Source organism: Triturus cristatus, chromosome 10, assembly GCF_964204655.1.
Source record: "Triturus cristatus chromosome 10, aTriCri1.1, whole genome shotgun sequence".
Lineage (NCBI taxonomy): Eukaryota > Metazoa > Chordata > Amphibia > Caudata > Salamandridae > Triturus > Triturus cristatus.
The window spans coordinates 251,927,831-251,999,919 of record NC_140593.1 but is presented as its reverse complement, the minus strand read 5'-3'; the positions used below and the strand labels follow the sequence as shown (position 1 = coordinate 251,999,919).

The window sequence follows — 72,089 nt, the reverse complement described above, 5'->3', positions numbered from 1 at the left end:
ATGTCATTGGGTCCATAGATGGGACACATGTAGGTTTGGTACCACCACACGCACGGGAGGTGGCGTACCGCAATCGGAAGCACTACCACTCCATCAATGCCCTTGTGGTGTGTCTGTCCAATATGGTGATTTCACATGTCTGTGCTCGTTTCCCAGGATCAGCACACGATGCCTACATCATGAGGCGTAGCGGGATGCCTGATATGATGATGCAGCTGCGCAACAAACGGGCATGTGTTGTTGGTGGGTACAGTCTGTCTGTCCTGTATTCTGTATAGCCGACCAGCACGACCGCTACACCAGTTCTAACGATGTCCATGTGCTTCCCATGTAGGGGACGCTGGCTATCCCAACATGCCTTGGCTGCTGACACCTCTCCGCAACCCCATCACGCCGGCCCAGCTCCGCTATAACACCGCCCATGGCCGGACAAGGCGAGTGATAGAGAGGACGTTTGGCATGCTGAAGAGCCGATTCCGGTGCCTCCACAAGACCGGCGGTCCACTCCCTTATGCCCCAGCGAAGGTCTGCAAGATCTTCATGGTCTGCTGCATGCTGCACAACATGGCAGTTGAAAGAGCTGTGCCACTCATCCTGAATCAACATGACGAGGACCATCCACCCGTGGAGGACGAAGGGCTTGGCAATGGGGCTAGTGATGTGGAGGATGTGGAGCCGCAAGAGGACATCCGGACTCGGCTCATACGCGACTTCTTTGCTTAGTGGTGAGTACCAGGGTCTGAGTGTGCACGCATTGGTCCCCGTGTGGCATGCGTTGTGATGTGTGTCTCCACCTGCATGTATGGCACGTGGGTCAGAGGTGTGTGTGGGTGTGTCACTGGAGTGATGGTGGCAGTGATGGTAGTATTTCCCCAGTCATAATTGTGACCTAGCATGTTGTCATCCATACATGTGTCGAGTAACTGCACATGCAAGTGGCTGTGCTTTTTGTGGCTGACTTCTTGTGTGTCTCTCTTCCCCAGGTACCTGCGCATGCCGTTTGCTGGTTGCATTGTTGTGGCACTGCTATTCCTCATGGACATGACATCGTGGGCTGACTCAGCGTTACAGGCACGGACACGTTTGGAAGTCTCCATGGGGTAAGGGATGCATCTGGGGTGTATTGGGTGTGGCAGTTGTTCACGATGTGTGCACACTGCCCCGGTCGGGGTTTGGTTCCTCTGCAGACATGTGGCATCCCCATGGGACACGACATGCAGCTGGGTACACCTGAATAGATGGGCTGCCTGGTTGTCAGTCATCAGTGATGGGATAGTGGATTGTGATGATGGCATCAATGTGTGTGACACTGCCCTCGGACACATACGGTTAACATTGTCTTGACATGGCGTGGGACTTCCACATCAGCGGATGTATGGTGTATGGCAGGCTCTCCGTGAGCAGCTGTGGGTGTTTAGCTGTTAGCCGACGCTTGTGTGCCAGTTCCATGGCTATCACGCATTTGTGCTGCAGAAGGGGGGTGCCAGTGTTGGAGCCACATGTTACTCCACATGATGTGTTCATGTGTACTTCAAGTTGCCTCTGCAATGCCAAAAACATGACTAATAAAGGTGTCCCTATGCCTCCAAGGTGCCTCTTCTCAGTCAATGCTGGTGTGTTGGCACGGTGCATCCTGCATGTCTGGCATGGTATTCCCTGATTGTGGCTATGTGTCAATGTGTCGAGTGGCAAGATGCAAGCTGTGTGTGTGTGCTGAGACTGTGTATTGGGCATGATGTCCATGACTGTGTGGGTATTGTGACATGTGCCATCCCCATGCATCCAACGTTGTCCATGACCCCATTCTCTGCATCCACCGGACTCAAGCTTGCAGGACATGGTTCTGCCACCTGTCTACACATACCTGGGTGCCCCCCAGGACACGGGCCAGGATCCCTGACCTCTGCGCATGACTGTTGCTGTACTCAATGTGTCTGTCAGCACGGTTGTTCGGCCACCCCCTCAGCTGGTTCTGACCATCACGGGTGTGTATGGTGCTCCATGTCTGTCTTGCCTAATAAACTGTGACCCATGTGTCCTGTGCCAGACTCAGGCCCCAGGGTGTGGATGGTTGAAGTGAACAGATGACTCAGGCATGTTTAGACTGTACAAGACACATGTTAGGTAATAATGCTACCAGCAGGCATCTACTCTTAATAGTGTGATTTATTATTGGGGGGGGGGGACAAAGTGAGGGGCTTTCCGGGATTAGGGAATCCAAAGTTCAGTAGGGGAGTTGGTGTCCTTGCCATTGGAAATCCTCAGAGTCCATGCCACAGTCTTTGTCAACATTGGTCAGCCAGTGACCAGCAGGGCCATGTGGCAGAGAATGTCTCTTGATGCTGTGATGCTGTTGCTCCAGTGGGCCAGGTGCCAGGCCAGGTGTCCTGGGAGATGGTGATGTAGCAGCCACCCTCACGGTCCTTTCCGTGGACGACCCGGCTTCCTGCGGGGAACCTCAGCAGCAGGCCGTGACGACGTCTGGGATGCTCCGTCGGATGTTTCCTCCTCTTCCTCATGATACCTCCCTGTGGGTGGTGATGTTCTCCGCCTTCTGGCACAGGGAGGGTCGGCCATGGTGTCGGCCATCCGACGGAGTTCAGCGTGAATCCCCTGGGACGCCGTCACTTGCTCAGCCTGTCTGTCCTCCATCCTCCGTTGGTGTACCTGTAGACAGGCTATTAGCTCCGCATGTTGCTGGGCCTGCTGGACCTTGATCCCCTCGAGGACGGACACAACCTGGGCCATGCCCGTGGTGTCCTGCCGGTATGAGTCCAGGATGTTACGGACATGGGAAAATACCGGATCCCCAGCCAACTGGTCAGGCTCGCGCCTCCGCCGTCCTCCACTCCCACCACCCCTGCCCACTTGCGTCTGGCCTGCACTTGTGGGAACATCGGGTCTCCGGGACCCCTGAGGGGTGGCATTGGCGTTGTCGCCTGCCTCCTCCTGGGTGCCCGGGACACCGTGTCCCTCCTGGCGAGCCTGGCTGCATTGTGGTGTTGGGGCAGGGATCCTGGGTGTCTCCTGGGATGTGGCAGGAGTGGGGGTGGTGGTTGGCACGGTTGTACCTGACGCAGGTGCTGCAGGTGGTTGGACACCAGAGGGGCCAGGTCGGTCGGGGTCGTCTGCAGAGTGGTGAGAGTGGTCGCTGCCGGTGGGATCTGTCTCCTGCAGATCCGGGTCCTGTGAGTGTTCCCCCCCAGTGTTGGGGGGTGCAGCACGACGTTGACCTGTGTGTGAGAGAGAAAATATTAATTTTGATCCATGCAACATCCATGTTTCATCCGTTACAAAGTTGGCACATTTCCTCTTGGAATTAGGATCTGTCTTGCATTCCACTCACAGTGCACTTGTGCATGGGTGTGTCCCTTGGGCACCAATTTGGCCCCTTTAACTATGTGTGGCACAGTCTTACTTGCTGCGTCAAGTGTGACTGCAGTCAGCAGTGGAGTGTGCATGTGTGGCGAGCCATGCATTTGCGCCTTCCTTGTAGCACTGTACATGTGCACATGGAGTGGATCCACACACTTACATGATGCAGGTGGCTGTCCTTGTGCTCGTGTACAGGTTGTGACATGGCCCTGCGTTTTGCCATGATGAAGAGGGGGGGTTCTGGCACTGGCCACCCTTGTCTACATGCACGCAGTCCACCTGCTGACGAGCAGACATTCCCACACACCAAAGGACTGATTTGCTCTCCCTGTGTCTCCCTCCTTCTCTGTCCCCCTCTCCCTCCCTCTCTGTCCCCCTCTCCCTCCCTCTGTGTGTCAGCCTCCTCCCTCTGTCCATCTTCCTGTGTCTCCCTCCCTCTCTGTCCCCCTCTCCCTCCCTCTCTGTCTCCCTCTCCCTCCCTCTGTGTGTCAGCCTCCTCCCTCTGTCCGTCTCCCTCCCTCCTAGTCCCCCTCTCCCTCCCTCTGTGTCCCCCTCTCCCTCCCTCCGTGTGTCACCCTCTGTCACCTTGGCCCAGCTTCCTGGGCACACACTGTTAGCAGATCTTTGAGTGGCCCTTGGCCTGTTGATGTGAGTTTGTTTCTGATCTCCAGGCACCCATTTTGTCTGCTGTGTGTCTGTGCGCTGCTGCTGTGGTGGTGTGTGCTGCCACTCTTTCACAATGTTGGCTGTTCATTAGCTGCTGTCATGTGCAAAACAGTGCCTTCACCCCCATGTGTTGATGCAAGGCGTCCGCCATTTGCTGGCAAGTCATTCCTGTGTTGGGACACAGTGTTTGTCTGGCTGTGACCTAGGCCATATGGGCAGAGGGCATTGTTGTCTGCTTTGGAGTCGCACTATGTGATTCTTGGTGCCCAGCCTCCCGCCATCCGGGTTACCGTGTCATGTGTTGTTGTCTTCTGTGGCCTGTGACTTGACATTGTCCAGCTGGGTGCATGGGGCATGGTGGCAGCAGTGGCATGTGCCTGCTCATGGAGTGTGGTTGAGTCATGCGATGGCTTGTGGTGGTTGCGTGCCTGTTATTAATTTTGGTTGTGGTTGCAGTTCCCCCCATGTGAGGTGCGTTGTTTGTGTACTCACCCGGGTCTCGGAGTCCTTCTACTCCTTCAACTGCCTCCACCGGCAGTATGGCCATCACCCTCTCCTCCCAGGGATGGTACTGTACGGCTCTGCGGGAGGGCCCTCCTCCGGTGGCGTTGGCCTGGTCGTGTTCCTCCTGCCTCTTGGCTCTGACCCTCCTCCGCAGATCGTACCACCTGTTCTGGCAATCCTGCTTGGTCCTCCTGGTGTCCGCAACAGCATTCACAGCATCGACGATGGTCTGCCACATGGCTGTTTTGGCTGCCTGGCTGGTGCTTCTGACCAATGTTCCAAAGATCTGTGGCTCGACTCTGAGGATTTGATCAACAAGGACCTCCAACTCTCGGTGACTGAACTTTGGATTCTTGGTAGTGGGCATGGTGAGGGGTGTGGGTGGGGATGGTGTGGGTGTGGGGGGTGTGTGGATGTTGGGGGGGTGTGGATGGTTGTGTGTGTGTGTGAATGTGATGAGAGGGTGTTTGTGAGGGTGGTCGTGTGAAGGTGTGCAAGTGTAAGATGTGGTGTAGCTTGTAGTCTGGTTCTGTGGTGTCTGGCAGCAGTGAGTCTGTTGCAAAGGCTCATGGTTTGTGTGTGTGGGCCCTTTTCATTGGTCCATGGGTGGGTGTGGCAGTGTTTGAATTTTGGGTGGGTGTGTTATAAGGAGTGGTGGTGTATTGGGCCTCTGTTTGTTTTTGACAGTTGCAGGTCAGTGATTGTGTTATTTTAGTGGTTGTTGGCCATGTTTAGTGGCTGTGTGCCTTTCGAATGGTGTATTCTTGTGTTGTTTTGTTTTGTCCTTGTTGTGTACGTGCGTTTTGAGCGTGTGTACGGTGTGTACATGGGCCATTTGGTTGTACGATTATGTCCTTGTGTGTGGCTTTGTACGACTCGTACATGCGGTTGTGATGTTGGGGCATGGGGTGCGCTCCGTACTTAGGAGGTTGTGTTGGGGGTGCGCCAGGAACGTACTGGGGTGTAGGTACACGGGGGGTATGACACGTACTGGGGTGGGGGTGGGGCTCGAACGTACTGGGGTGTACATAGACGGTGGTACGACACGTACAGGGGTGGGGGGGTGTACATTGACGGTGGTACGACACGTACAGGGGTGGGGGGGTGTACATTGACGGTGGTACGACACGTACTGGGGTGGGGGTACGACTGGAACGTACTGGGGTGTAGGTACACAGGGGGTATGACACGTACTGGGGTGGGGGTGTGGCTCGAACGTACTGGGGTGTAGGTACACGGGGGGTACGACAAGTACTGGGGTGGGGGTACGACTGGAACGTACTGGGGTGTACATGGACGGTGGTACGACACGTACTGGGGTGGGGGGGTGTACATTGACGGTGGTACGACACGTACTGGGGTGGGGGTACGACTGGAACGTACTGGGGTGTACATGGACGGTGGTACGACACGTACAGGGGTGGGGGGGTGTACATTGACGGTGGTACGACACGTACTGGGGTGGGGGGGTGTACATTGACGGTGGTACGACACGTACTGGGGTGGGGGTACGACTGGAACGTACTGGGGTGTACATGGACGGTGGTACGACACGTACAGGGGTGGGGGGTGTACATTGACGGTGGTACGACACGTACTGGGGTGGGGGGGTGTACATTGACGGTGGTACGACACGTACTGGGGTGGGGGTAGGACTCGAACGTACTGGGGTGTAGGTTCACGGTGGTATGACACGTCCAGGGGTGGGGGTACGACTGGAACGTACTGGGGTGTAGGTACACGGGGGGTATGACACGTACTGGGGTGGGGGTGGGGCTCGAACGTACTGGGGTGTAGGTTCACGGTGGTACGACACATACTGGGGTGGGGGTACGACTGGAACGTACTGGGGTGTACATAGACGGTGGTACGACACGTACAGGGGTGGGGGGGTGTACATTGACGGTGGTACGACACGTACTGGGGTGGGGGTACGACTGGAACGTACTGGGGTGTGGGTAGACGGGGCTATGACACGTACTGGGGTGGGGTGGGGCTCGAACGTACTGGGGTGTAGGTTCACGGTGGTACGACACGTACTGGGGTGGGGGTACGACTGGAACGTACTGGGGTGTACATGGACGGTGGTACGACACGTACTGGGGTGGGGGGGTGTACATTGACGGTGGTACGACACGTACTGGGGTGGGGGTACGACTGGAACGTACTGGGGTGTACATGGACGGTGGTACGACACGTACAGGGGTGGGGGGGTGTACATTGATGGTGGTACGACACGTACTGGGGTGGGGGGGTGTACATTGACGGTGGTACGACACGTACTGGGGTGGGGGTACGACTGGAACGTACTGGGGTGTACATGGACGGTGGTACGACACGTACAGGGGTGGGGGGTGTACATTGACGGTGGTACGACACGTACTGGGGTGGGGGGGTGTACATTGACGGTGGTACGACACGTACTGGGGTGGGGGTAGGACTCGAACGTACTGGGGTGTAGGTTCACGGTGGTACGACACGTCCAGGGGTGGGGGTACGACTGGAACGTACTGGGGTGTGGGTAGACGGGGCTATGACACGTACTGGGGTGGGGGTGTGGCTCGAACGTACTGGGGTGTAGGTACACGGGGGGTACGACACGTACTGGGGTGGGGGTACGACTGGAACGTACTGGGGTGTGGGTAGACGGGGCTATGACACGTACTGGGGTGGGGGTGTGGCTCGAACGTACTGGGGTGTAGGTACACGGGGGTACGACACGTACTGGGGTGGGGGTACGACTGGAACGTACTGGGGTGTAGGTAGACGGGGCTATGACACGTACTGGGGTGGGGGTTCGACTGGAACGTACTGGGGTGTACCTAGACGGGTGGGGGTATACATATACGGGGGGTACGTGTCGGACGTACGGGGGCTGGGGGGAGTGTTGGGCGCGTATGCGGGCACATGTCTCCATGGTTGCTGTAGGAGTTCGGTGCGGACGGTGTTTTTTCCATACGGTTGTAACCTCGGACGCACGGGATGGATCGTGATTCCTCGGTCGGACTTGGATTTTCACGTTTGTAAGGTAAATCGTCCGAGGACGTGTCGGACACATTTTCCGACCCGAGGACGTGTGGGGAATGATTCCCAGTGCGGTTCGTATGGACTTTTTACCATGCGAATCGTGATTGCCAGTTCGTACGGCACTTGTATGATTCGTACGGTAATAAGACCCGATACGAGTCGCACGGGGGAATTTTTTACCGGATCGTGATCGGCACCTAAGCCTTTTTTGAGATTCACAAACCAACGCAAATTGGTATTTGCATTGGTTTGTATGGAAAAGTAACTCAAAGCAGCGCGAAATGCTGCTTTGCAATACTTTGCGTCATGGTGGTGGTACATAGTTGGTACATGGGTGTACCCGTGTAACCACCCACGCTTTTTGACACTAATCCCTATTCTCAAACATTAGTAGAAAGATTTTAGAGCCAATAACACAACTGAAAAGCAGGCATTAAATGGAGAAATGTTTTGATTTCTGTGTGCTTTTCTGACTTTGCATGCGTGCTGCACTGTGCTGCACACATACAAAGAAGGAAAAGCTTTTACACTTGTCTAAGCATAGTATTTTGTATAGGAAGGATAACCTTCCTGTACAAAACTTATGCTACACTCATGCACACACCCTAGCGCTATGGTGCTAAGATGTTTGTGTGGCGCTTGGCAGTTGAAATCAGCACTGGCACAAGGGAGAGGGGAGGAGAAAGCCATTTCTATATGAATATGATGCTCTCCTGCTCCTTTCCTGTCGCTCAACGCATCACAGCATCTTTGGGTGCTGCGCAGCATTGCCTGACACCTATGAGAATCTGGGCTCCTATGATAGACTCAGGCACTCACTATATGCACTATGTCGCTAATGTGTGTGCCCGACGCACGGCAGCTGAAATCAGTACTGCACTAGGGAACATGGAGGAGAGTGTCATTTCTCTGTGAATATGGTGCTCTCCTGCTCTCTACCTGTCATGTAACACAGAGCAGCCTCTTTGGGTGCTGCGTTGCATTCTGTGATTTTTTTCAAAATATGGGACTGAAACTTCATCGCTTCAATGAGACATCATTTAATTATATTTCTTTTTCATCTCACCAACATCCGCTTGCCCATTGTGAATAAACAGTAAAATGAGCTTCTGGATAACTTTTATTGAAAATACAACACAAAAGCTGCAAAAATCTCATCTTTAGCTCGTTGCTTGATGAAAAAATACTTGAACTCTGTTTGACCTTTTTCAGGAGCAGTGTGCTAGAGCTCTATCTTTAAAGTAAATACATAAAAAACACTAACATTAAAAAAAATATTAGGTAAATATGAATTAGAAACCTGTAGGCAAAGAGTATCTACTAAAGACAAGTAAAAGTCAACTTTTTAGCCAAAATAAATCAAATGATAGTTGCAACATAATGATATGTATAGTTTTTTGTATAGGTAATCGGCATGCACGTGTGCTGAAAAAAAAAAATATTCAATAATCACAGCAGTGTTATTTACTACCCCGCCACATTAAATTTATTTTGCCACTAGATAGGTAAAGCGATTGAAGATTTTCATTTTTCTTCCACTTAACTTAGCTATTGCCATGCTGTCAGGCTAACTCATTCGGTCTAAAATGAAATATTAAATTGTGTGTAACATCAATTCCAGACCATACCACCATCACCACCAGTCCTCCATTTGTGGCTAATTTAACAAGCCATCCTATTTTTTAACAAATGAAGGTATGCCTTGAACAAAACATATGGAGCATCTGGATGGTAAATACCCAGGAAGCAAGACACGTTGATATTAGGACACAAATCCATCTTGATATTACTGGAATATTAAACTGACTTCGACTTCAACACTGTGGACCTCGATAAAGATGAATCCTTGTCTGGGTAGTTACATAGGCATCTAGATACTTGTATTGAGATGGGTTTCCCACATTTCAATCAATCAATCAATCAGGGGTTTGTAAAGTGCACTACTCACCCTTTAGGGTCTCAAGGCGCTGGGGGGAGGGAGGGACATTTCGAAGTAGCTGTCATGAAATGACTGTATTCAATTTAGACAAATGTCAAGTGGTATTTGAATTACTATAGGGGTCATCCACCTCTTCCCTCTAACAGGTACATGCGGTCATCAGCATATGCCAATCAATTACATTAGCTACGCCACCAGCTTTAAGAGGATGATGCACTTATGGGCCTGTAACTGGAGAGGGGGATCAGTTTTCTTATCATAACAAGTCTTCCATTTGTTTCAGCTGCCTCAACTGTACATTGGATGCACATTATGTGACTTGACATGGCTCCACAACAGAGATCCTGAACTTCAATTGAATCAACAAGTCGGCCGACGTCAAACAAGTTTGCTGTAGTATCCTTGGCCAACTCTTGTCCAATGGAAATTGAGAGGAACTTTAGGGTCTCTTTTAACTCACAAATGTTCTATATACCATTTAATGCTGCGTACTTTGCTTTTTTCTTGACAAAATGTTCCCCGCCTTATCACACGTGCACTGAATCTCTTTCTCAGTCCCCAATGCCTTCAGTTATTGATGGTTGAAGGTGTCAGTATTTGGGAATTCTGAAGAAGGACATTGCAAGGCACCAGCTCCTTCGTGACATCGTGCATGTTTATTTAAACCTGTAATCGACTTCCAAACAGCAATCATGTACACTGTTTCCATCCTTGAACTCCCCATTCAGCCACAGGCAGATCAGTGTAACATTGTGGGGTGAGATAAGGACCCTAGGACAGTGTTTACTGTTCATATGCATAAAGGTTACTACTATGTTTCTGAACTATGGGGTCTCCTGGCCACAACTATTACTCTTCAATTGGATAACAGAAAATTTTGTCACAATCTAGCTCACTGTGTTGTCTTGATCTGAAAACGCAGGCTGTTATGAATATCTATTGTGGGATCTGAGCATGAAAGTTTCAGTGCATCATGCCTATAGAGTGTCTCCCGTATAAGAAAAAAGAGTTCGAGCCATCTTGCTTTAAGGCTTCCTTACTTGTAACAACAAAAATGTGAGGCACATGCTCATCTTTAGGCTGCAGTAAATTCATTTTAATGCTCTATGTGCTAAACTCCCTTTAACCTAAATGTGAGGGTTTGAGTATATTAAATGGTATGGATGTGCAACCTTCCCATGTAATAAACTCATAAAAAATGTCTTGGGTCCTGTTAAGCTCATTTGCAAAACCTTTAGCTCATTCCTGGGTAGCTGTTGCTTTGGGCGACGAGGCTTAAAACAAAGGAACTAGTAAAGCCTTTAGGAGTAAAAAACAATGAAAATAAGAAAGTCACACAACAGCTTTTTCTAATTTGACAGGTGAGCATGTCTAACAGAAACATCAGAAAAATTGACCATTATTTCAAGACAAGTTTTGCAGCAATCAAAGCTGCATTAAAGGAGAGAGCAGGACAGCAACATATCTTTAAATAGATGGTGCTGCTGCTCTCTTTCTCAGCACTGGCAGGCAATTTGGATGCCGTGCACAAGGCACACACCTTTGTGCCATAGAGCAAAGGTGTTTGCATGACCCTATCATAGGTTTCGTTCTTGAAGGGCAGCCTTCCAGTACAAAACTCCATGCTTAAACAAACTTTAGAACTTCTAAACTTTTTCTGTACATTTTACCCTACAAGACACAAGCTAATTGGGAGAAAGAAAATATTTTTCACTACTGTGCCTGCCTCAGGAGGCATAATTGTTTGGGACAATGCCCTTTCTACAAATGTTACAAGATAGGGCCTTGTGTGAGAGTATACAATACAATGCACAGGTTTGATGTGTTGATAACTATCTCCCTTAGTGTGCATGCCTGATCTGTCCAGCATTAGCCCTTTCACTCTCAGGCAGTCAGTGTGTATTAAATTGAAAAATAATATTTTGTGTCATTTCTCTCCTTACTTACCCTCACCTCTTCTGCCTTTGTCATCTCTCTTAACAACTCCCTGTTTCTTTCTCAACAGCTCTATGTTCTACTATACTCTCTCTGGATCTCCTCTCTCATTAACTCACTTTTATCTATCTTACCTCTCCCTCAACATACCTAATACACCCTACTCAACTTCATATTTCTCTCACATTCTCTCATAGCTTTATCTCAACCTCAGGCTCTGTGCCTAGCTGTATATCTACCACTCTCAATCCCCTTTCTGTAACTCAGCACTCTCTGTAACTAACCCCTCCCTTTGTCTAATTTACCTCTTTTTCTACGTCTATCTCACCCTTGAGGATTCTGTACTTCTCCGCCTCTCCCTGTAGCTTAAAATCTTTCTTCCTGTCTACCTCACTCTAAAACCTTACCTACATCTCTAATCCTCTTTCTCTACCTATATATTTCTCTTTCTTCCTCTCTTTATCTTTCCATCTGGCTACATCACCTTTCTCTATAGACTTTACTTGTCTCCCTACCTCACATATCTCTACATCGTGACTTTATCTACCACCTTTTCTCTCTACTTCATGTTTCTTGAAAAACTCTTCTTTTCATGTCATGGTCCTTCTCCCATATATTGCCCTGTCGAATTTCTCTTACTCAACAGCATCACAGGTAACTATCTAGCAAGATAAGTGGACACATATAAAGAGGAGAAGAGAGTCAAAGCAGGGGAAGAGAAATCAGGAGAAAAAGTATCCAATCCTAATCAATGCAATTGCGAAAGTCCTCAGAGCAGCAGTTTGATTTCAACTGTTTGCAGCAAAACCACCAGTAAAGAAAGGGAAAATATTTGTGAATACAAATATCCGGCAATTAAAGCTACATATAAGTGCTATGGGCATGCGTCTTATTTTAGTTTTATGCACTAGTTCACTAAACAAATACCAAGTCACCATTAGCATATTTTCCTGCAACGGAAGTAACAAGCTGCTGAGCCACTGAAGTCCACATAAAACTTTGTCAAAAATGTAGATCCAAGTTCAAAAAGAAATGGCCCCCTCACTGCTTGTGCAAACTTCCTTTTGGTTCTGTTTGACTGACTGACACCAGGCAGCTTGACCTTTCATCTGTTTTTGCATGCCCCAGTTTATGAATGGTTTTCATACAATTCAATATTTTTTAACATCAGGAAGACTTGAATGACTCGCAAAGTAGTAAAAAATAAAAGGTTATTCTAAAGTGGGGGCCCCAAAATATATCTTGCCTAGAGACACACAAATCCTTAAGATGGTACTCATGGCAACCCCCAAAGCTTGGCACCTAGTGTGGTGGCACTGACTGCAATGCCATAATGCTGGAACTGCATAAAGGGCCTGATAAAATATGATCATTTTACCCCTTACCCCATGGAACTCCATTGTTTTTTTTTCAGGCCACCACCATCTTCAAAACCAGCAGCATCAGTTACAAAACCAGCATGATCTGTTCCCTCCACCCCCCACCCCCCATCTGGCTGACATACTTACCATCTCTGGTACCTCTCGGCACAGCCACAGCCAGTACACCTATAAACTAAAGACAAAGAAATTTAAAAATTAAAGAACAAGGCCTTTTCATTTATGCACCCATGATGTGAAAGAAACAGTCCTATATCCAAAAGAGTCATTCCAGCCTGCTCTAACTCAGGAAAGAGTTGAGAGGCACCTCGTTGAAAAACTCTAAACACGATGTAGTAACAATTCACAAAACAGCTTTCTCTAAAATCACTTGGCTACTGTATCCTTGCCTTCGATCCAGGACAGCTCGTTGCTGTCTTTTGTCTAGTTTTGCAATCTACAAAGACCACATGATTTATTACATTTCTAAATTTTAACAACCTTTATCAATCATTTTTTCCAAACTCTGTAGCCCTCTAATACTAAAGTAACATCCCTTATAATGTGTGTAAATGTCCTCTGGTCCTAATGTCCACACGGCACAATGTCCATCAAGCTCATGTAACCTGTATGCAGTGCACCTAATGCCAAGCACTCTAGAAGCATTCTGCTACCATGCTGGTTAGGTCCTGGAATTTCTTTAGATTTCCAGACTGTCATCCAATTCAAGAGATGTTCATATTCCTAGGCCTATTTGAATGGCACATGAGAGGCTAGTATCAATCCATCGAACTGTGCAGATTGACCTGACTGAAACCACACTCTTTCCACTGAGATATCAATGTCATTAATCAGCATCCAGTACTATCAGAAGAGGTGCAAGGGGAGCTCATACACAGTTGTGTAGCAGATTTCTGGCTACTGGTATATGGGTGTATATTCCTCCAGTCCACAGAAGTCCACAGGCAGGTATATATTGTGCTACCCATGGGACACCATTCAACCTCTACATGGTTTCTTAAATACACAACTCATCTGCATTATCTGAAAATGAGACATACAAACACACATACTTACAGCACACATATTGGCCTTCTTCACAAAGATATTTTTCGCTGTAAATGTATATTTTATGGCTGTAATTGTCTTGCTTAATTGTGCCAGAAACTCACACATGGAGTCTGAGTAAGTGTAAATGGATTTTCTATGTGAGAATTCTCTGCCAGGAGTGCAGAAAAAACTCAAAGTAAATACTACTACAGGCCTGGTTTGCTTTGGAAGTTTAGGAGCACTCACAATCAGGCATATGTGTGAGTTTTCACAAATTATGATCAGGCTCTTTCAAATACAGACTTTACCACTTCTTGGATGGCGAGGGGATCGAATCAAACCCAGATTTACTAGGGATGCAAAGAAGGGCTTTTCCACAAGGAAATTAGTATTCCCCGCTACACAAAATAATGTGCCTTTGCAGATAGGATCTAATTTCAAACTTAGTCCCTCCCCCAGATCCCATTGGGACATGTCACATGAAATTCCTAATATTGATCCTGGAAATCAGAACCTGGCACAGCTTTCCATGTACACTACTGGGAATGTTTGTAAATAGAAAGTAATTATAACAAGAAGATCAAGGGGCATTTAAATGCAAGTGAAAAGCATGTAAAGCTGAGCCTATTACATATTGCTTCCAAACTTTTGTCTCTTCACTTCCTAGTAAAAGCTGTAAGAAGACACCATCAATTAAGGGTAAGCGTGCATTTTCTGTTCATCCCTGACCAGCAGCCTAAATGCACTCAAGTGTTTTACAACAGACTCATGCTATATTACACATATTATTTTTTTTAGGCGCAGGGCGATTAAGCTTTTGATGTATCAGAGGGTTTTATCCATTCAGTGTCTAGTGAAAAATGAATCATAGTATGTTGAGCTGAAGACACTCTTCAAACCTGGTTTTTCATATTCCATAGTGAGCAGATCTAGCCACTTGGCCACATCTCTACATTCTGTGCTGGGCTCTCAATTGCCATGGTTAACGTGAGGTACTTCCAGCTTGTTATGGTAGGAGTTGTGCAGTGCCATAGGAATCTCAGAAGAGCCCCCACCACTCTCTCATGCTGATTTCCTTTCAATGCACCACCCAAGGCCACTCCCGAAGTAAAACTTCATCCAAGCAAGCAAATCTCTTTCTGCAGATGAAAAACATACTGTATAACAATCAAAAAGAGTCCCTCTGTTATACCACAAGTCTTTTTCTTTCCACCTGGGTGTCAATGATGTCTTTCTAAATAAAGTTGATAATCTATCTATGACGATGCCGACACCAATTGTTATTATTATTAACATAAGAGTGGTACCAGGGAATTTTTCCATCTTTGGTCCTGAAGAATGGTCTTGAGGTAGGGCTAGAAACATGTCGACCAGTGGAACCCAGGCACATTGTTAGCTACAAGTTCCCCTTTTCTCCCCATATTTTAACTTTACCAGACAGGGTTAATAATAAAGTTTTTTTTCCCACTCAGACTTGTCACACTTCCTCGACACATAGTACCACCTAACTATAAGTGCTCCCACGTCTTCGTAGGTCGCAGCACGCCCCTTTCCGTAGCGGGACGGGAAGAACCCGATGATGAAGCATGCCACCAAGGGGCAACCCTGGTGGGTGAGAGTTTTAAGAAAAACAAAGTGTTTTTCTTTAGAAAGGCATCATTAACACCCAGGTGAAAAGAAAAAAGACAGACGGACTCTTTTTGATTGTTATATGTTTCTTCTGGAGGACAGGTCCTCCTGTTTTCTAATTTTCCTCTACCTCCCCCCTTTTTCATAGGACAAACACACTGTGATTGAGGGCCTGATGCAAACATTTTCCATTTGCAAAAAGTGGTTGCAAATTGTGCACTGACTTTTTGTCAATGGAAAGAAATTTAGCAAACTGACCCATGTACTAAAAGGTCACTCCAGAAAATTCAGAATTATAGTGGGTCCCAATTCAACCTACCTCATTAATGTGCAGGAGGCAGGTCGTAAATTGCGAATCCACTATGATTGGCTAAAGATACAGGATTGGTGGCCTGCTGGGGTCATTGCTTTTAAATAAAGTATTTTTCTGTCGTTTAAAATACAGCCCGTTTTCCTAAAAGAAAAATGGGGGACATTTAAAAAATAATAAATGAAAAGGTAAACCAGACTTTTTTTTTGGAGTAGGCAGTTTTCCAATGGACACTACTCCTAAAATCAGTTTTTGTCAACATTCTTAAGGTTTCCTGGGAACCCCTACCCATATGCTAATGGCTTGCCATCAATTTTGAATTGGTAGTAACATATTAATGTTTGACAGATGGATTTCAGTAACAGAATATAAATACACATTCAGGAATAAGTCAGTACTGCAAGAGTTAGTCTCACCTCTAGCAGCAAAATTGTTGTATTCACGTGCTCTAGGGGGCTTATTTACAAGCTCCTTTACCACCGGTGTGTCACTTTTTTTTAGGCGCAAGCGGCTCAATGGGCTTGCCCATATTTACAAGGCCTTGTGAAGTCACCCTGCATGACTTTTCATGGTCTTGCAAATATGGAGCCCTGGGCATTCCATGGGTGTTGCTGTGGGTGTTCCCATGCAACATCCATGGGACTTGGCGCATTCCCAAATTTACAACATTATGTAAAACTGGGAATACGTGAGAATCCTACACCACCCCGCGGGAGGTGTAGGAATGAGGAGAAATACTTTTATGCCTAGTTTTTTCCTCTTTCAATGCGTGCTGCATTCTGCAGCACACATAGAAAGAGAAAAATGCCATTAATTATGGTTCTTGTGCAGTAAGGTATTCCATCCTGCACAAAAACAACAATCCCTGCAGCGCAGGCACCTTTGCAAAATTATGTAAGTGTGCCTGCGCTGGCGCATGGCATCCAATTGTGCACCAGAGCAGGGGAAAGCACAGGAATGCATTGTATTGTTGTTAAATGACACATCCCTGTGCTTTGAAAATGACGCACAGCTAAATGGTTTGCAGTGCCGCGCTGCATAATTTTCATTAAGATGAGGCCCTAAGTATTTTGTGTTAAAATACATTAGTTGTGTTTTTCTCCACTGTGAACCCAGAAAGCATATGACTTTTGGTATGACTCAAAATGGAAAATATTATTCTTGGACCTCCTGGCTTTGGTGAGAGTGATCAGAAATTACAATAGCATAATAGGTTGCCACTGGGACCCATTACGAAACCACCAGGTTAGTACCAGCTGTTCATTACAGGCATGCTACACTTTTTTTGTTTATCTGTTTTTATTAAACAATCATTTCCAAATAACTGTGCACAGAAATTAAGAGCTTTCATTGGATTCCTTCTTCTTGCTGAAGGTTGGAACAAGGATGATAAAGCGTCAGTTGTACTGCATGCATCTCTTTGATTGGCCCTCTTCTTTTTCTCCTGCTCACTCACCTTTGGTGTTTGACCTCTCATTTTTCCATCTCCTGAAAAAGAACCAAATATTTTGCCACCAATCATTCGAGCTTCGATGCCCAAAGAGCACTGTTGGCCAAGGCTGCATTTGACAATGGCTGTTTCATCCTCTAAATCTACCCCAGCATATGTAACCACATGGTCAGTTGCAGGGAGTCCTCCTAATTGTTCATTCAATGCCTTAGCTGAATGAACAATATGGAGATCAGAAATCTCAAGGGAATGCAAATTCTGTGCACGTACAAAGAGCTGCTTGGTTAATCAGCTTTCCTTTCAAACATTCTCAGGAAATCTACTGGAGGACAACAAACATTGACAATACCAATAGGTGTCACCTATGTGACATTGTTAGAGTGGAGTGGAGTGGCATGGTGTGGAGTGGAGTTGAGTGGAGGGTAGTGGAAGGGATGTGAGGGGAGGAGAGGAGAGGAGAGGAGAGGGAAGCTGAGTGGAGTAGTGTGGAGTGGAATGGAGTGGAGAAGAGTGGCATTGTGTGGTGTGGAGTAGCATTGTGTGGCATGTCTTTCAGTCAAGTGACATTATGTGGCTTTGAGGTGAGTGGGGTGGCACTGTGTCGTGTGGAGTGGCATTGTGTGAAGTGGAGTGGAACTGTGTGGCATGGACTGGCATTGTGTGGCATGGCACCGCATTGTGTGCATGGAGTGGCATTGTGTGGTGTGGAGTAGCATTGTGAGGCGTGGAGTGACACTGTGTGGTGTGGGATGGAGTGGCACTGAGTGACGTGCAGTGGCATTGTGTGACATAGAGTGGAGTGGCATTGTGTGGTGTGGAGCAGAGTGGGTGGCATTGTGAGGAGTCGAGTGGAATGAAGTCTGGTGTGCAGTAAAGTGGCAGTTTGTGGTGTGGCATTGCTTGGTGTGGAGTGGTATTTTGTGCATGGAGTAGAGTGACATTGTGTGCAGAGGAGTGGATTGGAGTGGGACTGTGTGGAGAGGATTTAAGTGGCATTGCGTGGAGTGCAATGGAAGGGGAGTGATTGGAGTTAAGTGGCATTGTGTGGACAGAAGTAGAGTGGCACTGAGTGGAGTGGCATTGAGTGGAGTTGTGTGGCATGCTACAAAGCTGTTCAACATGTCATCAGGGGTAGTGAGCGCTATACAAATACAATGACAATTGAGTGGAGTGGCATTGATTGGAGTGAATTTTGAACTAAAGATATTACAAGGTTGAAAATCGTGGATCTCTTGGACAACTCTCTCAAATACTGAGGTTGGATGGAATGAAGCAACATGGAGAAGGGGTGGGTGTAAGGGGAAAGAAGCACCATGAACAAAGGGGGTGGGAGGGGAAGAAGAAATAGTATCACAATCACAGTGCGAGCAGTGGGCAGACACCAGTTAAGAATAACCTGTGCTTGGTCCATTCTCCACAAAAAGAAAAGGAAGCAACACCCAGCATGCTCTGGCCAATTAGGAAGTATCAAAGAAAATTGACAATGAAGCCACTGAAAAATTAGCAATGGGCTATCTTCAAGCCCTATATAGTAAAACATCCTCTTGAAGAAACAGCGATGCACTGTCAGCAGGCAAGACCTAAACATCCACTCTATTACCCTCCATGATAGATGGTGTGAAAGTAGGCATGCTATAACAGTACCAGCACTTTTCAGCATAGCTTCTACACCCAAAAAGGAACATTACCTATACTGCTAAAATTGACTTTGGTGCTTTCAATGCAGCAGGAACAATCTGTCTGAGCAAGAAGGCTACATGCTTCAAGGAAATTACCACAAACTCTCAGAAGAGTCACTGTGCATTAAATCAGAGCCAGTATCAGTACTTCTCAGCTGGGCTGACATACTTATGTTGTGCAGTGCGAAACTTCCTGAGCAGAGGTGCCAAATGTATAATGAAGCATGATAAACATTTTCCAATGTTGCCATACTTTTATTGGCACAGTACCTATAATTCTCAGCAGGGATACTACACACTGAATGGCACTCCAGTTGCATGTCACCAACATTTCTCCGGGCAGCAGCTGCACGCTCCATAGATTGTGCTAACAGTTCTCTGCAAGGATAGTGCATTCTTTTTAGAAGTAAGGCAGTACCAGCACTTCTCACGAGGGCCGCCCTAATTGAAATTGAATTGGAAATCCCATCTCTAAAAAGTTGAAGCGCAATTTTTATAACGGCTTCTTCAGTGCTTCTCCAAAAAACTGTAGGAAAGACTAACATCAAGGCAAGCTTGCTTTTATTGCACAGAAATCAGAATTGTAAGCATGACAGCTATGCCTTTATTTGATGGGGTCTGAGGTTTATTTTGCATTGGTGAAATACAAATATTTGATGGTCTTCATTTTCATGTCTCTTATGCTAATTTTGTAAATTCTAAGACACGTGTTGGACCTATAGATCACAGGTTTAAATCCTCCAAAGGTCAATTTAATCTTTCATGTTTCACATATTGATAAATGTGTCCCTATTTACAAATCCAAGGGTAAAAAAGACAGTTGTGGCCTTTAGCAAGACATGCAGAGGCAGATTTAGTAAAAAATAGTGCATCGCAGCAAAGCAACCTAAGTTGTTGAGATGAGTTGCAATAGGGAAGAGAATGTTAGATAGCCTTGTGTACTAATATATGGTGCTACTGCTCTTTTTATCAGCGCTAGTGCATAAACAGATCTCCCAGTGCCACACACACACACCTTTGCATCATAGTTTGTGTGTGATGTCCAGCATAGGTTTTGTATTGAAATGGTACCCTTTTGGTATAAAATACAATGCTTAGACTAACTTTGAATCTTTTCACATATTCTGGGCCAGATTTACAACACTTGGTGAAATGCAAACCTGCAAGACAGCTTTCTGAGCTGCGCTGCATCAATGGGGAAAGCAGGAATGCATCATGTTTAGTAAGAAATGGTGCATTCCTGCTCTTTCTATGCTTTGGCTCACTGAGCGATGTCTAGCGCCAACACAGGCATTCTTGCGTCATGGTGCAGTGGTACCTTCATTACAGGCAGCATTGGTTTGTGCAGGACGGAAAACCTCCTTTCACAAAACCAATCCTCAGAGGTATTTTCCTCTTTCTACGTGTGCTGCAAAATGCAGCACTCATAGAAAGAGGAAATAACAAAGAGAAATACACATATTTCTCCTCGTTACTCCTCTGTTGGGATGGCGTAGCATTTTGACGCATTCCCAGGTTTGAAATTCTTAGTAAAAGTGGAATTTCCCCAAAATCTATGGGTGGAAGTAAAGGAAGGCCACCACTCCACCCATGGAATGCCTTCCCAATGCAGAATACCAACTTGCACTTCTTTGTGTTACTCTAGAATTACTATGCTATGCAGAGACATGCAAGGTGGCTTTGAGTTGCTTAATAAATCTGACTATAGGGCTTGTGTAGCTGTGTGTTGCCTTGCGTGACACAAGGGCAACACAAGCCCTTGGTAAATCTGGGCCTGACTTTTTGCTGAACAGTGCAGCACACATGCAATGTGAGATAAGATAGGAAAATAAAACATTTTTCCTGGTTAGCTCTTGCCTCAAGAAGGCATTAATTATTAGCCGAGAACCCTGTCTACCAACGTTAGGAGACAGGGGTTTGCGTCATAAACTATTGGTGTTAGAGTGGTGAACGTAATTGTACCACCCATGGGACACCGCTTTGATCAAGTGGGCGGGGCCGCGCCGGCCAACGGATGTACACAGCACTACGGAGGTAGTGCTCGCGACGGCCGTTGGCTGACAGAAGCAGCGAAGGGGTTAATGCAAATCAACGGAAAGCAACGCAAAACGCTATTGGTTACTTTTAGGGGTACTTTGTGCTGGAATGTTAATACTTTATCAACATTTTGCGCAGTTTTGGGTCACCTTGTTGCGCTGCATAGTGTGGATAAATCTACCCAGCACTGTGTCAGTTGATTATCAGAGCACACCACTGCCTGTAACATATCTTTAAACAGATGTTCTATTAGCTGAGGTGCATTAGTTCAGCCACTTACGTTTGAAAGATTGCTACCCTACATAGCCATTGATCTCTGTGTTCTGGCAAAAGGATGTCCAATCATTGCTGTCTCACCTGAATGAGTAGAAAAGTGCGTCTCTGAGACTGTGAGACACACCCTCTGTAAAATATTAGAAAGTGCACCTCAGAGGCATTGTCTTCCCTTGCATGTGCTACCACTCCCTTTTAAAAATAAATGAAGATATTTCTGGAGATTAGCAACCTTTTTTCGTGTTTCTCAGAAAAGAAGAGGGATAGCAGGCTTACAGACGTTTCCTGTCCTGCTTTTCTCACCAGGTGCGTAAGCCTCCAATTTTGGCGAAGTATTCATAGACAAATTACCTGGAGCTGCTTGATTCTCAATGACGGCGAGGAGGACTCCTTGCAGGCATCTTCCTGACTGGCTGCCAAATTCTGATTCGAGTCAGCTGAGTGGCGGAGCTGTGGAAACGTGTGCTTACTGATTTAGAACATTATGCATGAAAACTAAAATGTACTATAAATATTGAACAAGAAGGATGTTTGAAAAGAGGGAAACATTCACATTTCCAGTCTAACAAATGCACTTCTTAAGACTGGAATCTGTGTGATAAATTGTACGTTTGCATTTACATTGTTTACATTATGTAATGTTAAGACTTGTCTTTAGAAGTTATTTCATTGTGAATATTCAAACAAAAATATTGAAAGGTGGGAAGTAAACATTACGGGATTCATTTTTTTAAACTGTCCACGTTTCAGGAGCTCTTCCGATTCTTTTTTTTATTTAATGCATTTTTAACGTATTCTGGAGACAAACTCGTGAAACAGAGTTATATATTACATTTTCGTACAAATCAATATCACTATGTCATTGCGTACATTGGTTCCGTTCTTTCCACTTGGTAACCATATCTTACTTTACATCTGTGCCGCAGATTGTGACGTGTGTTGGCAGTTTTGTGCGGATACGTGGAATCCACATTTACTATCACCTCTGACAGAGGGCAGGACACTTCTGTCACATGTGACTTCTCCCAGTGGTAATTAATCAGCTGTATGTATGTCAATTGTTACTGCAGCGTACGGCCTATATACAATGCAATTTCGGATACCATTAGATGATAAAATATAGGCGATAGGAAATAAACAACATCACTTATCACAGAACATCTCTGTTTTTCTTCCCTTTTTCTCTCTCCTTTCTTAACATTTCAACCACAATTAATAAACATAACTGAATTGTAAAAGAGAGAAAGAAAGAAGAAAAAAAAAAAAAAAAGCAGTTATGAGATATCAAATACATAAAGGAACATATATCTAGTATATAATAGGCCTTTTGAGTGAAGCCATGTCTAGGGTCGTGTGTGAGGAGCTCTTCCGATTCTTACTTCGTATTGTATTTTGTACACTTTCTTGAGTAAGTTTGGGAGTGACAGTTTCCATGAACTAACTGGAATATAGGGCCAGAAAAGGAAGTGTTTCATGCTATCCCAAATAGAAGAACTCTAGAATATTTTGAGAAGCAGAGTCTTAATAAATCGGGATGATATTTGAACAGTTTTCTTTTCTTTTTTACGTCTCGCCTGCAAAGCGCATACGCTGTGCTCCAAGACGTGTTGTTTACAATTCAGTGGTATTACAACACGCCCACAGCATACCATTAGTTGGTTTTTGTTGTCACTCTCATATGCAATCTTTTGATTGCTTAGCACTTGTTGCCTTCCCTTCCTGACTTCTGGTGGCTCCTCCCTGGAGCACGGACCAAGTACGTAGTATTTGTTTTTACTCGTCTTTTTGCAAAGCACTATTTTTTTAAACAGCATTTCGGCATTATTCCTGAATGTTCAATGTGCTTTCCTACTTTTAATACAGGCATACAGCTTCTTATTCATGTTCCTTTCATCCTATCTACAGTCTCTATTGACACATTACTTACTTACACTCACAATTGTACTATTCTATGCCACTCTACTCTACACACTCCACTTTACTCTATGCCACTCCACTCTATACCATGCCACTCTATGCCACTCTACTCTATCCTACCCCACTGTATGCCACTCTATGCCACTCTACTATACACTATTCATCACATGCAATGCCACTCTATGCTACTCTGCTCAATGCCACTCTAGGCCATTGCACTTCATGCAACTTGTTCTATGCCAGGCCACTCTACTCTATGCCACTATACTGTGTTCCAGGCTACTCTACTCCAGTCCACCCTATTCTGTGCCTCTCTATTCTATGCAATTCCACTCCATGACACTACACTCTATGTCACTCTACTCTATGCCACTCCATTCCACTTTACTCCACTGTTGTCCATGCCACTGTACTCCATGCCACACCACTCTATGACACTCTACTCCACTCTACGAAACTCTCCTCCTGCCACTCTACTCTATGTCACTCTACTCTGTACCACTCTATTCTATGCCACTCCGCACCACTCCATTGCGCTCCACTCCATTCCACACAATACCACTCCACAGCACTTTACCCCACTCCACTCTACACCACTCTACTCTACGCCACTCTACTCTACACCACTATGCCACTCCTCTCCACTTTATGCCACTCTACTCTACGCCACTCCACTTTACGCACTCCACTCTACTCTATGTCATTCCATGCCACTATTCTACTTTATGCCACTCTTCTCCACTTCACCCCAATGTACACCTCTCTACTCTGTGGCACTCTATTATATGCCAATATGCCAGCAATGCTCTGTCCTAATCTGCACAACAGCGACAATGCACTGGCTCCGATGAGCACAGGGGCTGCAATGCGGAATTCACACAGTCACCACCGAGGCTGTCATCCAAAGGCTATGTGTTGCTCAATCCACGCAGCAGAGGCAATGCACCAGTTCTGGTCATGCAACAGGGGGTAGTGCGCCGTTTCTGATCTGCGCAATGACGCTAATGCACAGGTTCCAAAGATGATACGTGGGTTTCATTGAAACAAGCACCTTAGGCCTCACTTCCAGAGGTCCAGGACTGGGTGGCACTACTTGGCCGGGCAGACTCAGAGATTGCAGAGTCCAGGTGCAGAAGAAGGTAAGTTGGAAATCTTTTATGTCCCCTTGATTTCAGATCAGGAGGCCAGTCAGAGAGCCCTTGGAGTCACTGTGGGCTCAAGTGATGCAGGTACAGTCATTCTCACTCAGGCAGGGGAACAAAAGGGCAGCACAGCAAGACAGGATTCCAGCAAGCAGCAGTCCAGCAGATTAGCAGTCTTTCAGCAGCACAGCAGTTATTCTTCCTGGCAGATTCTTCACAGGTCCAGAAGGGTACTGAAGTGGTGGTGTCTGGGTCCAGTACTTAAACATAGTTGTTTAAGTACTGGATAGAGGTCCTCTCTTCCTGCTCTAACTCCAGACTCACTTCAGAGATGGTATATAGCCCTTTGTGTGGGGACAGGACACAGCCTATTCAAGTGTAAGTGAGGTTGTGTCCAGCTCCGCCATCCCATCCTCTCAGGGTGACCCATCAAGTCCCACCTAAACTTCCATTGTGTATGGCTGTCTAGGAGGAATACACAAAGACTAACTGTCACCTTCCCCAGACGTGTATCAGAGATAGGCAGCAGACACCAAATGGCTAAAGTAAGAAAATGTCAATGTATAAAAGTGTATTTTTTCCGAATTGCAATTTAAAATTCAACTTCACCATAAATTGTGATTTTAAATTGTGATTGCAGAGACACCAACATTGAAAAGTCTATCTCTTCAGAATTGGTAATTGGCAATTACACTTAAAAATGTAATAAGGTAATCCCAATGTTATTCTACGGGAGAGCTAGGCCTTGCTGAAATGAAAAACAAATTTGAGAGTTTTTCATTACCAGGACATGTTCTGCCTTTCAAATACATTGTTACAAAAAACAGTGGTCCTGGACCTATACTTAGAATGAATTAATCAAAATATTTTGTATTTTATGATTCAGTTAACCATATCATTGAATGAATTAAACAGCAAAAAAGAGAGAGAACGACCTGGAAAAGAATTCATCATATGTTTATTCAATGATGTGTTGGATAAAAGCCATACATGTTATATTAATCACATGAATCAATCAAAAGAGGTTGCACCAGAGGAAGATGTGCAGTGAAAAGGAGAGGGTGCTCAAGTGTAAGGAAATCAAGAAAGGAAATACTTCAACATATTATCTGGAATTTAATATGTCAGGGCAAGGAAGAGCGGTTACAAGTCACCGTCTTAGCTAGTCTGTCCCAAATGGCATTCATATAAACTTGACTTTTGTTTATTCACAGAAATCAATTCCGATGTAGCACATTGAAAAGGGGTATTTCGGGTACAGACTAAATACAAAGGGGCGTCGACGTTTCGATCCGACTTGTGACCATAAGGGAATTTAGACAGCCTCGGTCTTGCGGATCTTCATCAGGACTTGGCCTGGGCAACCTATCAATTATAGGTGATTAGCGAAATCCACGGTTCATACATGGAGTCCAATAGAATGAATTCTATAGTCAACCTTGACAGTGAATGTCCAAAAGTAAACCACCAGAGGCTTCAGGGGACGATTACAGCCAATGTTCCAATTCAAAATTAGGCGGACAACTCATCACCGTGGAGTCAGGCACAAATGAAGCTTCATTTGTGCCTGACTCCACGGTGATGACCGCGTACTGGCTAGGCGCGCTCTAACTAAATAATCTAAGGAACCCCAGTTGTCCGCCTAATTTTGAATTGGAACATTGGCTGTAATCGTCCCCTGAAGCCTCTGGTGGTTTACTTTTGGACATTCACTGTCAAGGTTGACTATAGAATTCATTCTATTGGACTCCATGTATGAACCGTGGATTTCGCTAATCACCTATAATTGATAGGTTGCCCAGGCCAAGTCCTGATGAAGATCCGCAAGACCGAGGCTGTCTAAATTCCCTTATGGTCACAAGTCGGATCGAAACGTCGACGCCCCTTTGTATTTAGTCTGTACCCGAAATACCCCTTTTCAATGTGCTACATCGGAATTGATTTCTGTGAATAAACAAAAGTCAAGTTTATATGAATGCCATTTGGGACAGACTAGCTAAGACGGTGACTTGTAACCGCTCTTCCTTGCCCTGACATATTAAATTCCAGATAATATGTTGAAGTATTTCCTTTCTTGATTTCCTTACACTTGAGCACCCTCTCCTTTTCACTGCACATCTTCCTCTGGTGCAACCTCTTTTGATTGATTCATGTGATTAAGATAACATGCATGGCTTTTATCCAACACATCATTGAATAAACATATGATGAATTCTTTTCCAGGTCGTTCTCTCTCTTTTTTGCTGTTTAATTCATTCAATGATATGGTTAACTGAATCATAAAATACAAAATATTTTGAATAATTCATTCTAAGTATAGGTCCAGGACCACTGTTTTTTGTAACATACATTACCCAGGTCCTTGACCAGATTGGGTTACCCCGTTTTTTTGTAATTTTCAAATACATTGCACAAAGGACTCTGTCCAAGGCCTACTTTAGGGGTGATGTATATGTATAAAATATGAAGGATTAACCCTGGCAAGAGGTAGAAATGGGAGTGTAAACTTGTCACATAGGTTTGTCAATGGCAGGCCTGAGCCATGGTTAGAGCGATACTTCAGTTGGTGACACATAAAGTGCTCCAGGTCCACCAGTATCATTTAATTTACAGGCCCTGGTCACATGTAGTGCACTTTACTAGGGACTTATAAGTAAAATAAACATGTCAATTGGGAATGAGCCAATATTACTATGTTTAGGGGAGAGAGCACAAGCATTTTAGCACTGGTTAGCTGTGGTAAAGTGCACAAAGTCCTAAACACCACAAAAACGAGGTCAGAAAATGGAGGCGGTAGGCAAAAAGGATTGCAGGTATAACATGTCACTTTTGGAAAGGTAGCATTTTCTTGTCCAAACCTTTTGGTGCCTGCAACCTGTTTGTGTGTCACATGACTAGGTGTAATTGGCAGTTGGCATTTGTGTATTCCTCCCAAACAGCCACACAATAGAGGAACTGGATGATGGCAGGATGGGCCACTCTGACAGGATGGGGGGGTGAAATTGTGCACATCCACACTTGCGCTTAAAAACACTACCTCAGCACACACACAAAAAACTTCACATAAGCCGTTATGACTCCAGACATTGTGGGACCAAGCAGGGAAGCAGAGCATTACAGACACTTTTATTAGGTGAAAACTCCAGACGTTTCTACAACTGCAAAGATGGCACCAAGTATACAAATAGGACCCACAGACCCACTTTTAGAGCGCTCCTGATCCTGTGGACTCAGCAGAAGAAAAACTGCCCTTCTGCCAGAGGACTGCCCTGCTGCTTGAGGCCTGCTCTGCTGTCTGAGAAAGAAGACTGGACCTGCTCCCTTCATCCCAGAATCCCAGACTGAAGCGACTCCAAGGGTCAGCAGACTGATCTCCTGCAAAAGCAAATGGTTTTAAATTACGCATTAAGCACGCTACAAATAACTGACAAAATATGACAAGACATGCAGGTGTGGCTGCATTTTTGGACACTTATAATGGAGTGACGATGTGAATCAAGACTACTGAGCCAACCAGACTATTGAAATATTTTCTCATGTGTCAGGTACAGGCGTTTTTACTCCATGGAGAAAATGGCACTGCACAGAGTGGTGGCTCGAGAGCTGGCAAGAGAGAAAAAAAGCAACACTTTACTGACTTTCTGTTTTATTTTTCCTGTGGGGATGGCTGTGAAAATGTGTGGGAGAGGGTTAAGCATCAAAAATGTGACATGTATTATAGGCAAGGAGGCAGTGAGGCCAGTCATTAACAAGTGTTAATGAGGTTTTCAGTGGAATGTGTTGTTCAAATGTCACCATTTAACTGATTTGTACACTGAGGTGGCTGAAGCACTGTTTCGTTCTATAGTGGTCAATATCATGTGGGTTGCTACAGCAAGCAGAACAGAAGGAAACACTTGTGCCAAAGGGCATGTGGATACTAGGGCTGTGACAGCTTTTAGGATGGCTGAGTGTTCCTTTACCCTGTTTACAAAGAGTTAATCTTGGCCGGCCCAGCAAAAGTTGTCTTTAGTGGGTGAAGAAGAAGAAGGAGAAATTTGAAGACCAGAAGAGAGGATATGTTGTCTTTCATAATGCAATTGAAAACAATTTGATGCCAGCTTTACAAATATACATAACATAACCAGTTATTATTTACCGGGAAAATGTTGGGATAATATAATATGGGAAAAAACATCTGCGGCTATGAACCAAGTGGGGAGAAGTTGTGAGACTTATCTTGGAATGGTGGGTATGAATGGAACTGAACAGTATAGAAGACAATAAGTTCAGAAAAGGATTTTGAGGCGGGCAAGATCTGTGAGTGCTTCTGCCTGGTAATTTAATACTGAACAGAGCTATATTTTCCAAGTTATTTTTGGAATTTTCAGTGTTTGTGAAATGGGGAGCCAGGAACTATGAAGGTTTGCTAACAAAGAACTTCAGCCAGGTGAAGATAGCATGTTTATTTTGTTATGGAGATGTCAAATGAACCAGAGGGACACTGAAACTTGAGTAACATTCAGAGTATCTGGAGACTGGTCAGGGCTTACACAAAAGTGAGAAGGGTGCAGAATGGGTGCAGCATGAGTACGGGGTAGAAAATTTGACAGGCAGGTGTTGGGGGAGCTGCTAACAGTTGGGAGCTTGGTCTCCAGGTGATTTGGGCATGCACTCCTATAAAATAGGTGTCGTTATTGAGGGATTGCAATTAGGAAGAGATGAAAGTAGGCCAAAAGCATTGAGCTGGTGGAGATCAAGGGGACTGCTGGGTTATGTATGGCTTGCAACCTAGTAAATGAGTATGTGTTCTTAACAAGTTGCTTCTTTTTCAGGAATGTGGCCTTTAGGATACTGAAAAAAAGAAATTAGGATCTGTGGCCGCACAATAGTAGAGTTAGTTGTGGAGTTTGCAGAAAAACAAATTACACCGTCAGCAGTTGGGGGATGTGTGATGATAATATTTTGAGTTCATGGAATGGCCTAGGGAACAAGCGATTGAGACAGCTGTTATCTGGTTGTTAAAATTGGGTGAGAGGAGACCAAGTCAAGATTTGATATTGATTCAGGTGGATGACAATGGCTTAGTGCAATCAACTGGTCTAGAGCTGCTATAGGCAATGAAGAGAGATATGGAAATGATACAGGATAAATGGGAAAGGTTAGATATTTTGTGGACACTTATGTTTCTGAGGAGAGTTTGAAAGGGGAGAGAAAACTAGCATTTATCAGTAGAGGAAGGAATAAAGTGAATAAGAAGGGCTGTTTTATAAAAAGCATTTGCTATTGGCCTGGTTCGCCAATGCATATAGCGTAATGGCCAGTGCTTTTCTAGTGTAATGGGGTTCAACTTTCTCAGCTGGGGAACAACATGTTCTTGGTAAAGGTGATAGAAGTTTTGAAAGACTGGTTGAGCATGCAATTAGGTTTGGGGTGGAAAGAAGACCTCAGGGGAGGGTTTTATTGTGGCAAAGAAAAAGTACTCAAAATAATCATGTGGGTGGGTGGATAGCTGAGAAACAGAGAAATGGGAAGAACCATGCAAACAGCAAGAGAGAATGCAGCCTGGGGCTAGTGTGGCCAGGTAGAGCAATTATTAAGGTGGTAGTAAGGAATAGGGAAACAAGAAACTGAGAGTTAAGAGTTAGAGGTATTAAAACAGTTTTATATTGAGAATAGGTGGTGGGAGGGACAATGGGAGGGTGAGATAATTTTGATGTTCGGGAATAGTATGTTATGGAAAAATAATCTGGGTCTATAAACCAATTGGAGAGAATTTGTGATACTTAACTTGGGCTGGTGGGCTTGAAGGGAGCCAGACAGTATAGGAGACAACATGTTTGTGTTTAGAAAATAACTTTGGGGCAGGTGAGATCTGTGAGTGTTTCTGCTTGGGATTTTTAAGACGGAACACAGCGATATATACCATGTTATTTTTTAGTGTTTTCTACATTGTGATATGGGGAGCCAAGAACTATGAGGTCTGCTGGTAGAAAACTTCAACTTGCGAGACAATGGCCTGTTTATACACTTATGCAGATGTAAAACTAAGCATAGGGGCATGGAAACTTCAGTGAGATACAGGTTATCTGGGGACAGGGCTTACAGGATGTTTACAGCAGTGAGAGTGGTGCAGAAGGGGATGGCATTACAGCGTGAGAATAGGGGTAGAAAGTTGGACAGGTCTGAGTTGGGGGGATCTTCTAACAGTTGGGAGGTTGGTCACTAGTCTGTTTGGGTATGCAGGACTTTAAAATAGGGGTCTCAATTGAGGAATTCCAGTTAGGAATGTTGCAAGGATTCTGCTCATGCACAGAACTATGCACAGGAAACCAGGACCTCAGTGAATTGCGGTGTACCAAAAACTCACCTCAGTACCCAGAACCCCTGTCCGACTAGCATCAGTGTCTCATTCGTTCTCCGTATCATCTCAAAGCTACCAATGATTAGACAACCCAGAACAAGCGACTTGGAGTACTCTCAGGAATGGTGAGAGTCAGAAATACCTGTTCGTTATTATTCTCATATCAGTCCACAAGAGTAATCAGAGACACAGTAAAGTTTAAAATGTTTATTTTATAAACTACGTGTCCTAAAGTGCAGTATTTTGGCTAACATAAGCAGACAAATGATTAAGAATAAAACCATCAGCATTGTTACAATATCATACAAAATGAAGGGAGAAATCATGTTACAAATGATAGTGGAATACAACCACCCTCCCTTCACTAGTAAGCAAGTATTATTAAACTAATAGAAGGTCTCTATGTTTGAATGGGGAACCCCATACCGTAAATATCAGCTTAGGTGAATCACATCACAGGATGAGCTGTGCTCTGTGTCTTGAAAAGGTCTTCTTCAAAGTGTGTATCTCATGCATGCAAACTGCAATATTAAAGACGCTCGAGTTTCAGATATTTGCAGCTGTGTGCGTGTTATGGCTAGAGCGTGGGCCGATCACATGAATTCAAAAGCATACATTGTTTGTTGGCCCTGACTGTTGCTGCACACGATGTTCAGACCAAGGTCGTGAACAACAGTCCGTTCTCATGTGAAGAAAAAGCAAGCAAGCAGTTTTCATATAATAACATCTATCTACAGTGTTGTGTGCAAAAGCAGCAAAAGTGGCAAGATGGCGTTTTAACTTCTAAGACGCTTATGCTAACATAGCAATGTGTGGACCTGTAGTTCCGCCTCCACTACACCCTCCCTTGATCGGACCACAAACAAATAGGGATACAAATTAGGAACGCAGAGTTCAAGTTCGACAGAGACAGAACCAAGTGCATGTATTGGTCATCCATATAATTGGCAGTGAAAGTTCGAAAAACCAGCGTGAAAAATGAAAAAGAAAAAGAAGAAAAAAAATATAACATATCGCAAAGGCTCGGCAGAGCCTAAATGTTGAGAGGAAAGTAGGTCAACAGTGATAAACTGGAGGAGATTGAAGCAAATGTTGGGTTATGCATGGATTCCAACCCAGTAGGGGACAATTTGGTCTTAAAAGGTTGCTTCTTTTTTCATGGCAGGTTCCTTGAGGAACGAGATAAAAATAAATTAGGATCTGGGGCCACTGAATAGTAAAGTGAGCAGGGAAGCCTGCAGGGAAACAATCAAAGAGACAGCATTTGGGGGTTACAAGATGATATTATTTTGTGGTTTTGGAATGGACTAGGGGGCAAGCAATGGGGGCAGCTCTTATATGATTGTTAGAATTCTGTGAGAGGAGACCAAGACAAGATTTGATATTGATCCAGGTGACTGAAAATGGCTTAAAGCAAGCAACTGGTCAGGAGCTGCTGTAGGTGATGAAGATAGATTTTAAAATAATAAAGGATAAATAGGGATGATTAGATGTTTTCTGGACTCCTTTGCTGAGGAAAGTTTGGAGGGGGTGGAAATACTGTCAGTTATCAATAGAGGAAGGAAAACAGTGAATAAATAGGTCTCTTTTTAGGTCGCAGCCTAACCAGACAGCGCAGCTGTCTGGTATGCAAAATACATCTTGGAGAGTTTCTAAAAGATGAACTGCGAATGCATTTTGACTGTTGCTTGCCATTAACTTTGTGGTTTGTAAATCACATTTTCTGGCTTGTCATTTGCAGGCTTTGTTTGCTATAGGCTTCTCAGCTTGAATTTGTACCTCCCAAAGCCATGTTACAGTATTCTTCCACAAACTCGTATTCTATAAAAAAATAGACCTGTAAATCTTGTTCTTATCTCATCACATTTGCTGGGCATTCCAAGTGTCAAGCTGTGTCTTCAAGGGAACCTAGTTTTTTTTGCTTTAAGATGACTTCAAAGTGAGAGCATTTTCAGGAAAGACGAATGCAACGTACTTTCTCCTGCTCGTGCCCTTTTAAAAAAAGATATTTTAGACATAGCAATCTCAAAAGGTATCTTGTTCTTCAGCTGCAGAAAACAGTTGTCTTTTCTTCATGAGGCATAAAGTTCACTATTGGTATTGGCATTGCAAGTGTTGGTGGAAGCATGAATGTTCCTAAAATCATGTTTGAAAAGTTTTACTTATAAAAACAACTTGCAATAATTTAGTCTGATATACTAGTACTACTAAGATGAATCATTTCTGCATGTGAATGAAATACATTTTTGGAAGTTTGGCAGAGACTTTTTCATATTGAACATGTTTTTTTTGCAAAATGTCTTTACAAATGAAGGAAGCCCGAAACGTAAGTGCGCACAACACCCTTGTTACTTGTTTTCTTTCACGACGATTAACTAGTAAATAAATGCTTGCCCTTTTTCAATAGGGGGCCGCATGCAAAGCTCAGGAGGGTGCTTGACTGCCCGTTCATCGGAGCCACGGGCAGGCAGTGTTCCTTTGGGTGAGCGAACAGCTTTGGCGAATGTTTGACTACAAGCGCTCCTCCCCTCCCATGTTGAAGCTCATGGGGCCTAATTAGGTGACCTAAATATCGTTTTTAAGAAGAATACCAAGTAGGTATTTTGATGAATGCATGTTGACCTAGATGCATATTAGCCATTGAGATTAATCAGGCTTATCTCACTAGGGAACATTTAAGAGTGGCTCAAGGGATCATTATACTTGGTTCTGAAGAGAAGCTTAGTTGTAGGCTTCGAAACATGTAGACCCGTAAGGAAACTGCCCATTATAGCACGTTTTCTTCCTTTTTCCCTACTTTTATTAATACCAGCTATACCGAGTATTAAAGCTTAGTTTTCCACACTGTCAGGTATTTTTTAACTCACTTATTTACTGACCCTTCCACTCTTACATCAAACACATATAGTTCACTTCACTTGTAAGTGCTCCCACGTCTCCGTAGGTCATAGCACGCCCGGTCCGGCAGCGGGGCGGGAAGAACCTGATGATGAAGCATGCCACGAAGGGTCCTTTTGGTGGATGAGGGTTATTTTAAAAACACATGTTATTTTCCCATGCAAGAAACCAAGTATTTCTTTTGGGTTTAGTCATTTTCTAGTAAGGGTAGCACGGTTTTTTGGATTTGAGAGTGGACTCTAGTTGTTTTTTCATAACTTGCGGAGGAGTCCACGACTTATTGTACCTCTTCACTCCCCTCTTTGTTTTTTGGAGTGGGATTGTACGTCATGGAATGTATTTATCTGGAATAGTATTTTGTGTTGTGGAGTGATATGTAGTAGAGTTTAATTTTGTGATGTGCTGTTGAATTTTGTGGCATGATGTGGAGTATTATGGTGTGGTGTGGATTGGATGTATGTGGTGTGTTATGTAAATGTGTTGTTGAGTTGAATTATGTGGTTTGCTGTTGAATTATGAGGTGAACAATGGAAATGTGGAGAGTTGAATTGTGTGGTGAGTAAGTGTATGGCATTGAGTGAAATTATGCTGATTAGAATTATGTGGTATGGTGTGGACTGTGTTACTAAGTTTAAAAATTATGAAACATATTTGGCAAAGCCAATAGATCTTGCCAATGCAAGAGCTATCGGCTTTGCCAATGTGTTTTAGTCATGTTGTACACCAGTGTAGCTGCTGTTCAGCATGGCTAAATGTTAATGGCGTAGATGAGAATGGCATGGAGTGCAGTAGAGTGGAATGGCAAATAGTGGAGTAGAGTGTTGTAGACTGGTGTGGAACAGAATGCCGTGCATTCGAGTGGTATAACGTGGAGTAGCGTAGAGTGGCATACATTGGAGTGGCATAGAGTAGAGTGGACTGGTGTAGAGTGCATTGTCATGGAAAATTACAGAGTATACTGGCATAGAGTGCAGTGGCATTGAATTCAGGGACATACAGTGCAGTGTCGTAGAACACAGGGGTGTAGATTAGAGTGGTGCATTCTAGAGTGCACTGGCCCAGAGTAGAGTGGCATATAGTAATGCTGAGTAAAGTGGCATAGAGCTGAGATGGTAGAGTAGAGAGGCAAAAAGTGCAGAGGCATAGAGTGCTGTGTCATATAGTGGACTGGTGCAGAGAGCAGTAGTGTGTAGTGGTGTAAAGTGGAGCGGTGCAGAGTAGAATGCAGTGGCATAGAGTGGAGTATTTACATACTGCCATTCCAGAGAACAAATTTTCAAGTGAAACAACCATTACATTTGTACAGACATTCAGTTTTACAAATACAACTATACAGCGCACAGATGAAAAGGTGCGGAAATTGCACCACCTAGTGTAATTATTTGTTTTGATCATATTAAAGTATTTGATTCCCACACATTTCTGAAATAACAAAGAATGTGCTTCATTTGTGTTCCTAATTCTGATATATTCTGAATTACTTATAGAGTTTATTTAAATGCTGTTGTGTTTGAAAAAACTCTTTCGTGCCCCCAGTCCAGCAAGATTGTCACATATATCCGCTCACTTTAAAGTTAGAGAAAGAAAAGTAAACACATGCCCTCTGAAGAAAGCACCTGACATTTGACCTTGGCCTTTGAATGCACAGAAAATGTGACGAGATAAGAACAAGATTTACAGGCCTGTTTACAGAAAATGAGTTTGTGGAGGAATACAGTAAATACGATTTAGGCAATGGGAGAGAAAAACTAAACCTGGATAGGCTAAAGCAAATATAGCAGCAAATAGAAATTCAAAAAATGTGGGATACAAACCAGAAAGCCAATAGTATTTAATGGGTGGAAAGCATTCTTAGGCCAACTTTCTGAAAGTACGCAAGATGTCTTTAGCAAACCAGAGAGCTGATCTGACTGCGACCTACAAAAGGCCAATATGTCATTTTTTTAATGGAAGTGCATTGATAGGTGATTTTATGTGTAGTTGTGCAGATTTTAATGTGTTTAGATGAAAGAACTGTTAAATGTGCACATGGAAGGCTGGATGAATGAAGTGGCAGGATATGATCAAATAGAGCATTATGAAGTGGCGAACCCTGGATGCTGCATCACACTTTTGTTTTCCTTTTGCCGGTGCAGGGGAACGGTATTAAGCAAGATAGACAATCAGGGGATGAGAAGGGAATGGATGGGGATGGGATGGTACTAAGGAACACAGATGGGTGGGCAGGGAATAAGCAACACAGATATGGGTAATTAGCAGCTCGGACGAGGTTGGAGTGGAAGAAGCAACACAGAATGGGGATGGGAGGGGAAGAAGCAACATGGACGGGTGGGATTTGATGAAGCAACACAGACGAGTTGGGATTTGAAGAAGCAACACGATCTGGGTGGGAGAAGAAGAAGCAACACTGATGGGGTAGGAGGGAAAGATGTAACACGAACGATGTGGCGGGGGAAAAAGCAATAACGACAGCTGGGGAACAAGTATGAAAGTGAATAAAAAAATAGTACTTCCCTCACAGTGCCAGCAACTGAAGGATGGTAATCTAGATGAAGCAATCAGTACTTGGTCCATGCAACAGCAGAAAGAAGAGGAAGTGAAGTTGGCTCACACTGCACAATTAAAAGGCAATAAATGAGAGTGGAAATGGAGCCCAGGAATGGCAAGCAATGAGCTTGCTTACATATGCAAGATCTCAAAACCGACAAAGTCACTGATCAAAGCTTATGCTTTTTTAGCAAGCATGGGATTTGGGTACCCCAAAAGAAATGAGGTGTAGGTTATGTGATCACATTCTTTAGTTCATCTAACATGATTTATTTACTATTTGATTCTATAGCCAGACCATTATCTCAAAGGATGCAAGAATAAGATACAGAATTTGAGAAAAGTAAGGGACACATGCCTTTAATGTACTATGAGTTTATATATAGTTATGAAAACACATATTTGAGCTTTTGAAACATATATTAGCAACTTTTGATTGTTAGAAAAAATATATTTTAGTTGGTATGTCTGGGATTTAGTTTGGTAGCGAAGGGAAGATTAGTGAAAAGTTTCAAGAAGTGTTGAGGTACTTGAGAAGGAGCTGACTCTGCCTTATCTCTAAGACTATAGTGTTCAATATTTCAGGAGAAAAGGCTGATGAAGAACGTGCTGTGATCTTTCTATAGTCTTAGGTTAGTAAGTGGATCTTGTTTGCTGTACAAAGAGGTATTTTTGTTCTGGTTAACTTCAGTTTCTTAGATAGTAAGTTGTGTTTAGCTTCAGAGATTTAAATATGATGCAGTCTAATTTGAATATGGATTGGACTTGCAATGGAAGCCTTTTAAGCTGAATCAATCCATGTGGGATGGGTTTGAATTTTGTAGAGCTCATAATCATTCTTTCAGCTGAAAAAAGGGTTACTTTTAGTGTTTTTCCATTCTCATTGGTCTTAAACTATAGAGCACAACATCTAAGAACGCATTTCTGGTCATGAAGTATTAGGAACCAATATTATACTGTTTAGCAGAATCCAGCAATATGATGTTACTGAGTGGGTAAATAAATTAGAATTGGAAAAGGTAGGTGGAAACCTAACTACAGTCCCAGTAATAACCAGGGATAATTTCTCAAATGAGGATTTAGTCTATTGTGTACATTTCGATTTGTTTGAGAAAACAAATTGTCATTGACAAATGTTGTTTACATCTCGATATAGGTGAAGAATGTAAATGTCCGGTCCATGGCTCATGTGTGTGTGAAGAGCAGTGGAGGCAAAGTGTGGAAAGCAGGCAAAGAGGACATGTGTGTCACTTGCCTGCATCGTGCTCTATTTTCTTGTGGCCGGGGAACAAGAGATGTGTCCAGATTCCAGTCCGTGTCTACGTCACTGACGGCTGCTCTGGGAGCACCTGTGAGCACAAAATCTGCCAAAAAACGTGGGTTCCAGCTCATTTTGCCACACATCCGGTTTTCTGCATTCCAAAATGTGCTTTGTGCGAAATGAAGGTGACTTTCCTTGACATATTAATGTACCAAGATAATTATCGGCTAATGTACACCTGTGCCAGGCGATATCGTGTTTCAGTCATTCCATTTCCTGTGGCATCGAATAGGACAGTTACAACCATTACTGTACCCAGAGAACAGTGAAGTGATGACACTCGGCATTTGTAATAACATTAAATATAAATGTGTAATTGATTAATCGTGGGTAATATATGGTGGAATGTACAAAAAGATTCATATGACCACCGAGGTAACTGTGCCAACCGAGCATAGTCATTGAACACTGTGCAGCAGAATGCTTGTCTGTCAATCACTGTGCAGCAGAATGCTTGTCTGTCAATCACTGTGCAGCAGAATGCTTGTCTGTCAATCACTGTGCAGCAGAATGCTTGCCCGTGAAGTGCTCACCACGTAATGCGTGCCCATCAGTTGCTGACGCAGAACGCCTGCCAATAATTTAGTTTGTCACAAAAGACCTCTCTTTCAGTCATAGCCCCAAAGAATGTCTAAGCATCAGTGTCTTGCTGGTCCCTGTCAAAGGAGGGATGCACCCTTGCAGCTCCTCTTCTAAAGGATGGAAGAACATAATAGTGTGATTGAACTATGTACCTTTGGGCATCCTAGAACGTGGTGAGCAGATCAAAACAGGCTTTTGTTTGGGGCTAGCCCCTCAATGTCAGATGCCTGTCACTGGCACTGTCCTTTAATTTGTTATTTTGATATGTATAAATGGCAGTGTGCCTATTTCTTAAATGACTCCCTTATGGTGGGTTTTAACTTTGTAGCTCTTAGCTCCCCCCACCATGGTTTTAATTGTTCCACAAATGTATAAACACTGAAAGCAAAAATAAATATATCCCAGCATGATAATTGCTTCTGGCTAAAAAAGCTGTGAGTGGCTGAGGTCGTCATGACGATACATGCCTAAAATCTATGCCACAGGCTGTTCCCCTGCCGTTCCACTTCCAACCTTTCTGAAAGGGGTATGGGACAGGATACCTGGTGCAATGGAACATACATTTTACTGCACTGAGAAGTCAAACGTATTGTCAAAGTAAACAAAAGAAATTTAAAAAAAATGGTGACACATGTATGCACCACATTACTGACTCGGGTGATATTGCACCCATAGGCCCCCGAGCACCGTCCTCTCAAAAACTGCAGAAATGACCAAAGTTCAAAAGGACACATCAATGGCATTTGACTTTATTCACATTTATGGTCTAGGAGGAGGTTAGATTACTTCCACAACCTGTCAATATCTGGCAGATGTGAACGGTTCAGGCCTGTCAGGCATGCCACCAAGGGAGCAGTGAATGTGGAAGGTACTCCTCAATGGCTCCTGGATTAAAAACAAGACAAGAAATGCTAAAGAGGGAGCAGTGGGAGGAGAAAGGAATAGTACCTGAATTGCGTCCGGGAGCAGTGGAAGAGCACTGATTAAGTTTAATCAATCTGTGCTTGGTCGGTGCTCCAATGCAAGTACGGGAAGTGATGTTTCTACTGAATTAGCCACTCTGTGATGCTAGAGCGAAGAGTGATGCTGTAGCACACCAATGATAAGCATGTGAGGGCTCCAAGCCCTTTTCTATATACAGCATAGTCTTGCAAGCGAGAAGCATGTGCAAGTGCATGCACTCGCAGGCTCAACGCTAAAATGCACTTAACGGTCTATAATGTATTTCAGCGCTTTATAAGAACACCAGTTATAGTGAACTAAAACCATTTTTTGTGGCACTGGGAAGATTACATGATTTGACCAGGGTCATAGGTTGTTGAGCCGACGCCTAGACTTGAACCCAGTTCCTCAAATCAGCAGCTCTTTCCATGAGTTCACATCTTTATTATAGTCATCTCCAACATGTACAAACAACATTGACAAAGACAATAAATTTAGCTTAGGCGAAACCAATTGGCTTGGCCAGTGCTTGTTTTTTATTACTACACATATTATGATCTTGGAATACATACCTTGAATGTATGAAAACTTCCCCAACTTTTGATTTTACTAAAAATGTTGTACAAGTTGAATAGCAACGCAGGCTGTCCAAAGGGTGCAGATAACTGACTTGACTCTTACAGGCACATGCATCAACGTAGACTTTTGCGATTCCTTAATTGCGATTATTAAGGAATCGCAATTAAGGAATTGCAAAAGCCTATGCATGTAGGAATCGCTATAAAAATAGCGATTCCTACACATTCCTTAATTGCGACTCGCAAATTGCGAGTCGCAATTAAGGAATGCCGTCCCATTTATTCCTATGGGCCTCCAGGCCCATAGGAATGAATTGGAGATTGCATGAGCAATTTGCGAGTACCAGTAGGTACTCGCAAATTGCTCATGCAATTTCAAGGGTGCAAGGGTGTCAAAATGACACCAGATTGCACCCCTGAAATTGATCTGTGCACATATGTTGCACACACACATGCTCTAAGGGCATGTGTGTGTGCAACATGAAACTTTGAAAAATGCACAAAAGTGCATTTTTCAAAGTTTTTGCAAATTACCATGAAGTTCAACTTCATGGTAATTTGCTCCCCCTATTAGCGAAATCGATAATTTTTTTACTTTAATGCATTGCATTTAAGGAATCTTAATTTGGGATTCCTTAAATGCAATCGCAATTTAAGTAATCGCAATTTAGAGATTCCTTAAATTGCGATTTTTGCATTTGGGATGATGCATCCCAAATGCAAAAATACCGGTCACAAAGGGGCAGATTCTGAGAATCTGCATGTTTGCGAACCGGTTTTTCCTTTGATGCATGTGCCTGTTAGTTCTCTATGAGCATTGTCAGGGTGGGTGGAAGCATGAACGTTTCAAAATTCATGTTTGAAATCCATTCCTTACAAAAAAAGTACTTGCACTGATTTAGTCTGATGTACTACTACTTCTAAGATGAAAGTTCTACATGTGAATAAAATACATTTTTGCAATTTTTGAAGAAACTTTTGTCTTTGGAAATTATGGTGGGCCAAATGTTAACTATGGAGGACCCCCTAGTTCCTTGCTTTCTTTCACTTTGATTAACTTTCAAATAAATGCTTACCCTTTTTGAAGAGGGGGCCACATGCAAAGGTCAGGAGTGTGCTTGTGGCCCCTCGACTATAGATCAACAGGGACATTATGTACAGATTATACAGCAGTACTGGCTTCAGTGCAGCATAGCTGCAAGTAAAATAATAAAACACTTTAACACATCAATGCTGGCTGTGTCATAAAGCTTTTTATCTTCACTTCCAGTCATTTGCAACATGGCAAAAAGCATTGGCAAAGCAAATAGATATCACATAGGCGAGACCTATTGGCTTTGTCACTGCTTGTTTGAAAAGCTATTACCATTGCCCTGGTTTGTCAATGGATATAGCGTAATGGACAGCGCTTTTCCAGTGTAATGGAGTTCAACTTTCTCAGCTGAGGAACAAGATGTTCTTGGTAAAGGTGCCAGAAGTGCTGAAAGACTGGCTGGGCGTGCAATTATGTTTGGTGGTGAGGAAGAAGATCATGGTGTGGGAGTATATTGTGGCATCGGGGTGGCTGGAAAGGTGGGAAGCAGAGAAGTGGGAAGAATCAAGCAAACAACAAGAGAGGATGCAGCCTCGGCCTAGTGCGGAGACTGAGCAAGAATTAAGGAGGGAGTAAGGAGTATGGGAAAAAGAAACAGAGAATTAAGAGTGAGAGATATTATATCTGGATGAAGAGAATGGGTGGTGGGGCAGCCATTTACGTGTGAGGTGTAAGGGGGGAGTTCATTTGGATGTTAGAACTTTAGGCCAATTTAGAAGATGGCTAAACCAAGGGATGCCATATGACTGAGCACAAAATGCTTCCAAATGAAGCAGTTTTTTGTGTAGCAGGAATCTGTCTCTGATCCATAATATCCCCTAGTGCTAATGGTCATTTCCACTTTTCAAGTGCTCAGAACTACAACTCATAAATAAAATCAGAAGACGACAGATACTTTGTACGTAAAGATCACAGAGGACTGGGTCTTTCACAAAAAGTTCACCCAACGAAGACAGAACGATCCAAGTAACAGGAAACACGATGCACGAGTCCTGTTTGCGTTCTGAATAAACGTTTTTCTATGGTGCACACAGAAAACTGGCATTGTCAGTTTTTTCACACATACAGGTACTGGTAAAAAAACGTAAATTCCCCAGGTTCACACGTACCAACTGAAACAGATACATTGGAATGGAAACGCTGCATTTTTTCTCTTTGTCCTACAGGGGGCAGCAGTGTGATATCACAGTAAGGGAAATAATGTCCCTTTACTAATAACAAAGCCTCTGCTGTATCGGAGCGAGCGCATTTAGAGTACAGTATTGTCTGCATTTCCTGAGGGCATGCCGATGTGCCCTCATGCCTGGCGCTTGCTACCCTCATATACAAACAACAAAAACGCATCGCAGTCTGACTGCGGTGGACATGTTGTGCCACCCCTCCACCGCCCACAGGTGGGCACAATGCTGTTTGTCAAGCAGAGTCCACGTTCAGGCTGGCTTCCGTCAGTCAATGGTGCACACATCGTTTATTGTCGAGCTCGTGGCCCCCACGAGAATGGGTACCCTCGGACCACGTTCAGGCTTGAAGTTTGCCTGTCCTCATACCATAGAACACTTTGCTGGTCAGGTGTACCTCCCAGGTGTGTTGCTGTTAACAATGCTCCAGAGGCCTCAGGCCCAGGGGTTTCAGGGATCCACTCTGTCAGACCGTCACTACCCAACCAAGGGGCAGGGGCCCTTTCCCTTGCTTCCTTACTCTAAGGCTGTTCTCAACATTTGTATGCACTGCCAAATTCGACAGAAGAACAGCCGTTTGGTTACTCCGATTCAACCACAAACTGCACAGGGGGAGTCCTCTAGGCTACATCCACTGGCCCATACACCATGGTGAATCCCAGTGTAGCATAACGTGTATTTGTAAAGCGCGCGTTTACCCAAGCGCATCTTGGTACCCAAAACAATTGCACTCATTTTACCTAACTCTGAAGGATGAAAGGTTGAGTTGACCCGCCGGGATTTGAACCTGTGAGGCGGAACATAGACCCACACAGTGGGGGGGGGGGGGGCTATTAGTCCACTAAGCCACCAGACTCGGACTAGTGTAAGCTTCTAGCTCTGCTGTCTGCTCTGTCATATCTCTTACATGTTAAAATAACGCATGTGGAACCACTAAGCGTATATTTGGCGATTTTTGTTGACATGGAGGTACAGTAAACGGAAAACTGGAAATTGCTGTAAGTATCAGAGCAGAGAGCTCAGTCTATCACTAGACCAATAAAATGAATCTGCCCATCCATTAGTGAAGGAAGGCCCAGGGGGAACCTCTGCAGAGTATATCCATTTCACTTAAGATGTGGTCCACCTCATCGTAAAGTAAATTGCTCAGGAGAACAAAGAGACTGGGGCTTTCAGCAGACTGGATGGATATGAGGTCTGACAATTTAGGAAGAGCCTTCCATTTATAAAGCTGCCGGAAAGGTGAAAGGAGATGAAATGCGTTCCTACTTTGCTAGCACCATTTCCACAGATACCAGTCATGTGGACAGAACTGACAAGGTGTCAATGAAGGTCAATTTACAGCCAGTGATTGAGAGTTGTCATGAGAGGACAACCGTGATTGGCTGGTTTCCAAATGCTTGCGGACACGCAGAACCCACTTGGTCGTGATTACAGCGCATAGGAAATATGTGGGTGCAAATCGAGCACCGTCTAATTAATACTTGCATGCAGTGCAGTAATTAACACACTCAAAATATGCAAATTGATAGCAGCCCGTTATTTTGTGCGGTTCACCAGATTTGAGGATTGTAGCAAAATTTAGAAAGGCAAACACCGGTTTTAGGAGCAATTTGCAGGTAATTTGTGATCCTGTTTCGCTCACAAAATGGGATTAACCTTTAATCAGGGTCTTAATGTGACTTTCCGGAAGAACATGCCCGACATGCATGAATCTCGGTGTAATATACAGAACATTGGAGTCTGGAGAAGTTATAAAGTGACATGGTAGTTTTCCAATGGAAATTCTGGTAATCCCTCTTCCTCTCAAAGTATGTGCAAGGAGACCATGGGTCTGATGGAACTGATTTTGATGTCCGCAGGTTATTGAAACTCATGAAGAGGACAGACCTTCATCCCAGAAAGAGTTGTAATTTCGGATATGAAAAATGCAGGCATATTTCTCCTGGTTCCTGGGATCACAAATGTGAGGATTGTGGTGTAGTATGTGGTATGGTTGTGTGACCTCGCGGTGCAATACACTTGCTAAGCTGTCTTGGGTCCTGTCACGCTTGTTTGTAAAACCTTTAGCTTAACCATGGGTAGCTGCGGCTTCAACAGCAAGGCTTAAACAAAGGATCTAGTGTAAAGCATCCAGAAGCACCAAACAATGGAATAAGAAAGGTATACAACAAGAAAGAAATCTAACAATTGATAAAAATAGATTATATTTTTATAAATTTTTAGATACCTAGATGAGCCAAATACACCGGAGGGTTCCGAAGATACACATTTTAAGTAAAAAGTAAATGTCAGCTTTTTTGCCAAAGCACAAACAGCCTGTCTACGTGAACAAAGGGGCAGCCCTTCAGGAGTGTGATCGCCATTTGCCCGCCAAAGGTGGCTTCACATTTAAAGCTCACTTTTTGGGCCAACATCCTGAGTGACTTTCTGCAAGGGGGGGCGACACCTACCTCTGTAGCAGGCTACTATTGTTCCTGAGCCTGGGAGTTATTCACACAATTCCCCAGGAGGACAGAGGCAATCTGGTTGCCTGCACTTGTGCAAGGCTACTGGACAAGCTGGGCTAAAGAGTGGCAACTTTCTAAAGCTCGCCTTCCTTAATATTGACATTAAATTCAACTTGGACATCAAGTCGGGTTTAGTACCATGATTAATTTCATACCTTGAAGTACCAATTTTAATAGTCCCATTCAGAAGTTAGCTGGACTGAGAGGTCAGCTGGTAACTTTGTGTTGGCCAATTGGGCTACTAAGTTTTCCACAGGTCAAACAACAATTTGGAAGTTTTGCTGTTAGGACGTATTAAAAGTGCATGTCCTACTTAATTATATACATCTCCCTGCCTTAGGGCCCCTGATTCTTCCATAGGCGATACTTACATCTATTGTTACAGGGAATTGGGGGCTTTGCAACTGGTTTGAATGGCAAAGTGAAACTAGTCATTTTAAAACTGCTCTTCCAAGCTGCATTGGCAGGCTGGGAGCTATTTTTTACTTTGTCACACACAAAGTGGTACAATCAGTGCTGCATCCCTGGGTGGGGCACACTGTTTTATATGCTCTCGGTACCATATACTAGGGACCTACAAGTAATTCTGTTTATGCCATTAAGTGGTAATCAAATCGAAATACATTTTGTAATGGGTTGGTACACTGGCACTGAGAGTGGTGGAGTGAGCTAAAGAATGATGATGGATTAAACCCAGATCAGTTGACTGGGGGTGAGTGCTTGCAATGTTCAACACTCCGTCCATCATCCCCTTTGGTTTTGCTTTGTTCGCCCTAAGTTGGCAGGGTATGCCCAGACGTGGGTCCCTTGCTCACTTTGCCACTGGATTCAAGATAGCCTGGCTGATGAGGGTTATGAACCCGAAACCGGTCCCAAGATGCTTGTTTCCGTTCCAGGGAAGACATGGCTTGGCAGTTCGAGCCGGACTATTCCCATGAGGCACAGGGTCAGACTGATTTGCATATGGCCATGTCTGAACTGGGGTGGCGGAGTGAGCTAAAGAATGATGATGGATTAAACCCAGTTCAGTTGACTGGGGGTGAGTGCTTACAATGTTCAACACTCCATCCATCATCCCCTTTGGTTTTGCTTTGTTTGCCCTAAATTGGCAGGGAATGCCCAGACGTGGGTCCCTTGCTCACTTTGCCACTGGATTCAAGATAGCCTGGCTGATGAGGGTTATGCACCCGAAACCGGTCCCAGGATGCTTGTTTCCGTTCCAGGGAAGACATGGCTTGGCAGTTCGGGCTGGACTGTTCCCATGAGGCACAGGGTCAGACTGATTTGCATATGGCCATGTCTGAACTGGGGTGGCGGAGTGAGCTAAAGAATGATGATGGATTAAACCCAGATCAGTTGACTGGGGGTGAGTGCTTGCAATGTTCAACACTCCGTCCATCATCCACTTTGGTTTTACTGAGATTTGGCCTGCATTCCTCAGTGTGCTCTCAAAGTAAAAAAACAAGCAGCTTCAGTCCAAAATGTTGGGGGTGTTTAAGCTAAAAGAGACATTTCCTTACAGGTCCCCTCCAGATGAAAGGTGATGGACAGCTAACCCTTGTCCTGGTAGTTCTCACCATCTACGTTGAACAACCTGGAAAGCTCATCTTTATAGGCATGGCCAATCCATGCCTATAAAGTTAAGTCCATACCATGTAGGGAAATGGACCACCACACCTGTTTGGGGATCTCTCCTCTCAGCTGCATCAACCCTCTGAGAGGTCTGTGTTCAGTTTGAATTCCAAAATGAGTCCCAAACAGGTAGGATCTCAGCTTCTTCAGGAACCAAACCACAGCAAAGGCTTCCCTCTCAATGGCACCCCATCTGGGGAGGAACAGCCTGCTGATAAAAGCAAAGGCACCCCATCTGGGGAGGAATAGCCTGCTGATAAAAGTAACCAGTTGATCCTGACCCTGGTCATTTAGCTGTGAAAGTACTGACCCAATCCCATTGTCTGACGCAGCATTTGGTCAAAACACTCTTTGCTGAAATCAGGTGCCTTTAGTGGAGGTGCTGAGCACAAAGCTTCCTTTTAGGTGTCAAAAGCCTTTTGACACTGGTCAGTTCAGGTGAAGTTTTGGGGCTGTTTCTTGGAGGTTAGTTATGTCAAAGGTGCAGCTGTACTACTAAAACCTTGACAAATCTTCTGTAATAACAGTCAGTCCAAGGAAGGCTTTGACTTAGGTTTGTGTCTTAGTAGCATCTCAGACCAGAATTGTCTGGATTTGGGGCTGGACAGGCTGTATGTGGCCTCCGTCTACTTGGTGGCCCAGGTGCACAACATAACTTTGACCTATCTAGCACTTGTTTGCCTTGATAGTCAGCCCTGCCTTTTTTAGGACTTGAAGCACTTCCCTGAGGTGGACCAGGTGATCCTCCCAGGTGGAACTAAACAAGCAATAGCATCTAGCTCAGCTGCAATAAAGTCTTCCAAACCTGAGAGTACTCTAGTCACCAAGCTCTGAAATGTGGCAGGTGCATTTTTTAGCCCAAATGGCATCCTTGGAATTGAGAGTGGCATTCAGAAATTGAAAAAGAAGACCTCTACTTGTGTCCTGGTGTGAGAGTTATCTACCCATAACCTGAAGTCAGGTCCAAGGTGCTCAGATATTTTGCAGCTCCAAACTTGTCAATGAGCTCATCAGCTCTTGGACTGGGGTGGGCATCTGTCTTGGTGACTACATTTAACCCTCTGGAGCCCACACAAAAACAAATTTCTGATTTTCCTCCCTTGGAGTGTGGCTTGGGCATCAGAACTACTGGGATAGCCCATGGACCACTAGAGGGCTCAGTCACCCTCAACTTTAGCATCTTGGCAAATTCCGCTTTGATGCTAGCTTTAACCTGGTCTAACAGTCTGTAGATTTTTTTTTTTGACAGGCAAGCTGTCACCTGTGTCCACCTCATGGGTACACCATTTTGCCAGACATGGTGACAATGAAAAAAGGCTAGCTAACTGGCTTAGTAGATTGTCACCGCCTGTTAGCTGTTGCTCTGTTAAAGTGGAAGAAAGAACTACTCCCCCCACTGAGCCTTTATTAACATTAGTAGACAGTAGGTTAAGGAGAGGTTAACTTTTTTCCTCTTTCCTCCCTCCCATCTTTCACCATGAGCATTGCAATATCTGCTCTGTCAAGCTGAAGCTTGAGCTTGTTCACATGTATCTCCCTATGAACGTGTCTGGGGGCAGTGCTTAATTTGAGCTGGTGATTTCCGGTGCTCAGTACCGGCACTTAGTTGTCAACACTGGAGCTTGGAACAGTCTGCCACATGGTGGCGCTGTCTGTCTAATTTAAAGATGAGACAACTGGTGTGTATTAATTCAATATAATTTAAAAATGACTTCTGGCTGCTGCCCAAGCCATTCTTATAGCTTTGGGGGCCTGGAATAGATAATTGTAGCAGTGTGATGATTAGTGATTGTGGTCCCTGGCACAAATGTATTTGCAAATTAAGCACTGTCTGGGGGTCACTAAGTCCACCAGATATGTGACTTCACCCTTCTTTTCTGAGATAGGGTATGGTCCAGTCCATTTTTCTTGAAAGGTCCAGGGGGCCATAGGATCTAGGATCCAAACCAGTTGTCTAGGTTGGTACTCAACCATTGTGGACCTCTGGTCATAACAGTACTTTACACGCTCCTGGCTGGCCTCCAAATTTCTGCTTTCTTTCTTCATGTACTCATAAATTCTGGAGTAAAGGCCCAGCACATAGTTCGAAATAACTTTTTGGGGTTCTTTGAGAGGTCTTTCTAACTTTCTCTCACCAAACTCAAGGAACCGCTTACAGGATACACAAAGCGTAGTTCAAAAGGACTAAACCTTAGTTTTCTGAGGACCCCCCCCCCCATATGCAAATAGAAGGTATAGTAGGAGAACATCCCATTCCTTCTTAGTTTCTCAGGTAATCCCATATTCATGCCCTTCATGGTTTTATTGAATCGCTCCACAATGTAATTTCCTTGGGGATGGTAAGCAGTAGTGAACTTATAAGTCACTCCACGCTCATCCTACTTCGCTTTCAGGTAGGCAGACATGAAGTTTGTATCTCTATAAGAAATGACCTCCTTAGGGAACCCAACCCTGGTGAAGATGCCAAGTCTGGCTCTAGGTACTGCTGGAGCAGTAACTATTCTACACCACTAGCAGGGTGATTGTTAGAAATGGGATTTCTGGTTGGCTAGGGCTTGCGCCAAAGCCAGGCAGAAACCACCACTCTAGTCAGGGCAAGGAATTTACACGCAAAAGATAACCCCTGCTCACCCCCTTGGTAGCTTGGCACGAGCAGTCAGGCTTATCCCGGAGGCAATGTGTAAAGCGTTTGCGCGCGCACCCAGCAACAACACCCAAGGCCCACCACAAAAGAAATTCCACACAAGGTATTATATAAAAATAGCCTTTGTATTATACCAAAACACATTAGATAATATTCTCACAATTTACACTGTGCCAACTGGCACTGGGCATAATTTACAGGGGACTATTTACACAAGACAGGGCCACATGGGCCACTGTCAGAATTAGCACAAATCACCAAATGGTAAATGTAGAAATGTAGAACAAATAATGAATGTAGCGCACAACCAGTAACCCCTGGTAAAAGGTAAGTACCACCTACGCAACCCTAACCACATTAGCAAAATATTACGCAGGGAACCATGAACTCACTAGTATCACTATACTAGGTAACACAACCTCCTAGGTATAAAAATACATCTAGAGGGATACACAAAGCATTGCATAAATCACATTAGGAATCAAAATAGCATATAGGCAATGCACAGGTGCGAAAGTACACAGGTAACAATGAATAGGTACCCTAGGTGAGGGCACAACACAAGAAACTGTCCCCCAGGCCAACTTGGCCTTTCAGGGGCTCAAACGCCCTTTGTCCGCAGAGTCAGGGCTGGTCGGTGCACACCAGAAACAACAGGGCACAACCTAAATGTTGCAGCTGCCCACTAAGTGCTGGGCAGCTGTGTATGAAACTGGCACCGGCGTGCCTCTTGAGCCCTCTCTGGGCTCTGGACTGCCCAAAACAACGTGGGAGCCTCGTGGGCCCTAAAATACAAATATTCCCCCAAACAGCGTGGGAGCCTCATGGGCTCTGGACCACAAATATACCCTGAGACAACGTTGGGGCGGCCTGCTGCCTTCCGGGGCCGCCCTTATCACCACCAAGAAAATGCCCCCGTAGTTGGAGCTTTTCCGGGCTCTGGAATATTACTGCCCCCGGAACAACGTGGGAGCGGCCCGCTGCCTTCCGGGGCCGCTCTTATCAGCAAAAACAAATGCCCCCTTATGTTGGAGTCCCGCTCGGGGGACTCAGCAAGAAAAAATGCCCCCTTCGTTGGAGTCCCGCTCGGGGGACTCACGAGCCCTCAAGGACAATGGGCCTGAAGTTGGAGCTGCCGCTGCGGGCAGTGCAGCAGGGAAAGCGCTGCGCGACGTGGAGGAGGGACCCACGGGGACGCCCGCACTCACCGTCGGGTTGGGAGGCGGCGTCTCCTCTCCCGGGTGTCCCCTCTCTGCGGCGCGGACCTCTCTTCACCCGGGCCCCCTCCTTGGACCCGGGACATGGACGCGGAGCCGGCCGAGCTCCGGACTTCTCGCTTCCTCTCCTCCTCCCAGTACAGGAGCGCAGGGTAGGCTCCTATCGCTTCCTTCTTGAAGTCCCGCCCACGTCCTCGCACAGGTTGCCTGGCTTCCTGTTTCAGACCGGGCTGCGGCGGTGATCCTCTTCTCTCCTCACCGAAGCGCAGGGTGGGCTCCCGCCTTCCTTAAAATAACGTTAAAAGATGAGGAAATAAGCGGGGTGGGCACCCGCCAACGAGCGCCACAATGCGGGGTAGGCACCCGCTAATAAACACAGCAAAAAGCGGGGGAATCCCTACATCGGGGTTCCCTCGTTTAGGATGAGCAGCTCAGCGCTGCAGAGTCGACATGGAAGCGCTCTCTAAGCGCTAGGGCACAGTCACCAGCCCTCTCCTTAGAAGCGCTCCCAGGGGTAACAGTTAAAGGTCCAGGAGCAAAGTTCTTCCAGGAATAAAGTCTTTAAGGAGGCAGGGGGCAAGGGCTGGGTCCAGGGGCCAGCTCACAGGGCCCTCCAGGCAGGGAGGCAGTCCCCAGTGGCGGTCTCTCCTGGCGCCCGGCAGCAGCAGCAGGCCCCCCCAGTTAGGATCAGCAGAGAACATTTTACATGGGGTCACAGCCCCTTCTTATACACAGGTTTCCTTTGTCTCAAGGTGCAAGGAAGGGGCGAACCAGTTACAACTGGTTCCTGAGCACTTTGTTTTGCTCAGCCCCTCTCCCTATTCACAGAACAGGCCAGGGTCATCAGTCGCACCACAGGGGGCGGAGCCAGCATTGTGTGGGGAAAGCCCAGCCCTATTCAGGTCCCAGGTGTACTCCTCCCACCCATCTGGCTGCTGATCTCCCCATTCACCACTGGGTGACTCCTCCTGACTCTGGGGATTCCCTAGCCCATCACATGACCTCAGCCAGCCAATCGCCAGACAAGGCGCTTATCTCACACTGCACACAGAAATGCCAACTTCTAGAAGTGGCACTTCCACACTAGGTACATTGACGCCACACACATCATCGTGCAGCATTTCATCACACGAGTCCGCACATACTCGCACCTGCACTCCCCACGCATCAGGAACTACCAGGGTCACATGCATTCCCCCATGCATTCCTATGGGAGGGCAGGCTAACCTCACTACACGCACGCACTTTACCCTGGGACACAGTGGTAAAGTGTGCAGACGCCAAAAATCACTAACACCAGGTCACAATAAAAAGCAACAAGTTTCAGGGGTGAACCTGCCAGAAGGGCCAAGTCCAACACAACCCCCTTCCAGCCAAAATGCAGGGTAGACCAATCACCACCGTGATGGTCTTCCCTGCTTGGGGCGATAAAACACGGACGCAGGCCCGCAATAGCAGGGACACTCTCCGGTTTTACGCCACTCTGAACCCACGTGGTTCCCTCTGAAAAAACTTGGCGGACCAATTTGGCTACCCCACTGGTACTCCTCAGCTGTCCGCGGCCAGGACCAGGCCCTAGGTCATCCAGGTGCCACTGGTCCTTGCCTAACCACAGAGTGGGGGGTAGTAACCCCTGGCACATAGCAACCATTCTCCACTCTACCCCTCATCAGGGCAGTTCTAAACTGCCACTGATCCTCCAGCCTAGGGTCTGTACCCTCAAGCTGATCAACAGTCATGGGTGAGGCTCTCCTCCCCCTACCTCTTCTTCTAGGGTTCCGCCCTCTCTTCCTCTGAGAGGCGACCTCGTAACACAATTTTCCCACCAGCTCAGGACCTCTCCCTGAGAACTGGTCTCCCAACCTAGGGTTTAACCCCTCAGGTTGCACCGGGGTCAGAGGCAAGGACTCCCTCCCTCTGCACCCCCTTCCAGAGTCCGGCACCCTCCCAACTGGAGTGGTGCCCCTAGCAGCTACATCGGTCAGGACACTGCTTACAGTAGTCCTTCCCTCCAGGTCAGGCTGATCCTGAACCTGGCCTCCCAACCAGGGGTCTAAACCCTTTGGCCGAGTACTTGCCGGGCATCCAGGACTTCTGGGGACTTACACACCATCCCCCCGAGGGTAACATATGCCTCATATGTTGCGTGACAGTCTGCCTGGCGCAGATCTCCTGTCCCCTGTCCAACTGACAGTGCGTGAAGATCCCCCAGGACAGACGTGTGGTCACCAGGGTCACCTCTAGGAGACTCAGCCCTCCCGGCTGGTCCCTGACCCACTGGCTCCTCCACTGGGGAACACAGCCCCATGCCACCCCTCTCGCTGGACTTCTGTACCCTCCCTACTGGAGCGGTACTGCCAGACACCAGAACCACCAGAGCTCTACTTACAGATGCTCCAGGTTCTCCATACACTAGGTGATCCTCCTCAAATGGACTAACAGGACAGCCTAGGCCCCCAACCTGGTGTTCCCTGAAGAAACCATCCAGGTTCTGAGACTGGGTTTCGGGCACCTGGGGACTCGAAGTCACCCACTCACTCCTACTCCACTGAGATAGGTCGTGAGCCCCTACACCCCTCTCACTACTCTGGGACCTAGCTGGGCTACTCTGAGACTCTTCCCCAATACAGGACGGGAAGATACCTGAGCCACTACTTTTGGATTCACTTTCCCATGCCTCTTCAGAACCTCGGGCACTTTCCCAACGGTCTGCTTCCTCTGCAAGGTCCCAAGGACAAAAGGAGTTATACCTCAACAGGTGTTGGAGCAACTCGGGATAACAACTACTGAGCATCTGCTCTTTGATAACCAGACTATACAGTCCTCCAAAATCCTGTTTCGTGTTAACCTTTTTCCAATCATCCAGTATGTCATTACATTCATCCAAAAAATCCTCCCAAGACTGGTGAGACAGTTTCCTACTGTCCCTGAACTTCAACCTATACTCCACCTCTTGGGAAACAGGTACCATACTCTGGGAACTGGAAATGGGACGCCCTGCACTGGACTCTATATCGCTGCCACCACTGGACTCTACCCTCCCTGGGGAATCCAGACAATTACAACTGCGCTCAGGGGACAACTTACCCCCCAGAGCTAATTTCTCTCTGGCAAAGGCCCTCTCTGCCTCTGCCATCCTCTCCTGAGCTAAGACCCTCTCGGTCTCAATCTTCTTCTCCTCCACATTCAGCTGCGCTATCTCCTTGGCATGCTCTAACCAGAGCTTCTCCAAAGCCAGCTGATGCTCCCTTTCTTCCCTCCTATCTACCCACTCCTCTGGGGATAGGGAAAGGGGTGGGGCGCTGCCCCTGATACTGGACCCAGCAAGGGACTCCCTACCTATGGGGTCCTCACTATCTACTGGCGTCCCTGTCCTGTCATCTTCCTCCTCTTCAGACTCCTCAGGGTCACCCTCAGACCCACCACCCTCTTGGAGTGCGGCCTGGTCCCTGCCTATCTGTCTCCATCTATTCTGTTGCCAGTGTAGCAGGGCTGTCCTAAGGGATAGCCAAGTGTCTTCCTCACCCACAGCAAAGCTTCTCTCATCACAGATCCCACTCAAACATACTGTATTCCAACAGATTATAGGCACTAAAGGTAGGTTCCATTCTGGCAAGGTTTTTAAAACACAGGAGCAACACAAGAGACCTAGGCGTCCGAGCTGAAGCAAGAGTACACAATTTTCAAATGACACTTTTTAGGAGAAGAATTAAAAAAAGCTCAGAACAATAATCCAAAAAATACTTGATTATCTAAAATGCAGAGTTTTGTAGTGCAGCCAGTTGCTGCTGCGGTACAGCGCAAACGCAAGTCCTATCCCACCGCTGATCACCAATGTTAGAAATGGGATTTCTGGTTGGCTAGGGCTTGCGCCAAAGCCAGGCAGAAACCACCACTCTAGTCAGGGCAAGGAAGTTACACGCCAAAGATAACCCCTGCTCACCCCCTTGGTAGCTTGGCACGAGCAGTCAGGCTTATCCCGGAGGCAATGTGTAAAGCGTTTGCACGCGCACCCAGCAACAACACCCAAGGCCCACCACAAAAGAAACTCCACACAAGGTATTATATAAAAATAGCCTTTGTATTGTACCAAAACACATTAGATAATATTCACACAATTTACACTGTCCCAACTGGCACTGGGCAGAATATACAGGGGACAATTTACACAAGACAGGGCCACATGGGCCACTGTCAGAATTAGCACAAATCACCAAATGGTAAACGTAGAAATGTAGAACAAATAATGAATGTAGCGTGCAACCAGTAACCCCTGGTAAAAGGTAAGTACCACCTACGCAACCCTAACCACATTAGCAAAATATTACGCAGTGAACCATGAACTCACTAGTATCACTATACTAGGTAACACAACCTCCTAGGTATAAAAATACATCTAGAGGGATACACAAAGCATTGCATAAATCACATTAGGAATCAAAATAGCATATAGGAAATGCACAGGCGCGAAAGTACACAGGTAACAATGATTATGTATCCTAGGTGAGGGCACAACACAAGAAACTGTCCCGCAGGCCAACTTGGCCTTTCAGGGTCTCAAACGCCCTTTGTCCGCAGAGTCAGGGCTGGTCGGTGCACGCCAGAAACAACAGGGCACAACCTAAACGTTGCAGCTGCCCACTAAGTGCTGGGCAGCTGTGTATGAAACTGGCACCGGCGTGCCTCTTGAGCCCTCTCTGGGCTCTGGACTGCCCAAAACAACGTGGGAGCCTCGTGGGCTCTAAAACACAAATATTCCCCCAAACAGCGCGGGAGCCTCGTGGGCTCTGGACCACAAATATGCCCTGGGACAACGTTGGGGCGGCCCGCTGCCTTCCGGGGCCACCCTTATCACCACCAAGAAAATGCCCCCGTAGTTGGAGTCTTTCCGGGCTCTGGAATATTACTGTCCCCGGAACAACGTGGGAGCGGCCCCTGCCTTCCGGGGCCGCTCTTATCAGCAAAAATAAAATGCCCCCGTATGTTGGAGTCCCGCTTGGGGGACTCAGCAAGAAAAAATGCCCCCTTCGTTGGAGTCCCGCTCGGGGGACTCACGAGCCCTCAAGGACAATGGGCCCGAAGTTGGAGCTGCCGCTGCGGGCAGTGCAGCAGGGAAAGCGCTGCGCGACGCGGAGGAGGGACCCACGGGGACGCCCGCACTCACCGTCGGGTTGGGAGGTGGCGTCTCCTCTCTCGGGTGTCTCCTCTCTGCGGCCCAGGAGGGGGCCCGGGACTTGGACGCGGAGCCGGCCGAGCTCCGGACTTCTCGCTTCCTCTCCTCCTCCCAGTACAGGAGCGCGGGGTAGGCTCCCATCGCTTCCTGCTTGAAGTCCTGCCCAGGTCCTCGCACAGGTTGCCTGGCTTCCTGTTTCGGACCGGGCTGCGGCGGTGATCCTCTTCTTTCCTCACCGAAGCGCGGGGTGGGCTCCCGCCTTCGTTAAAATAACGTTAAAAGATGAGGAAATAAGCGGGGTGGGCACCCGCCAACGAGCGCCACAATGCGGGGTAGGCACCCGCTAATAAACACAGCAAAAAGTGGGGGAATCCCTACGTCGGGGTTCCCTTGTTTAGGATGAGCAGCTCAGCGCTGCAGAGGCGACATAGAAGCGCTCTCTAAGCGCTAGGGCACAGTCACCAGCCCTCTCCTTAGAAGCGCTCCCAGGGGTAACAGTTAAAGGTCCAGGAGCAAAATTCTTCCAGGAATAAAGTCTTTAAGGAGGCAGGGGGCAAGGGCTGGGCCCAGGGGCCAGCTCACAGGGCCCTCCAGGCAGGGAGGCAGTCCCCAGTGGCGGTCTCTCCTGGCGCCCGGCAGCAGCAGCAGGCCCCCCCAGTTAGGATCAGCAGAGAACATTTTACATGGGGGTCACAGCCCCTTCTTATACACAGGTTTCCTTTGTCTCAAGGTGCAGGGAAGGGGCGAACCAGTTACAACTGGTTCCTGAGCACTTTGTTTTGCTCAGCCCCTCTCCCTATTCACAGAACAGGCCAGGGTCATCAGTCGCACCACAGGGGGCGGAGCCAGCATTGTGTGGGGAAAGCCCAGCCCTATTCAGGTCCCAGGTGTACTCCTCCCACCCATCTGGCTGCTGATCTCCCCATTCACCACTGGGTGACTCCTCCTGACTCTGGGGATTCCCTAGCCCATCACATGACCTCAGCCAGCCAATCGCCAGACAAGGCGCTTATCTCACACTGCACACAGAAATGCCAACTTCTAGAAGTGGTACTTCCACACTAGGTAAATTGACGCCGCACACATCATCGCGCAGCATTTCATCACACGAGTCCGCACATACCAAACTCGCACCTGCACTCCCCACGCATCAGGAACTACCAGGGGCACATACATTCCCCCATGCATTCCTATGGGAGGGCAGGCCAACCTCACTACACGCACGCACTATACCCTGGGACACAGTGGTAAAGTGCGCAGACGCCAAAAATCACTAACACCAGGTCACAATAAAAAGCATAAAGTTTCAGGGGTGAACCTGACAGAAGGGCCAAGTCCAACAGTGATTCTTTTTTGCAGGGATATTTTGGGGAATTAATTAACTTTCCCCGGGGTCAGATGAAGACACTGACCGTGGGTCATAATGTTGTTTTTGGCGTGTCTTTCCTGCAAACAGGAACTCTGCCAATAAAGAGAATCAGGAGCTAATGGGATTGCTACCAAATAGATTGTGGTGGAGGCTTACGTGAGGCTACTCCTAATTTATTTTATTTGAAGTAGCTGAGAAAGTACGCACCTAGTTTCACATTAATTATTTGCCCCCAGTCTTTTTTTAACCAGATCACTACATTTACCAGTCGCCATGCAGTGAAGTTCTATGGATGGGGTTTTCATTCATTTGTGGAAAAGAAAAATCTTCTAAGGCGTGTGGGAAATTGGTATCTTTGTGTTATTAACCTTTGTTCCTGGGAGTCATTGACACTACTTCCCATGAGCGCAGAAGATTGTCTGGTGGTTAGCAATTGTGCAATGCCACTGGACAAACTGGGCTACAGAGTGGCAACTTTCTAAAAGTTGCTTTTCCTTTAAGTGACATTATATTTGACTTGGGCATCAAGCTGGATTTAATGTCACTATTAATTTGATACATGAAGTACCCATTTTAGTAGTCCCATTCAGAAGTTAGCCAGACTGCTAAGTCAGCCGGTAACTCTTTGTTAGCCATGGGGGCTACTAACTTTTCCAGAGCGCAAATAATAATTTGGAGTTTTTGTTGTTAAAACATACCACAAGTACATGTTCTACCTAATAATTCACTGTTCCCTGCCTTAGTGCTCCATTGGCCTTCCGTAGAGTAGACTTATGTATTGTTAAGGGACCTGGGGGGTTTGCCATTGGTTTGAATGGCAAAGTCGAACTAGCATTTTTAAAACTGCTCTTACAGGCTAAAGTGCAGGCTGGCAGCCATTTTGTGCAGTGTGACACACAGGGTGGCACACTCAGTGCTGCAGACCTGGGGGGGACACTCTGTCTTACATGCCCTGGCTACTCTTGGCACCATATACAAGGGCCTTACAAGTAAGTCAGATTATGCTAATTGGGGGTAGCCAATTCAACACACGATTTGTAATGGGTTAGAACACTGAGGTCTGGTCAGCATTCCTTAGTGCACTGTCAGAGAAAAATAAAAACAGCAGCATCCGTCCAAAGCTACAGAGGTGATCATGCAAAAAGAGGAATTGACTTACAACAATGCAAAAGAAGTTTTTTCCCAAGGATTCATTGACACTGTCAACTGATCAGTCATCGCCTTAGTCATTGAGGAACTCATGCATTCATAAATTCTGCCTGGCCTTATCCCTGCTAAACTAGCCTCCCCATAACTACTAAGTGAGGAACTCACATTAAAGTTGCAGTTTGAACTATCACCCAGGAGCAGTCAAATCCTGTTAAGGTGTGCTCAATAAAGCTCAGAATGTGAATCATTTCAGAAAAAAGAGAGCGTGGAGCTGAACTTTTTCATGGCAAAATAGACCTTTAGGACTCATGGGTCAGTGGCCATTTGTGTTTGGGAGGGAGGGAAAGACTCAAGGGAGCTGATGGGACCAACGTGGAACAGCCATTACAACGCGGTTTTTACCACGCATAGCTTTTACATCGCATGCGTTACAACGCATGCGAAGTTACAACGCAATGCCATTACACCGCAAGTCTTTACATCGACTTGCGCTAGATGGCATGCTAACATTACAAATAGTGTAGTTTACTATCCCAACACCTTCCCTACTGTTAAGTGGACTGGAGTTGGAATAGTAAATTACAGTTTTCTAATGTTAGCATGCCATCTAGCACAAGTCGATGTACAGACTTGCGTTGTAATGGCATAGCGTTGTAACATCGCAGGCGTTGTAACGCATACGATGTAACTGCACGCGTTGTAATGACACGCGTTGTAATGTCATACATCCGGGACCAACACAATTAAAGGTATGTGTAGTAGTCTATCAACTGGGTACTGGAAGTTTTCCCAGTAATCTTCACGTGGACTTGAAAAAAAACAGAAATCCTGCTGATTCTTTTCTTGCACATACTGTGCCTTGCACTTTATGCAACCCAGCACTTTACAATTACTTCACATTAGCACTCTGCATTTTCCTCTCTCAAATTGTGCATTTTCTGACAGCGCCCATGTTCTTTTAAGAATATTTTAAGTGCATAATTGTACTGTAAAATTGTATTTTACAAGAAAGGTCCTCTGTTACTAAAAGTGCTGGTTAAAAAAAGTCCTTTTAATTTACTTGAGGATCCAGGAAAGAGCAAATCCGTACCGATAAAAGGTTTGAAATATCAGAGCCAGAATTAAAGACTGTCACAGGAGTAATAAAATTAATGAGTCAGTCCATTAGTGAACCGAGCAAAACAGGGAACTGACACCGAATCCATCATTTTTACTTAAGATACTGTCCACCTCAAATGACATGGAAGAACAAAGATACTGGGGGTTTAAAAAAAACATGCTGCAAATGAGAAATTACCATTTAGGAAGACCATTCACATTACAGCTGCCCAAAAGAGATGACATGGTTTTCCTCTGTGCGAGCATAATAATTTCCACAGATAACAGCCCTACAGACAGAATTGACAAGGTGTCACTGCATAAAAACTTGCAGCCTTGTGATTTGAGCGTCGCTTTGAAGGGTCAAACAGAACTCCGTCTGCTTTGCAAGCTGCTGTCCGACAAACAGATGACGCTGAGTATTACTTTTGGGAGGAAATGTTTTTCCTGTACAAAAATATATGCACAGAATTACCCACCAAAGTACCGTCCCCGAAAATACAAAGAAAATAAATGTTTGTCTTGCTTTTTTCACAGTTTTGTTTTTATTTTTCAGATACCTTTACGTGCTCTTTTGTTTTCAGTTCAGTGTATTTGTCTTACTCTACTGCAATGTTACCTGCTCCTACGGATGTTCATACAGCTTTGTAAAGTCACGTGTAACTGCATCAATTATTATTATGTTATACTTAACGTTTGCTGAAGAATGCATTAATGTCGCATACATTTTCCCCAAAAACCTATCTTTTCCAGTTTGCTTCTGGCTAATCACAAGTGAACACAAAAACAATTTCATGCTGATTTCCATGTATTCTTTTTAAATGAGATGCTTCTCTGGGTTGTACCAACTCCGGCATTTGAAGCCGTCTTCACACGAAGCCCTATCACAGTAAATATTATGTTAGATAGCTCAGCTCCTCAGGGGGGCAGCGTAAGTTTGACAGAGGTTCAACGGCCCTTGAAAGTGTATCCTCCAAACCTTGGAAGTCCTGCTGCTTTTGTGGAAAAAGACATAAGCTGAGGAGGTTATAAATAAACTCTTTTATCACTGGAAGCAGTGGTTTTAGTCACTTCAAAGGGGAGGCCAGGGGTAGGTATTCCTCTGAAGTTCCACAGACAGTAGACACTTTATACAACTAGATGACCAAGGATAGGTAGAGCTGCAGTGAAGGAATGTTTACCAGCACAGACAATCAACATCGATTCTTTGTGGGTTGAGCATCCCTATGTAGTGTTCACAATGTTTGTTACAGCAAAGAATTCCTCAAACAATTGTTAAGAATAAAAGAAATGTGTTTGACAACGTTTTACACAAATCATGGCAAATGTGTGCTAAGACCAGGTTATGAAACCTGATACGAATATGTCATTTATTCACTGCATCGTAAAATCATGCAGGAGAAAAGGTTGTTTAGAGACATATCATTCACCAAAATTAACGTAGATGTGACCACTTTAGTTGAAAATTACATCAAAGATAAAGACTAATATGTATTTTTCTATATGTACCATGATGACTTGTAAACATTTTTTATGAATACCCTAAACCTACATACATTAATGATGATAAGATTGATGTGATTGTTAATGTGTTAATGTATTTTGGGATACTAAGCTATGTTTTCTATTAATGTATCATTTTAAATTATCAATGCGATTTAGTCCTATATTAGCCTAACTCCATTAGATCCCACATCTTACTTTTCCGTTTCAGTGAAATCATTGACTGAATATTCTAAAGTGTATGGGAAGAACTGAAAAAATAGCAATTCATATTGAAATGATAACTGTTTCCTTTGACTTCTCTTGGACTGTGCGTTTGCAACAATTTTTGCTACATTCAGGAGCAGCTGCTTGAGAAAACGTAACTTGTGAAACCTAAAGATTTCTTTCTAAAATGTCCTATTGTTCAATGTGTCCTATGCTTACATAACTTAAGGAACTATGTAATTGATCCATCTATTTTTCCAGATTTGTATCCGCATTCCTGCTACATCACCCTCATCTCACATTGAACTAATGTAACTGAGTAGTGTCTAACTAATCGACCCTAATTATTCATTTTCAAGAGAACTGGGGGCTGCTGCCACAACATACTATGGTGTGCAACAGGGTTTCTGACCCCTCGATTCAGATTCCCATTCTGCTGTTGGGTCTTGGACTTGTTCTTACTGACCAGTGTGTTGATGCAGATTGAACCTTTCAGACAAAGGGTTCATGCCATGCAACTGTGAAGCTTAATGTTACAGTGGCGGACTGAGACAGAACTACTATCTTGACAAACTTGACTAGCTATTTGGAGCTTTGCTGAACTTTCCTGAGAGTCCTTCTAAAGAGACTCACCTGGCTGTCTATCCCTATCGGCATATATGCTGTATATGCTCAGAATCTACCACGGCTGAGGAAGAATATTTCATACTTTGGCTCTCCAAGTCCCTTAGAGACCAAGGGGCTTGATATAATTCATTAAACCTTTACTAATTTATTTCAATAGATTATATGTGGCCTTTATTTGAATGCATTTGATTGTTATCCTTTACATTTACTAAACTAAAGTCAATATTATTAAACTCATTCTTCTGCTCTGACTCATCATTCCTTGTTTGGGTGAGTGCAGGGTTTGGGTTACCTAAGTTTAAATAACTCTGTGATTGATGTATCTAAATTAATAATTTTTGGGAAGAAATGGTTACAGTTATCCTATTCCTGGTCCTCATTGGGTAGCTGTCCATCCTCCAAATATCCAACCCCTTTCAGCGCAGAGCAAGATCCATCGGAGGACCAATGTGATGCAAGTGGTACCAAGAGATGGTAAAAATACCTGTGATTTATAATTAATAAGGGCCAGGTAATGCTACAGCATGTTCAATTTCAGATATTTCTCAAACACACACAAATTAAGTCTTGGACTTGTCTAGCTTTGTTGCACTGTGATCATCATTAATTTGCAATGTCATTAAGTCCGGCTTTATAGCACAATTGGTTTGTGTGACATATGTGGAAGGAGCAGACATTTTGTCATTATTAGTGTTTTCTAATTAGGAGCACACATCAATACATATTTGAGTCAGGGAATAAAAACGCTACAATGGTGAGTGAAAGTAGTATGGAAACATTTGTTTTTTAGACGTTTTTTTCGCACATAGTGCATTGGTGTATACCATAAGTAGTGCAATTCGATATTCAACAGTTTGAAAGGAGCGTGACAGTGATGAGAAAAGTGCATATGAAATGCTGATTATTTATGTTATATTTGAAAACTCTGCGAAGCACCTTAAAACAATGGATAGAGTCAAGTGCAAGAGCTTCTGCCTACTGCCAAACAGGAAATCAGTCATTCTCTGTAAAACCCACATACCATACCAAATTTAAACAATGTAATCATGGTCCTGGGCATGATTGACACAACCTTTCATATGTACAAACTACAAAAAGATGTTATCCTATGGATGCCTTAATTTGACCATAATCAGATTCTGCTCTCCTTTCACTTCTGAGAGAAAATCTTTCACACACTTTTTGCACTGTCAAACATTGCTTTCCATCAATATGCAGACGATAAACAACTTTATCTATAGATTATGCTGCTTAACTTTTTCTGAATTCTAGCCTTGGGATTGAAAGATATGAGGACCTGGAACTCTCAGATGATACTTAAACCAACCTCCCAGAAAGTGAGTTTCTTCTCCTCTGCCCAAAAAACTACAAAGACATTTCCCAAAGGCTGAACTACCAAATTTACAACATCCTCCCTAAAACTGTAACCTCTGTTAAGTCTCTTGGCCACCTATGAGATAAGAATCTCAACTGTGACACTTAATTCAAGGAAGTCTCCAAACATTCAAGCTTCTAAGCTTCCATCTCAGATGTTATTAAAAACAACGAGCATTTCACATCTAGGAACAACACAAAACTGCTCTTAGAGCTCTTTCATGGACTATGGAAATGTGCTGCTCACCATCAAAACTAAGTCATATTTGCACATTTTAGGGATACACTCCACTCTACAGCCAAGTTGATTATCAATCCCAAGAACATTGGACCACAACAGTTCCTTCACTGACTGACATTGGAATAATGCTCCCCAACAATAGAGCATGGTCCACAAACAAATTGGTATATTTGGAAATAACATATTGTTGTGAAGCCATTCCTTTTTTAAATTCAAAACTTTATGTTACAGGACTTAATCAGCCCTCAAAAGATCCAGCTAAATAATTGCCCCTAAAATCTGGAACACATTTTACAACTGTTGGACCTGGCCCTTTTTGCAGGGTTATCCCAAACGTTTTGCCTTCCTCCTGTACTTTTCTGCATTTCGTTTGGGCTGTTTTAGGACTCAGGGCACTTAACCACTATTGGTCAGTGCTAAGTGCAAGTGCTCCCTATGTAAATTCTACTGATGATTGGGTTATCCATGATTGGCATATTTAATTTTCTAGTAAGTCCCTAGTAAAGTGCACCAGGTGTGCCCAAGGCATGTAAATCAAATGCTACTACTGGGCCTGCAGCACTGATTGTGCCATCAACATGAGTAGCCCTGCAAACATGCCTCAGACCTTCCACTATCTGTTGAATGGCTTAGTAGGCCCTGAAAGCATAGATGGAGAAATACCACTGGGTTCATAGAAGTGCAGAACTGGAACAGGCCCAAACAGTTGAGGGCCAGGGTCCATGTTCTATCACTCTAAGCAGTGAAGTCCATCAATGTATTGATTAGTCTACCCGGGCTTTAGGTTGGAGGGGCATTGTGTTGGACCTGGCCCTTTTTGCAGGGTTATCCTCAAACTTTTGCCTCACTCCTATATTTTTCCGCATGTCATTTGTGCTTGTTTTAGGACTCTGGGCCCTTTACCTACCACTACTGGACCAATGCTAAAGTGCAAGTGTTCCCCTTCTAAAATGTAAAGATATCTGGTTTCTCCATGATTGGCCTTTGTGATTTACTAGTAAGTCTCTAATACAGTGCACCAGGTGTGTCCAGGGCCTGTAAATCAAATGTTAATGGTGGGCCTGCATCCCTGATTGTGCCACCCACATGAGTAAACTTGCAAACATGTCCCAGGCCTACCACTGCAGTGCCTGTGTGTGCAGTTTTAAACTGACCTGCCATGTGCACCCACTTACAAGGCCCAAACCTTTCCTGTTACCACATATAAGTCACCCCTAAGGTAGGCCCAAGGCAGCCCCATGGGCAGGGTGCAAAAGGCAGGATATAAACTGTTGTATTTTACATGTCCTAATAATGAAATACTGCTAATTTGGGGTTTTTCAGTATTACAAGGCCTATATCTTCCATATGGTAACATGGGGATTACCTTGAAATATCTTTTAAGTGTAATTTCCTATTAGGAGAAGAATTTTAAAGTACACTTTTGGTGAAGTTGCTTTTTGAATTGCAGGATTGAAAATCCCGTTTTAGAAAGTGAGTATTATCTTACTTAGTCACTCTGTGCCTCTGCCTGTCTGTAGAATCCACGTCTAGGTTAGGATGATAGTTGGCCACTTGTGCATTCACACTAGACAGTCTCACAAAGGGAGCTGAAGTGTGCCTTGCATAACCTGATGGGCTTTCACCAGGTTGGCACTATCGACTTCAAGGAACTATATTTTCAAGTTTATTCTTACAAAAGTAATATCTTTACTTGTATATGTTGGAATTTTATTGTTTTGGTCTTGTTATACTCAGATAAATATTGGCTCTTTTTATAAACTGCTGTGGGGTCCTTTTGAAGTGTTTTCACAGTGCTACTTTGTGTGTGTGTGCAAATACTTTACATACTGTGTCTACATATTTCTTGTGCCAAGCTACCAGGGAGTGAGCAGGGGTTACCTTAGCTGTGCAACCTACTTACCCTGACTTGAGTGAGGGTTGCTACTTGGATAAGGTGTATACTGACTGCCAAATAGAGACCCCATTCCTAACAACAACCATGTCAGACTTGTTCTTACAACAACTATGAACATCTGATCTCAAAAGGCACCTCTTAACCAAACAGTAGCTACTACCACTTACATTATTTCCACTCTCTCACAGTCAATTGTGCTTCTTTTCATGTTCTTATTTTGCTTCCATATATTGAATGTGTTACTATACAAACATCTGACACTCACAAACTTTGATTTTTCACTGCCCTTCTTGAGTCGTCTTCACTTGTGTACGGTATACATTCTTGCTTTTGCTTCATTATGTAATACTATCACTGCTTTTTGTTTATAGCAGAAATCTATTTTTCCTGCAATGTTTTGTTTGGGAAGTGAAAGCACATTAATACAACCCTCATTTGGTACTTTTATCACCACCCTACAGTAAACAAGCTATCACCTAGCTCAGTAGGCTGAGACCATCCATGTGCTGGATGTAATACAGCAGAAACATTTTGCTGTCTCTGTCCTAGGTAGTTCCTCAATAATTGTGGTCAATCCCTATTTATTCAAGCGACTCCTGCCTGATCTGACAATAAAACATCGAACTGGATGTGCAGAGTGTTTTTACTCTAGAGATGAAGCAAATGTTTCCAGATTGCCACCATGATGAGGGACTGCAGTATTCATAGTCTGACAGACAAGAGAGTCCCGAAAGTTTTCTACTTCATCCAGGGCAGAAACATCCAAAGTCTTTTAATCCAGTGTAATGACCATTGTCACTGGTTTAAGGGGCCACATTTAAGGTCCTGTTGGTTTAGATATAATGTGAGGGCCGGGTATTGCTTCCTCCTAAAGGGAATATCAAATGAGCAGTCCACAGAGATGTATATAGTCTGACCTGCTAGGTGAAAGAGTCCATGTTTTTTTTCCACTTAAAGAATTGTCCTTATAGGTTGGTGCTTTAGGTGACAGGCAAACATGGGCACCAGTATATTAACATTAACTAGCAAAGTATACATATAAAGCCTGGTTAAAAATGATGTACTTAATTTTGAGAATTTCCAGTCGAAGTATTGGGCTCAATTGTATTAACATCAAGGCATTTACAGATAAATCTGTCCTATTAAGTGGTACATTCTAGTCAAGAGGCTATCTGAAGATAATTATTAGGTGAACAATAAAAAGATTTTTAGTTACCATAGAGGCTCTTTGTTGGAGACATCTACATAAAGGAAGAATATGATTATAACAGTACGTTTGTGACAGCATATTCACCAGTGTTCAGTCTTCCAAGAAACTTGACTACAAAACACTGCAGAATGATGCAGAGAGTGAGTCTGTGTGTTGTCCACCCAATATATTCTTTGAAATATGGGAGCACTTTGGGAGAATGGCTGGTCCAAATTAGACGATCTAAAATTGGAACAGAAGAATCAGGATTCACATTATGGTATCTTTCAAAAGAAAAAGGTCATTACCTATGTGGCGCTTGCCGTGGCTATAACCACACAAAGGAATCAAGAATACCAGATATGGGTCTTTGTGCTGCATGGGACCAAAAGGCACTGCCAAAATGCAAGATGGCCTTCTTGGTTTACTCATCACTTGTGCTTGTGGCATAAATAGCACTGGGATTACCACAAAACAGTAAACACATATCTTATAACAAACTAGCATTATTTAATGTGCGTGTCTCATTACCAAATTGATATCCATTTAACTTTGAAGAATTACTTGCCTCAATCAATGAACAGAAGGTGACCCTAATTCAAGTTTTAGACTCCACCACCTTCCCATGCTCTGCAACGTATACAAAATACCATGTGGGATCAAATAAAGATGTTGAATTGAAGTAAATGTGAATTGTATCAAATGCTACAGCATCCTATCCATTCCTTATAAATGTTAAGACTTTCTGACACTATGTGGGTTGATTTAATCCTAGATGCATTGTAATGAAATTTGACCTCAGAGATTATTCATACCTTACATTGATTATCGGTGCACTACCTATTCAACCAACATATCGTTTGGTGTCCCATCGATAATATGGGTAAATAGTGGTAAATAAACAGGGCTAGATGATGCATCACCTCAGCTATGAATATGATCACATAGGGCAACATAGAATCCTTCTACACTACATTAGTAAATGGTTCAGAAGATGCTTTTGCCAACCAAGTTAAGTACTCTTCTTTAGGAATGGATCCCCACATAGCAAAAGGCTCCTTTGATTCTCTTCTCATCCACAGAAGCAATCTGCCTTTGGTGGACCCAGAGATCAGAATGTTGGTCTAAAGGTGCACACTTCCTTGGAACTTGCACTGATTATTTATTCAAAAGGGAAGTGTGGCACAAGGCAGCAGTTTTTTCAGGAGATCGAACAAGAAGAATAGCTTGCTTTCCTTGCACACAGGGACTGACAAAGCATGCAGGTGAGTATTTAAAATCTAGATTAGAACCTAATTGTAGATGTGAAAATAGAAAGAAATCTATGCTGGTATGTATAGATATCATACCATTATTTCACTGTCTCCGGAGACCTGTGACAGGACCATTAGGGATTTTCCTGCTACTATGCGGATTTTGAAACCATATTGGCAACTTCAGTGAAAGTTCATAGTGGTTTACGTGATTGAGGGGGTAATGAGCCCAGATAATTAGAAAAGTACTTGTCCTCAGCACTGGTAGACGCCTTCCTCATTTATTTTATGACTAAGATGTGTGCCAAATCGAAAAGTCCATATGCAGCAAGCAAAATACCGGGTGCAAATGGGCCGATTCGCGGTATTTTGCCATTTGGGATGTATCAACCCAAAAGCAATTCGCAAAATCGGTATTCACAAATTTTGCAATTACCTATTTTGCAAATACAGTTAGGGAATCGCAAATTGCAATTCCCTAAATACGATGCATTATGCATTCGCAAATTGCATTATCGCAATTTGGAATCGTAAATTACCATCAACTTCAAGTTGATGGTAATTAGCAATTCCTTCGAAAAATGCAAAAAATTGCATTTTTCAAAGTGCATTGTGGTGCATACAGATGCGTGTGAACCACATGTACATACTTACCTTTTTTGGGGGTGCATCAGGGTGGCCTTTTGGCCCCCTTGAACCCTTGAAATTGCATGCGCAATTTGTGAGTACCTATGTGGTACTCGCAAATTGCGAATGCAATCCTATTCATTCCTATAGGCCTCCAGGCCCAAATGAATGAATGGGAAGCCATTACTTAATGGCGAATCGCAATTTTCGATTCGCTATTAAGGAATATGTAGGAATCACAATTGTTTTGCGAAACCTACTTGCATATAATTGCGACTCCTTAATAGCGATTCTTTAATAATCGCTATTAAGGACATGCAATTCCTACCTTTGATGCATGTGCCCGGAAATCCTTTTATTGAGTCCAGAGTAAGTGGTGGAGAGGACTCCTTACTTTCAGAGTCTTTGAAGACACAACAGTAACAGAAAACAAAAGGTTTGTGACACAGCCTACGCGTGTTTCGCCCCATGTGGTCGGCCTTTCAGTCATCCGGCTTCCTCAGGGCTGCCAAATCAAATATTTCACATACAATAATATAAATATAAGGTAAAAAAGATATGGGACATTTAAAGGCAAATTCTTTCAGAAGGAAAGTTTTTTTAGGTGAGTGGAGAAATTACAGCATACAACAAACAAAAGAGCAAATAATAATTATGTAGTACAACAATCAAAAGAACTGATAATAATTATGTAGTACATCAGTGGAGAAAGCCACTTCATACCAGGCATGGTGGTGGGAAGAAAATATTGTGGAATAGGCCCATAGTGGGAAAAAAGGGAAGAGAAAAGGAACACATTATTAAAGGAAAATATAGAGAGAGCAAGGAAAAGTAAGAAAAAATACAGAGAGGAGAGCGAGAATTAAAGTTTTCATACAAGAGGAAAATAACAAGTTTAAAAGATTTAAGAAAGTTTAAAACGGAATAGGAAGAGAAAAAATGGAGAGGAAAAGTTTATGAAGAGGAAACAAATTGAAGTTATAATGTAAGAATGAGTCCAAAATTTTATATTGAATGAAAAGAAATCACAAGGAATATTGTCATAATATTGAGAACATTAAGTCCAGACATTTTGGAGTTAAGGACATATCATAAAGTGTTTTTTCCATTAGTGAAAGAAGAAAGGAAACAAGGAAAGGAAAGAATTAAAAAAAAAAATAATAATATGAAAATATCACATATACTAACCCATCATGGTCGAACAACAATGAAAATAAAAATCAATATTTATATACGGTTCAGTTGTAATCATGATGAGAACGATGAACATAAAGCATATATGGAGACAAAGCAGCACATAACAGAGTGTCCAAAGCATTAGTATATATCTCTTATGGAATACGTTGCATTTAGTATATAAACACACATAGGTGATTTTAGTAAGGCCTAACTTAACGGTGATAGAATAAAAATATCCTAATCCGATGTGTTTATAAGCAAAGTGGCGTTTTTAATGTCACTTTAGTGGTGCCTTTGGTGAACATGTCCTCATAAGGAAAATTGCCCCAAAAGTCAGGTAAACCTAATTCTTGAAACCCCCTCATGGAGAGAGTGTATTGTTGTTTAATGTCTTATTCTATAGGTGTAGCCCTATACCATGTCAATCAACTAAATCTCCTTACCTCTGAATTGTTACAAGTTGGGATTCCTGTAATCAGTCGGGGGGAAAATGAAGGGGAAAAGAAAACACCCATTTTATTTGTTTCTTAGGCAGTAATGCGGTAGAAATTATGTTAGGGTTGTAAGGGTTAGGAAAACGTGCTTCTTCTATTTTGCGGATCCTAATACATCTGGGGAAAAAAATGTGGAGAGAAGAAAAGTTGAGAACCTCATTGCGCTCAATGTTCCATTAATTAAAACGACATTGCGGGTTTGTTAGGCACTCACAGGATGCCTTACCTGTGATCGCTAGTCAGGAACTCTCTGTTGGTGCGGGCAGCCGAGATGGAGAAAGCCTTCTCCTTATTGTGATTAGTTACGGAAGTGTAACCTTTCGTTTTACGAGACTTCCGGGTCAACAAAGCGACCAGTGGAATGGGGGCGCGCCATCTTGTAGTGGTGTAGAATGTTGGTCTAAAGGCGTACACTGCCTTGGAACTTGCACTGATTATTTATTCAAAAGAGAAGTGTGGCACAAGGCAGCAGTTTTTTCAGGAGATCGAACAAGAAGAGTAGCTCGCTTTCCTTGCACACAGGGACTGACAAAGCATCCAGGGGAGTATTTAAAAACTAGAATAGAATCTAATTGTAGATGTGGTGGTTCACCGCCATCATAATCACCGCCATTGTTCTGTGAATTTCCATCATCATTCATTCCCATTCGCACTCATGATTTGAATAATTTCGTAAAATAACACACTTGTTTACAAAACGTGAACAGATACATAAGCATCATAATAGGTAGCAGGTTTGCTCTGCCATTGTTTTGTTGAAAGACAGCATGCAGTGAATTCAAATTTGCTAAAAGTGTAGTCTGCTGGTGTCATTGTACTGATGAACAATTGTTACTGGAATATCTTAATGTTCTTATCACTGACAATTTAGACATAGCAGGAGCAGATTATCATAAGCAACATCCACCTTTTCTTGGATCTGATGTTTACACCAAGAGAGGATAATCTTCATACTGAGCTCATTAGAGCACAGGCAGCAGCTAAATGTAATTTGCACCCACATTATATTCACCAAAAGCATGAGATACCATGTAAACCCAGGTAGAACTGCATTTTTATGGGTAGAAATGATTGTAAAGATGACAGTATTTTTAATAAATTAGAGTCTCAACAAATCTGTTTTAAGAATAAGGATGTATAAGCAAAGTAAAACAAAACCATGGCATCCATGCAGCAATTAATGTTGTGCCTTTGCGCCATTTAAAAAAGGTTTTCTGATGTTTTCAGACTGCTATCTTTTGACAACGCCCAAAAATGTGCTTTTTGTGTAGCAGATTATTTATAAAGTTTATTTACTTTGATTTCATTAATAAAAACTCATACTTTCATAGCAGATTTGGCCTCTATTGGGCATTTCCTGTTTAGAGAAGAAATCTAAACATCCTTCCAAACAAATCAAAAAATTGCATCATTTGCAGTAGCTTTCTTCTTGAAAAGACCCCAGTGTGTGAGGAATCAAAAAGTTCCAAACCGTTCTTATGACCCAGGAGACAGTTGGTTTAAGTCCACGAAGGAGGAAGAAAGATCAAATGTACTCGTTCTGAGAAAATAAGTTAAGTGTACCATTTGGATAAGCAGTCTATTTTGATTAGGCTGTAATGCATCAACACGGATACTGAAATGTGTATAAACATCCAGGCAACAGATTTATCTTTAGTGAACTACCTGCCAGCTCTTCACTTCTGCACCAGCAGAGAGCTCCAAGAAATTGAGAAAATCCCAGTGGGAATCTCCCATCCACCTGTTTCATGCACATTACTTCAAGTAGTGGAAGTCTTATGGGCAATATAAAATGAACCACTTTAGGTTTTGAACAGAAACTGTGGAGTGGACAGTGGGGGCTTATTTTCTTGTTGAGAGTGCAACTAATAATACACACATCATCCACATTGTTCATTCCAAAGCCTACTGAGAAGAGTTTTAAACCGAGAAAAGCCCTATGCTACTAAGGTACTTATGGTATTGAATTGAGATTTAGGGCTTGATTTATATGTTGGTGGGAAGGGAACTCTGTCATGGTGGCAACGGAGTTCTCCCCAACAATATAGTGGCTTGACAGCTTAATTTAAAGTTGGGTGAAGACTACTCCGTTCCTGCCATGGCCATTCTTCTCCGAAGGCCCTGGGGAGTAATGGAGGCAAGAGAAATGGCTACATGTCCACCCACCCAATTTAAATGGGTTGACATGTAGCCAGTTTTTACTGTTCTTTACCATCAGGCACAACCTGACTGTAAGGGATAGTACGATTGTAATAATGCTCCCTCCGCCATGGGAGAAGACTCCTATGGTGAGGGGAGCATTATTTGTACTTAAAAAACAAAAACATCACATTGAAAGATTGTCTTTTTGTAAAGAATAAACAAATACTCTGTGCTACAGGGCTGTGTCCTGCTAATGCAGCCTGTATCACAGAGTACAATGGATTGGCAGTAACCACCGTGACGATGGCTCCTGATAATGCTTTTATAAATGATCTCCTGCTTGGTGGTCATTTATAAATTAGGTGGGCGTTCCCTCTGTCATGGGGATGGAGTATTTTACTCCAACCCATGGCAGAAAGGTGGGCCCTCCACCAAAATACAAATCAGCCCCTTAGTTATTGCGTATTGCTATGCCAGTTTACCAGGATACATTACAACTACAAATCAATAGCTTTTAACAATTCATTGTGGATATGAAGCATATGACAATATGTTTACTAGGTGGGTTATCAGTACTTATAATTGCCACACGACATAGAGCCTGTTTGATGAGCTAGTTGTTGCACTCTTAAGTTGGGGTAGATTGTACTTGGGAGTCCCATGTGGAATGTGGAGCTTGAGAGGAATTGTCAGGAACCTGGTGAGTGCCCTTACCATAGGGCAGTGTTATCCCAAAAGACATAGAGTAGTAATTAAACCGGCTACTGTAAATTATTGGTTTAATGTTAATC

At 44.3% G+C, this 72,089-nt stretch overlaps 1 pseudogene; it reads right to left on the bottom strand.

Moving 5' to 3' along the window:
- Positions 1 to 17,130: 17,130 nt before the first annotated feature.
- LOC146789280 (ubiquitin-like FUBI-ribosomal protein eS30 fusion protein pseudogene) lies at positions 17,131 to 55,090 on the bottom strand (annotated as a pseudogene).
- Positions 55,091 to 72,089: the final 16,999 nt, after the last annotated feature.